Raw genomic sequence first — 72,089 nt, forward strand, 5'->3', positions numbered from 1 at the left:
TGCATCACATCCAAATTATGTCGTATCAATAAAGTCGGCCAATATGATAGTTCCCAAAATATATATTTCTTTGTCCAATTATAATCATTCCCAAATCCAAGGAAGGGCATTAGGCTACGGGCATCTGTCAGTCCATATAGAAAGTATCTCAATCTTCTTAAAATCTCTATGCCAGACAATCTTATGGGTGAACCTTCCATTTCAGTTGTGTCTGCTCAAAACACATTCCTTTGTTGTCGGAACGGATAGTCACTGGGTAGAAATCGACGGTGACACTAAAACCAGCACAGCTTCCTTCCATGCGTCAATCGAAATTGTTTTGTATCCTCTATGCAGTACGAACATGCCAACCTCCCATGTGTGCTCCAACCAGATAATATATCATATTGAAATTTTATTTTTTTGGGCATCGTACGTGAGAACACTGTCATCCCACAATATTTTTAGTTCATCAATCAATGGCCTTAAATATACACCAAGATTTTGCCCCGGAGAGGTCAGACCAGGGCTCAATAGAGACAAGAAAAGATTTTGATGCTTCATACACAAGCTTAGAGGAAGGTTGTATGGAGTTACAAATACTAGCCAAAACAAGTATGGAGTTGATCTACCCCCAAATGGATTAAATTCATCTGTATATAAACTGAGCCTAATATTTCTCACTTTCATTATGAAGTTCTAATGAATACGATCAAAGTGCTTTCAAGCTTCCGCGTCATCAGGATGTGTGATCTTGTCTTCATCATGTCAAACTTTATTTGTATATCATCTCATGTCTTTAACTGTCCTCAAAGACATATACAATTGTTACAATCTAGGGGTGAGAGTGAAGTAGTGGAGTGACTTGTATGACACTTCTTTTGACCTTGTGCTACCATTACCTCTTGTATTTGGCTTGAACTGAGGATGCCCACATAACGGGCATGATCTGATATTTTTCTGATCTTTGAAATACAACATGTAGTGATTTGGACAAGCATCAATCTTTTGATACCTCATACCTAGAGTGTTGACCATAACCTTCGCACGATAGAAATTTTATGGCAAATTCTCATCTTTGGGCAACATACTCTTCACAATACAGTACAAATGGTCAAAACATGATTGACACAAATTAAACTCAAACTTCAAATTCAGTAGTTGAAGAACAACAGACAAGATAGTGTGACTCTCACAACCATTCCAAAGTGGCATGTCAACATCTCTAAGTAAATCATAAAATCTGCTAGTTGCATCGTTTGATGCTTCTTCCTCTACCCCAATTGTTACATCACTAGGACCCATAGCAGAACTCAGTTTTGGTCCTATGACATCAAATATCAAATTCATATAAGGATTATTGTGCACCACATCCACCCGTGCGTCAAAATTGTTCATAAATTCTTCACCATGAAACGTCTAATTCTGATAATCACTCACAAAACCTTTCCTGTATAGGTGATGTCTAACGTCATGAAGTTCTACAAATCGATTATTCTTACAAATCTTGCAGAGACACCTAATCTGCCCTGTGGGATCCACTGTACTGACACTTGTCATTGCAAATTCAATAAAACTTTCAACACCATCCATATATTCAAGCGATACCTCATTGTCAACTATCTTACGGTATATTCATTCACGATTTGCAGTCATTTTGTCGTATGATGTTACGAATATTATCCTAACCAGTTAAAAGAGAATCATCAGAATGCTATGGTGAAGAAAATATCAAATTTATCATGCATTCGTGGTAGACGTAATGATTTGATACACACACACACACACACACACATATATATATATATATATATATATATATATATATATATATATATATATATATATATATATATATATATGTATATATAATGTCATACAATCACAAGAACTATGATGCATGCATTGATAACTTAATATTTTTATGTGTAAACTATTCATAACACGATACATTCATTTGAAGCATATTTTCATGATACAATTTCACATGGAAGTCATAAACAAATTGAAAGTAACTTCATGCAAGCATGGATACAATCACTTTAAACATTGCAATACATTCAAATCATTTATATCAAAACAATATAAAACATTTACCTGCAGCAAACACACTCTAATATCTCGCTAACTACTACCACGACTAACATGGAATCCGAACTCTAAAAATAAGAACACTTCTATTCTCATACATTAAAATCATGCTCAACATGATCTCTGAGCTCCATCAAAACAGCCCTAGATATCGACAACTAAGTGAGTGTGTGAATTTAAAAGTATTGCATCTAATAAATTAAATAACATGTGGTGTGCTTGCATCACTTACTTACCACAGCTATTTACCTGATTTGCAGTTTTCAAAGTCCTTGTGCAGTTTTTTTCTACCTTATGAGGTTGCGACGCACTCGATTGTCTATGAGTGTAAATGATACGAGGCTCAGGCCACAGAGTCAAAAGGCGAATGCTACGTAAAACTGTAAAAGTGTGAAGACTTAGAAGGTTATAGCCATACTAAAGAACAGAAAGTGACACTGGTACGATCCTTGTCCACCATTCTACTGTCGACCTTCCGACAACCACAAAGATAGAGGAGGCAGGGGGCCACCGACTTGAATTTGCAAGGAGGGAGGGTGTCGAGCCCCCCCCCCCCCCCCCCCTTCCCTCTGCTCTTTTTCCCCTGCTGACCTGGTGCGGCAGCTGAAGTTGTAGCCCACCCCCTTCTTTCTCCTATTTTTTTCTCTCAAGAGGAAGCGTCGTCTGACTCTTCCCCTCCCTTCACTTTGTGTGAACATAGTGGCCGGACACCATTGTCCCTTCTCACAGGAGCCCCTCACCTCTCGTCCCTCTCATTTTTCTTCCTCCTTGATTTATGGCAGACTCACTTGCCGTGGGCCGTGCTTGTCCCCTGAGTCACCCTACCGAGCTGAGTTCGGTTTGAACCGAGCCCAGCCTGGTTCGCTTAGCTAAAGGGCTCAATCTCTTCTGAGATGGGGCCCTCCGACAACCACACAGAGAGAGGGGGGCGGGAGATGCGACAAGGGGTCACCGGCCTCTTGTCGGCCTCCCGGCAACCACAGAGAGAAAGGGGAGGGCACGACAGGGGTTGTCGGCCCTTCGGCAACCCGAAATAGAGAGGGGGGTGGGAGATGCGGCAGGGGTTGCCGGCCTTCCGACAACCCGAAAGAGAGAGAGGGGGCGGGCCCTCCTACAACCACCGAGAGAGAAGAGGGCGGGAGATGTGGCAGGGGTTGACGGAAGGAAAAAGAAAAGAAGAAAAAGAAGAAGAAGATAGAGGGGTGGGGGTCACCTGCGGTTGTCGGACGAAAGGTCGACGGGCGACGGGCGGGCGATGGGAGCTCGATGGGCGACGGGCGGGCGACAGCAAAAAAGGAAAGGGAAAAGAGGCTCGCATTAGGGATTTACGGGAAATTTAGCGACGGCCAAATTCTGTTGTAACTTTGCGACAGAGTAGCAACAAAAAATTTCTGTTGCTGAGTCGTCGCACATTTGCGATGGAGTTTGAGATAAAATTTGACCGTCGCTAACTCGCGACGGATTTGCGACAACATATTTTTCGTCGCTAATTCCATAAATAATTCGAATGTTAGCGACTCATATTTTTCTATCGCTAATCAGTTGCAAATGGGTGATGAAAAAAATCCCTCGCAAATATCCATCGCTAATTGGAGTTTTTCTCCTAATATATCTATCCCATTCTCATGAGAAAATTTTCATGTATATATTGTGTTGTAGCAATAAGAGATTCCAATTTCCAAATGCCCCCGTTCGGAAAAAACGAGACCTCAAACACAGACCGAGACGGGTCCCATCCGGTTGGAAGCTGCCACCTAGAAATTTTGGTTTCTTCGTTGAACCCCTTCTGGCTACAGTAATGTTAACAGTATCGGCCGATATGCATCGATACGGCAGAATATCGATACCCTTTACCCTTAAACCGATTATTTTTAATAAATATAAAATTATTAAAAATTGAATTTTAAATATTATTTTAAATAGTTTTAACACGTATCAATTAACATGTAAGATTTTTTAATTATTTTTTGGCCATATAAACGATTCACTTGAGTATCGAAGCTGAATCGGTGGCCAAAAGCTTCAGGGCCGATACAGATACTGACAACATGCCGCTAATACGAAGAGCAAATTCGACGCTCAGATGATGCCATTGCCACGTTACCAGGAAGTGTCATAATCCAGCCGCCGGTTCTCTTTGGTTCTGCTGCCGATCCGCGTGACCGTCTCGGTTTCCGAGTTGCATGGAAACCAAAAATAACACAGCTATCATGTACGTCAAGTGGAGGCCCAGAGAGTCCCATCTCCCCACCTAGATTCCCTGAGAAACTAGGCCAGGCCTGTCTTCCTTCCCCATCTTTTTCTTTTATATTTTTTTTCTCCTCAAAGTTGGCACAATATTTTCAGCAAATAAAATAAACAAATGTTTCAATGTAAGCTTACAGGTGACACTTCAGTGTTCATGTGGAGTTGGGCTTGAAATCATGAGGAGTTGAATCATGTTTGAGCCACAGTGTTATGATCTGCCTCCTTACAAAAGCCCCCATGTAGTCAGAATTTGGACCATCTCATCAATTTCTACATCTGCATGCACGTAATTGCACCTGAACCTGCAGCCTAGTCATTGTTTGGGCAGCACACAAAAGGTTTGGGCAACACACAAAAGGTGACAAACTATTTTGGATCTAAATCTTGAGTTTCATGAACTTTGGTCAGGTTTAACGTGATGCCCAAGACGAAGTCTGAGTATAGGGCTGGGAAACGAGCTGATGGAGCCGAGATTCAAGCTCGGTTCATCGAGCCGAGCTTGAAGTGTTCAAGCTTGGTTCATTATTGTGGCAAGCCAAGCCAACCCATGTTTGAGCTCATAATCAGATTGAGTAAAATGAGCCGAGTTTGTCCTGGGTTGTTTATAGAAAGAATATAACGTTTTAGAGCTGAGATAAATAAGATTACAAAAAAAAATACATGTAAAAATGTGTAAAACATACTTTTTACTACCTAACAAAATTCTACGAGTCAGGCCGAGCTGAGTACCTATTGTTCATACTCAGCTTGCCGAGCATATTTTACGCATTTCACCGGATCTTTACGAGAGCCTAGCCAAGAGCAGATGAGCTTCTTTCCCAGCCTTAAGTCTGCGGTCTTCCAAGCTTATTCTGTTCAGGGCTTCATGATGTTCAGAAACCAGAGAAAGAGAGAGTGAGAGATCAGGTAAGCAACAGGACAGGCTGATCATAGCTGATATAGAGAGCCTGAAAGCCTGAAGTCTCTCTCTCTCTCTCTCTCTCTCTCTCTCTCTCTCTCTCTCTCTCTCTCTCTCTCTCTCTCTCTTGTTGTAAAAGCATAGTACCAACTCAGGTTACACCAGATTGCTCTCTCTCTCTCTCTCCCCCCTTGTAAAAGCATAGTACCAACTCAGGTTACACCAGATTGCTCTTTCTCTCTCTCTCTCTCTCTCTCTCTCTCTCTCTCTCTCTCTCATCTGAGAGAGAGCAGGGTACTTGCCTGAATTCCACATTGTCGAGAAAGAAGATATACAAACAATAAATAATATGTCAGGTTGCCATTAACCACAGTCGATAAAAGCAATAAAAAAGGAGCTCTGCTGCTGCTGTTGCCTCCTCTCTGCACTCCTCTCACTGAGACGACACTCATGAAATGAAGTGAAACCGAAGCCATCTGCTCCTTACATTTCATGAGACCGCCTCAGTCCTCCGTACCACATCCCCAAGTTCAAAGAGGTGCCACTCCAGAATCTTCTGATGTCCCCTCCCTCCTTGGTCAATAAGATTAATAGATCAAGAATGGCAGAGTCAGGAAACCACATATACACCAAGGCCTAGGGATGGCTCGCCCAACTCACCCAGCTAGCTATCTCTGAAAACTTGGCGCATCTTGATCAGGTAAGTTTGAGTCAAGTAAGCCTAGGCCGACCTCATGCAAAACCAGCTAAGTGCAACAAGATTCATGTCTCTGTGAAGATGTCAATTCTTTAATTAATTTGTTTTGTCTCTTTTGGGTATAGTCTTGAACCCAACTTGACTTGATCAAGCTTAGCTAGGTGAGCTCTTAAAGGGTCGGAGTGTACACTCATTTATGATGAGGTTTTTTACTATTTACTCGAGAAAGCCGACTTGTGTAGTACTCTGCAGGGACAAATCAAAACAAAATAGAATGGAGATGGCATCATCATGGCACTTCTCATCCTTCACCTTTTCTAAAACGGCAATCATAGTCATATCCACAGCATCCATGTGATCAATCTTTAGGGCGGGAGGGGAATATATGTTATCACATATTTTATAAAATATTCATGCACGCAACTGGCCATGCGGTTCAATGGGCCAAGCTGACCTGACCCACCATGAGCCGAATATGGGTTAAGGTTGCAAGCTCTTACCCGTTAGCCACCTGGTCAAAACTAGACCCATCATATACTTAATTTTTTAGTAGCGGATTGCATAGTACCTTAGTATTATTATTATTTAACTAATTAGTTGGCTTTTAGTATTACAGAAATTAATTTATCACGAACTTTATCTAAAAATAACTTAGCTGGACAACCAACTGAATATTGGCCAAATGGGCCAATTCAAGTCGGGTCATGGGCCGCTCTTTAAACCCAAGTCCGTTAAGAACCAGGATGGCCGCACTTAAAACCTTACTAACCCAGCTCTAAACGGGCCTGGGCCTGGGCCGGGCAGGGAATGCCCGATGCCCACCCCTACACGAATGTATATATATTATAACCATTTGGTATCCCCATCACATATATCCGAACAACCCCATATCTCTCTCTCTCTCTGGTGCAGCTTGTTTGTAGTTTCTTCTCTCTTCTTATTCTTCGTCTACCAAAGAGACATGGACCCAGACGCCTTCTCTACGGCGTTGTTCAAGTGGGACACCAGGGCTGCTCCTGCGAGCCGACTCTTGATCCACGACGTATCAAGCTCGGCCACCGGCCAAGTGGGCGGAGGGGGTGCTCCACCACCGCCACCATACTGCCGGAGCAAGGAGCTGGGGGGACTCGAGGACTTGTTCCAGAACTACGGCATCCGATACTTCACGTTGGCGAAAATGGCGGAAATGGGGTTCACGGTGAGCACGCTGCTCAACATGAGGGACGAGGAGCTGGACGAAATGATGGCCACCCTCGTCGACGTCTTCCACTGGGACCTGCTTGTCGGCGAGAGGTTCGGGATCAAGGCCGCCGTGAGGGCCGAGCGCCGCTGGCTCCTCGACGACGACGCCCGCCGCCGCCACCTCCTCGCCTCCGCCGATTCCACCAACCCCCTCGACGCCCTCTCTCAAGAAGGTACGAGTAATACCACATCTCTGTCTCTCTTGTTGTTGGTCACTTTCTAACCAAATCTATACGACAAGATGCTCCTGGACAACTACAACTCTCTCTCTAACGTTGAGGTCATTTTTCTTTTTCCTTGTTGACCTATGGAGAATAGGGTTGTCTGAGGAGCCAGTGCAGGCGGAGAAGGTGGGTGGCGTCGCCGGTAACGGTGGCGGAGGGGGAGGGTGGGAGGTGGTGGGGGAGGGAAAGAAGCAGCGGCGGAGGAGGGGGACGAGGGGCGGCGATGGGGAGGTAGGCGGGGACCGGCAGCGGGAGCACCCGTTCATCGTGACGGAGCCCGGAGAGGTGGCTAGGGGCAAGAAGAACGGGCTCGACTACCTCTTCCACCTCTACGAGGAGTGCCGCGCCTTCTTGATCCAGGTCCAGAACATCGCCAAGGAGCGCGGCGAGAAGTGCCCCATTAAGGTATTGACCAAACCGCCCCTGTACTTCGGTCGAATTAATTTCCCTCGCTCTCGAATGAGCATAAGAGTAATATAGTCATTTCGTACAATACTAAAAAAAAAATTTATTCTTTTGAAAAATATGGTGACCAAGCTCCGCTGCAATAAAAATGGTTGGCTGGTAAATACTCAAAACAAGCTGTTCTAAGAAAAATACTTAAAATTCAATAACATATTTCATTTAGTAGGTTTTGCATTTTGTATGTTTCCATTTCCCTATTTTAGTATTTTCTTATATTATGCACTTTTTTATTTTAATTTATTTTATAAAAGTACTGAGAGATTTTCCAAATGTTTTTGGAAAAAATAAAAACACACATCCTATATGCAGTCACCAGGATGATCTCTCATATCCGGTGCTCCTAGAATCCAATGTTTATAAAGTGTGGACCCGATATCCATCCTGTTGTCGATATGGTTGTGGTGCAGGTAACGAACCAGGTGTTCAGGTATGCCAAGAGCATGGGAGCAAGCTACATCAACAAGCCCAAGATGAGGCACTATGTCCATTGCTATGCACTGCATTGCCTGGACGAGGGCGCATCTGACCGGCTAAGGCGCGCGTTCAAGGAGCGCGGGGAGAACGTTGGGGCGTGGAGGCAGGCGTGCTACCAGCCACTGGTGGCCATGGCTGCGCATCATTTGTGGGACATCGATGCCATATTCAACGCGAACCAGAAGCTCTGCATCTGGTACGTGCCCACCAAGCTGCGCCAACTCTGCCACCAGCAGCGCACCACCTCTGCATCCATGAGTGCAGCTCACCTGCACCAAGTGTAGCTTGGTGCATTCAGCTGTAGTAGACCAATATTTTGCAAACAGATCCGGAGTATAAGTTCATGCTTTCCTTAGTACATACAGTCTTGGCCCAGCATCATGGTTTGTTTGCATCATTCTCTGCTCATATTATGGAAATCTCAGGATTTGGAGTCCATTTGTTCCTACCAACATGCCTAACCAACTACAAAATCTATGCGATAATTAGTAATTACTCGGTCAAATCGGACTTGGTCTTAACCACTTAGTCTGAATCAAGCCTTGGCCCGGTCTAGCATTGCCAAAATTGTATATTTGATTCAAGTTATAGGCTACCGTACAGTGTGTGTAGAGAGTATCATTGAACGGGTTGGACATGCGGGGGGGCGTCTGATATTGATTGAACAACCGCCGGTAATGACCTGGGCAGAAAAATGATCTTTAGCAGCAGTCACAACCACCGCTAAAGGTCATCTTTTTAACTAACGTGCACGCCGCTGAGCATCCATTCTTAGAAAATCAAACACGTAAAACTCGTCTGTTCGTTCATATTCAAGAAAAACATGAAAAAGAACCCTTCAAAAGCACCCCCCTTAGGCAGAAGTAGGCACAAAACTAATGAGTAGAAATCACTTTTTTCTACAAAAAAATTCAATTTGTGTAGATCAAATGTAATATACATGATTTGTTTAGTAAGAAACCTTTTTTGAATCATGTGATTACGACCAGTAGTTATGTTTTTAAAGCCGTTCAAAAGCCAACAGCCTACAATGTGACAATTTTATAACTCAAAAGATCACATTTTTACATCTGATCCAAGGTTTGATCCTTGGCAAACAAACCATGCTGAACACAACATATATGTGATTAGATTGAGTGGATATCATTAGTTATGTACCTTCATTAGTAGCCAATATTAACCATATATATATATATATATAGAGAGAGAGAGAGAGAACACCAATTATTGTGTTTGCGACTCGTGGCAGTCCACAATTCCATTATGACTTCATATTATGAAGAAAGATTTAACCATGTATGATACATAAGTATGGCATGCCCATGCATGGATGCAATCATCATCATCATCAAACGTGGTCCCATTCACATGGTACTAGCTTCATAAGTCATGTTTCGTGATTCATTCTTGATGGATTCTACTTCACTGCTTACAGTTCTACACAGGCAACTTAAATTTTACCTATTCTTTCAAATAATAACAAAAACAGACTACAGGGTGATGGTCATCTTTGCTTGTTGCTCATAACATCTTCTTCTACCCCTTCCCCACCTAGCCGTTTGGCTCAGAAACTGTGGATTCAGACTCTAGGTATCTTCTAGGCATTACTGAATCTGACCTAATGGGATTCAGAATCAGATTTGGAGTCCGATGGGGTAAAGGGAATACTGAAGCTGAATCTGATAATCTAATCGGTTATATTTTATAAATAATCAAGCCCAATTATCAACTGCACAAAAACATCTGTTTATGGTCCTAGGTAAATCATAACAGGAAACCAGGCAAAGTCTCCAGTGAACATGCGCACTCAACAACAATAAAAGTGACAACAAGAAAATGGGATTGTCAGGGCAGATGATATGCCATACTTTAACTTGGTTTTATCAGCAATCAATTATTTATATATGAAATTTAGTAAATCAGAGCCTAATCTTACATCATCCTATAGTTGCATTTTGCATCAGCATATTCTGATAATGAACAGAACCTTCAAAAATCTAAATATTTTTTAAAGACACCAGGATTACAAAATGCTGTTAACATCCATATATTAATCATATGCTGCTACAAAAATTAAATTCATACCTATATTACAGTCTCCCTAGGTTCGTCCCATAGGAAATGTCCCAAACATGATCAATGAGTATTATCATAATTCAGGATTAGTCAAACCATAGACTAGAACTAACTTTTCATAACACAATTTCACTATAAGAACTAACTTTTGATAACACAATTTCACTTGCCCATTAACTAATTGAATGCAAAAAATGCCATGAAAGAGAGTCAGTTTGGCCAAATATATAATTGCAGGGGGTTATCCCTCAGCTTGCCTATCAGGGAAAAAGAAAAAGAGGAGGTTACCAATAATCTTTACAAGAACAGATGCCACCTTCAAAATGATGAAATAGTATACGGTCCCTAACAACTATTGAGCGGGCATAGAGTTTAGAAACAAACTTCATCGCAGAATGACAATCATGGCATATTCTAAGGTTCTTGTAAATTCTAATAGTGCTTCTTGGGCTGGTATTAAGAATCGCCAAAGCTAATGCCAACTTCTCGCTATGACAGTACAGCAAATCCTCCTTTTCCTCCTCTGATATATCATGCATTACTGCATTGATTGCTGGCACAAAGCCAATCATTTTTATTTGCCTAATCATTTCACTTATGGCTCTGTAGATATCATCAGACTGAGGATTAGTTCTATCACCGGCAGTGAATTCATGAATTACTCCATTAACTTCAATCCAGCTCAGTCCTGGGTTCTTGCGAATTCCCTTCTCCTTCATCACATTCCATAGATTCTCAGCATCATCCCATTTGCTTGATATGGAGTAGATGTTTGAAAGCAGCACGTAGTCCCCACTGTTACGATGCTCCAACATAAGTATCTGCTTAGTTGCAAGCTCACCCAACTTAACATTACCATGAATTCTGCAGGCACCAAGCAGAGACCTCCAAATTATAGCATCCGGTTCAATGTCCATGTTGACAATGAGACTGTAAGCCTCGTCTATGTATCCAGCTCTACCAAGTAGATCAACCATCGCCCCATAGTGTTCAATCTGACGTGCAATCAAATATTCACTTCTCATGCGATCGAAATAAAGTCGTCCTTTGTCAACTAAACCAGCATGACTACATGCATTTAGAATTGAAAGGAAGGTGATTGCATCTGGTTCGATTTGCTCATTTAACATTCGATCAAACATTCCAAGTGCATCCACAGCACGCCCATGCATTGCTAGGCCCCCAATCATCGCATTCCAAACTGAAACATCACATTTTGAAGCCAATTCAAATACTTTCTCGGCAGAATTAATTCTCCCACATTTTGAGTACATGTCCACAAGAGCAGCTCCTAATATGTAATTCAATCCAATTCCTTTCCAATGTATATACTTTTGGATCCACTCACCCATATCCAAAGCACCTAATCGTGCGCACACAGAAAGAATCGTAGTCAACGTAAACCCATCAGGCACAACATTTGCATCCCACATTATCCTAAAGAGAAACAAGGCTTCTTTTAGTTGCCCATTTCCAGCATAGGCCCCGATCATTGAATTCCATGTCACCAAATCTCTCACACCTGCACTCTCAAATAAATGTCTTGCCTTGTCCAAATCCCCAATACTCGCATATCCTGTAATCATCACATTAAAACTAACAACATCCCTCTGGGGCATCCTAACAAACAGTTTTTGTGCACTGTCTAAATCTCCACGTCTCGCAAGTGCTGTAACAATGGTATTCCACGAGCTACTGTTTCTGTCTGGCATCTCATCAAACAAGGAAATGGCAGACTCCGTATCGCCAGATTTTACATACCCATATATCATCACGTTCCATGCAATGACATCTTTCTGATGCATTTTGTCGAACACTTTACGTGCATCTTCCATACAACAACACGCAGAGTATATCTCAACGAGAGACGTCGCAAGGAACAAATCTGGTTCGTACCCACGTTTTATAATTTTGTTATGAATATCTTTACAGAGTCTGAGCGACGTTGGTGTTGCGTTAGTCAGCCTGCAGAGTTTGAAAATGAAGGAAAGCGTGTAGTGATTGGGACTAACTCCATGCAGACGCATTCTGCTGTAGAAAGAAACGGCCCTTGAGTATGCTCCCTTTTCCATACATCCGCGAATGATGGTGTTCCACACGAAAGCTTCTCTCAAGCGTCCGGATTCCTCTTCGAGGCATTTCTTCGAACACTTGGTCTGCAATTTCGTAACGTGGGAGAACCGGCATTGTGTTAACCGAACCGCTGCTCCCGGAAACATGCACTTCTGGTATCTTGTGCATAGGGAGGTAATAGTAAGGCAAAGGAGAGAGCGATGGGCAATGTGCTAATAAGAGGAGAGGAACCACCTTGATGGCATGAAGTTGCTATGAACAATCCCATCCCACAGAAGGATCCAATGTGAGGATGATCGGCTGCAACAATTCATCATCGGAATCAGCGACCGTCGATTATGACTGGCAAATGGACCGAGCAGCTCGTATCTCAGAGTTTAGCTCGTCATGAACACGTTCGTGCCGGATCAAGCTAGAACGCGAGTGTTTTAGCTTGGGTGAGACCGTGTAGATTTTTTTATTTTTTTTTTAGGCCAGCTATGTCACATGGGTTGCGTCTGCGGCGGCCCGTTACCCCAGCACCCAGTGCGGCATGAACCTAGTCGTGTTCAGACCCGGCCCAGCCACCCTCTGAGAGAAAAAGAAATGGGTTCTTCCTCTCTTATTTTTTCACCCAAATTAAATGTGTTTAGTTTTATTCAGTCCAAACCCATTTCTTTAATGATTCTTCTTCTTATTGTCTTAGAGCGATGGAGACTAAACCCTTTTGGCTCCTCATCCCTCTCCCTCTTCTATTTTTACCCAAAACAAATCTGTTTGGTTTATTCAATCCAAACCCATTTCTTTTATGAGTTTGGATTTACGCTTAATCCACACCCATATATATATATATATATGCAAAAAAATATTTGCTACTACTAAAGATAGGGAACTAATGAGTTAGAAATCACAGGTGAAAGTTGTATCCATAACATTTAATTTTTTTATTTTATAATTTAAAAAAGTAACAATATAGATAATTTTTTTGCAATTGACATGTCTAGTTACATTCTTACAGATTTTTCAAGAAGAACGGTCTTTATTTCATCAAAATCATAATTGTAACGAGTTCGGAGTGCGTCTGACAATTTCGAGGCATTTTGATTAATTACAGGTTGTTCTGAGGGCATTTTTCGTTCTACGGGACATAAACGTCCAACTCAAAATTGACTAGGTTAATCAACTGTATAAGATGAAATATCCATAATTATTTAAATTGATTGAATGACATTCTTATAGTTTTGTTTTGAAAATAGGATAGAATTGGGCTCATTTAACTTGTTTGACAATGTTTTTTTATGGCAGATTGGTCTTTTCAGCTGGAGCAACAGCTGCAACTGCCACCCAGCTCTGCCAACCCCAGCAGGTCAAACCTGCCAGGGTCAGTTGGAACCATGCAAAGTGTTTGGGTTTTCTTTTTGGCGTACTTTGGTTTGGTTAAGCCAATTAGGTTGGGTCCTAATTAACCCAACTAGTGGGGCTAACTAGGAGCCCACACCCCTATTGAGTTGGGATATGGTTGGAACCCAACCAAATCCAGATCTTTTAATCCTAAATGTAGACACGATTGGGGTCAGATCCAAATCCTTTTGGTGGGACCTTATAAGAACCCCTTTGAGTTTATGTATTCCTCCTTTTCTCTCTCATGTGCTCTCTCCCTTCACTTTCACACTCACCCTCTCCTTCTCCCTACACCTTTATCTTCCTTGGTGGACGACCCGTCTCGTGATGAGCTGCACTATTGCTAGAGTCTTGTTGCAATTGGAGCAATGTGTGGAGGTACCCCCAATTTGTGTTTGGGCTTCATCTTGGTGTAGGTGATTCCTTAGTTCAAGTGTTGTGTTTTGGACAACACAAGTTTGAGTTCATATGTGGGAGTCACGTATAGAACGTTGATAGTTCGTGTTGCGTGTTGTTATAGCCCTATTCCAGCCGGATAAGCTATTCAAAGTAGGTGCTCGATTCTCTATCTCGTAGATAGTGAGTATGCTAGGAGTGCTTGTAGTTTGTGGTGTGTTTTTATGAAATATCATGTGTCGCATGTTCTAAGTTGTCAAAAAAACTTTTTTTATGATATATTTAGTTGTTGATGTGTTTTATCATTTAAAGACACCCTAGATGTGTTGGGGTTGAGTTTTATGTGAGTTGGGCGCTTCAAACTCTGAGATTTTGGAGTTTTAAAGTGTGGAATCGAACTATAATGCCTTAGGGTCGACTCATGCGTTTCATGGTTTGACTCATGTGAAATTTCAGGTTTTGGTTGATCTGATGGTCGACTCCTGCAGAACAGAGGTTGACTCCTTGTTTTATTCTTTTTAGTATTAAGAGAGGTAGAAGAGTCGACTTCTGCGTTTTAGGGGTCGACTCGTGTAAAATTTTAGGTTTTGGTTGACCCAATAGACTTTTGCATAATAGGGGTCGACTCCTCCTTGTTTTATTTTGTTTAGTATTGAGAGAGGAAGAAGAGTCGACTCTGCGTTCTAAGAGTCAACTCCTATAGTTTTGAGAGTTGACTCTTCTTGTCAAAGAGTTGACTCTTAAACATTGAGAGTTGACTCTTCTAGTGATGAGTCGATTTATGGAACAAGAGAGTAGAATCCTACATATTATTTGAGTGTTGTGAAGCCCGAAAGTTGACACCTGGACTAGGAGAGTTTACTCATGGGCTTTGTTTATGCTTTATTTAGATCAAGAGTTGACTCTTGTGATTAGGAGAGTCGACTCTTGAGTATAGTAAGAAATGAATATGTTGAAATTATGTGCAATTAAAGACTGTTTGGCTTGGGTTTTGGTGAAACTAGTCTGAAGCACTTATGTATTGGTTGGTTGGACCAGTGCAGATGTTCTTTTGATCTTCACTCATGTTTTTCATATTTTGTTCAACTAAACCATGTGTTTTTGCCTGTGTCTTTACTAAAGTTTGCTTTAATAACAAAATATGTTTTTGTTGTTATTGAAAATCGTGGGTAATGAAAATCTATATTATTTTCTATTGCAAGAATGTTTATACTTTTAATTTTTGTAAATGTTAAACAAACCGAAATTCTCTAGCTTTTAAATGTTATAAAAGTGTTTTGAATATCTTATTTTTATACTTGATTATGCAAACTAAAATCTCTTCATTCGTTTCTATTTTGAATGTGTTAAAATCTGATCTTTTGTACATGTTAAAGGAGTTAAAAAAATTGTAGTTCTTCATTGGTATGAAAGGGTAATTTGTTTTTTGTACCTATTATATGAACTAGAATTTTGTTTAGTATATGGACTGTTTTTAGATGTGTTTCTTTGGAATCTAGATTGTTAGTTTTTTAGGAAAAACAAGTTTCAAAGACTAGTATTTTTAAAAATTGCAGGTGCAATAGATTCCTTGTGAAGAATGGATGTTTGAGCATGTTTCTTGGATTTATATGCTTCTAATTGTGTTAATGTTTTGGCTTTTTGGGGTAAAAGCTATGTTAGAAGGAGTGAGTAATGTTTTGAGATTAAAATCGATGATTGAGAACTTGTTAGTGATGAATCTTGAGTTGAAATATGCACTAGTTGTGTAGCCCAAATTTATATTTATGACTATGTGTGTTTAAAATATGCTTGAGATTTCATGAACCATGTATGTTGAGTTGTTCTTTCTCACCCCTTAAAGTTGGGTTAAAGCATGATGTGGTAGTATTGCAGTTTGGTGGAATTTTCGTAGCTCATAATAGAATTTTTGTGAAGCTACCAGAATTTGCAAAGTGTAGGAGTTGACCCCTATTGGGTAGGCATCGATCCTTATTATTTTTCAAAAGTTTGGGCAGACTCAAGGTTCGACCCGTGCTTCCTGAGGGTAAACTCTTCTCCCTCTGGATAGGGTTGACCCCTACTTTGAAAGAGTTCTCTTATTTCTTGAGAGTTGACTCTTTATTTTCGAAGAGGTGACTATCTTTTTTTAAGAGTCAACCCCTGTTTCTGTTGAGCTTACTCTTTTTAAAAGAGTCGAATCTTGTTCTCTGCAGAGTTAACTCTTGTAGACAGAGAGTTGACCCCTGCAGTGAAAGAGTCAACTTCTGTCAGTTGATTATCAGTTTTACCCAAGAGTTGATACCCGAGTATGATTCATATTTTGTTTGGCTAGTGTGTCAACATTCTTACTTACGAGAGTCAACTCATGTGCACCAAAATGCAATGTTTTATTGTTTTATGCTCAGGTAAGGGTTGTTAAGCCTGAAATTCTTGTGAATCTATCCGAGAACAGGCTCAGAGACCTATGTTTGTTATATTTTTGAGCTTTATGCACTGATATGCGTTTGATGGTCTAACGAGAGACCTAGTTTGTGTTGAGATGCATAAGTATGTTAGCACGCATGCATGAAATGATGCACATAAGTATGTTCATTCTTTTTTCTTTTTAGTATTGCTTATTTAATACAATGTTGATGTGAGAATGATTCTGGTTATGTATTTTGGATGAGCAATACATAGATGAATGTATGGCATGATGCAAATTGGGACACAAGAGTGACCTCATATATGCAATAAGAGTTTTTGCATAAAAAAATGTATATTGCATAAATAAATTCATGTGTAACTTGTTGGGCATGGGCCCCAAGGTACTCATGTGAGTATGTAGATAATTTGAATTAATTTATATAAACTAAAAATAAAGTGGAAGAAGTTACATAGAGTTGTGTGGTTACGCCTTGAAAGAGAAGGTAACATGTCACCTTGAGTGACTCTTTACTCTTTTAGTGAGTGAGTTTGCACCAACCACGTGTGATGCGGAGTTGATGATAAACTTCTTTCCAATGACTGTGGTGTGTTGTTGTTATGGGTCATGTCTTGGTCACTGAAGGTGGACCGGTCTCCAACCACAGTGGCTTAGGGGATAGGACTTCTGAGAGCAAGAGGTTCATGCTACGTACGCTAGCGGTAGTACACTATAACTATGTTCAAGAAAAAAATGCCTTGACAAAGGGTTATGGACATTTGTGTTGGTGTAACCGTGTGCTCTTGGGGTAAATAAAAGATGTAAAATATCATTGTTTGAAAATACACCCTCATATATATCAGTTTGCCTATAGTGGCCCGAAGCGGTGGTGCTTTCGTAGAAACATTTATTAATATCGAAACAAGTAATTTGCATTTGCATAATATAGAAAACAAAAGAGAAAAACTTAAATGAATAAAGTAATTAAGCTATGTGCATGCATGCATAATTAAGTATGTTTTGGTATGTGTAACTTAATGTTGGGGCTTTCTCTTGAGTTAAGAATATGTAGAGTCAAATCCCACGTAGAGGTGGGAGTATGACTAGTAGTTGTATTATTGACCTTTGATATGTCAGTTTGCTTATAGACTTAACTGTGCTCGTTATCACAAGGCGGAAGGTCGAGTTTCTAACTGAGACAATGTTGGTCTCAACAGTGCTTACTTTTTATTTTTCGGATACCCACGGGTAGGCATGTTGTGATGGTGATGGATGAGTAGATAGAGTATCTCTAAACTTGGATCATAGACCCTTCTAGCATTGGGACTTATGTGTTTTGGGACTTCCACATGTTATGAATATTATTGTTTTGTAACTAAACTATGTATAAAAGAATTCTCTTGTAATTGAAATGAAAAACTTATTGGAATTAAACTCTTGAGTTAGTTCAATTTTGAAAAAATATTTTCTTAAATCAATTTTCATAAACCATGTTTCTTCTACCATTTTAAAGCAATATCACTTTTAATAATAAAAAAAAACTTTCACAAAATTTTGGGTGTCACAGTATCGACTCAATCTAACCACATAGATGTGTTCAACATAGTTTATTAGATAAGGATCAAACCTTAGATCGTGCTTTTCAAATGTAAAATCATGATCTTTTGAGTATGAAAAATTGGCACATTGTGGGGCCGTTGGTTGTTAAACCACTTTAAAAACATAATTACTTGTCAGAATCATATGATTCCTAACAAGTTTCTCACTAAACAAACCATGTAGATCATATATGTAACATTTTATATAAAAAAACTGATTTTTTTTTAAAGAAAATAATGATTTTTACTCATTAGTTTCTTATCTTTATTAGAAACCAATATTTACCATGTATATATATATATATATATATACACACACACATGTACATATAAGAAAATGAACATGCATGCACATATCGAGTTAAATAAATGGTGTAAGCAGTGCATGGGGTATAAAATCGTACATCAACTAAACAAATGCATAAATAGTGCACGAGGTACGAAACTTTACATTAGCTAAATAAATGCATAAGCAATGCACGAGGTACAAAACTATACCTCGACTAAATAAATATGTAAGTAGTGCATGAAGTACGAAATCGTACCTCAACTAAATAAATGTGCAAGTAGTAGCCTATGCGCGTAACAGCGTGACGACAAAGTAAATAACATAAAGCAAGACTCGATGTGTGAAACCACACATCGAGTTAAATAAATTATGTAAGCAGTGCATGAGGTACAAAATCGTACACCGGCTAAATAAATGCATAAGCAGTAGCCTATGCACGTAACAACATGGCAGCAAAGTAAATGACATAAAGCAAGGCTCGATGTGTGAAATCACACATCGAGTTAAATAAAATTGTGTAAGCAGTGCACGATGTATAAAATCGTACCTCAGCTAAATAAATACGTAAGCAGTAGCCTGTGCACGTAATAGTGTTGCGGCAAAGTAAATGACATAAAGGTAAATGGACAAGGATTCACATAACTGCATTCTTGAGTTAAAAAGATATATATATATATATATATATACATATTTTTAGAATTGTCTTGTATGCAACTTTCCTCAACCTCAAAGATTGTCGGCTTCTCTGACGATTCTGAGTGTAAGTTATAAATTGCTCGTGCCTCGGTGCGTGTGACGAGTCTGTTGCATCGATGGGGTGTGCTAAAGTATTCTTCGTACTGCAAAAAATAAGAGCAAGGGAATTCCTTTTTAAAATTATGCATTTGTGATAGGTTTGTGTCGTAGGGGTCAAACCCGACCCTAATTTGAGCCGACCAACTGAGCCGAGTCCAGAATCGAGCTAAGTCGAGCTGGGACCCAGTGTTAGCAAGGCTTTTTTCGACTGAGTTTGACTATCCATAGACGTAGATCGAGTTGGGTTCGGTAAAGACTAAGCTTAAATCGATCGAGTCTGCCCAGCATGGCTAGGCAGGCCACAACTGAGCCAGACTCGGTTGGACCCCAGCCGAGCCATGCTCAGTTCTAGTTGCCTGAGGAAAACAAAAAAGAAGGGAGGGGTGGGCTTGGTTGTCAGGCCGAGCCTGGTCCTTCCTCTGGATGGGACCGAGCCTAGGCTCGGTCCTCCAGTGTAGCAAAATAGGCTGAGCATGATATGCCCCTTCAACTGGGTGTACCGGGCTAGGCTTGGTTCAAACCGAGCCCAGATTGGTAGGTCCCTTCAGCTGTAGCTGAAGGGGCTCTTGGGAAGGAGAGGGGGTAGAAGGACCGCCTCTCCTGCCTGAGCAAACAAAGAGAGAAAGGAAGAGACAGGAGGGTTGGCACCCTCCTGCCGACACCATTCCTTATAGAAAAAGGAAGGCAGGAGGGGTGGCGCCCTCCTGCCGATGCCGCTCAAAGCAAGAGGGAAACAGGAGGGTCGGCGCCCTCCTATTGGTGCCACTCAGGGAGAAGAAGGAGGCAAAGAGGGTACTTGGGAGAGAGGGGGAACAGGGGGGCCTGGCTAAGGGGTTGACGCAGGGGGAGAGAATGAACCGAGGAGAGAGAAGAGGCGCTAGATAAGATAGGGTGTGTAGGGGGAGGTCGAGAGTGCTGTGAGAGAGAGAGAGGCGGGAATGAGGGTGGCATTTCCTTCTCAAGGAAAACCCCTCTATGGGTGTATTTAAATAAGACACAGGGTGGGGGAGGTAATTGGATTTGGATTCTGTCGGATCCAATGTGGATCCTGTCGGATCCAACCTGGATCCAAAACCCTATTTAAAAAAAAAAATCTCGGATGTTGTATCAAACCCAGGCTTTCATCGGATTTTCTTACTTATCACCATTCTCAGACCCTATTGGGTTTGGTTCGAGTCAAGTCCTGGTTAACCAGGCCCGTTTACACCCCTACCTTGGGGTATCTAAAATGCATTGTTATAAAGTAAGGAGTTAAATGTAGTATCCTTAATGTTAGATGTTTTTTGTAAATTGCTAATATATCAGGATGCCTTTTTAAAATTACTTAAAAATAAGTAGACTTTAAGGGTTTATTCATAATCGATGTCATAGAAACTTGCATGCAAGTATCAATAATAATAATAATTAAAAGTTTTAAGAGAATTTTCAAAAAACATACCTAATTTTATTCTATGTTAATTAAAATACACTTGTCAATTTAACTTGGGTTATCACCAACCTAAGTTTTGTTAATTGAATAAAATTTCTAATTTACCTTAAAAAAACAATTTCTTTTGGAAAAAAATTGAAACACACACTTAAGGTTTTGGTGATAATATAAAAATACACCAACGGGGGCTCCGCTTAACTAGCTGGGGCAGTTGGTGCACATCACCTCGTGTTGGGACGTTGTATGTTCGAATACCAATGGTATATGGTTGTATAACTGGTGAGGGTCTACCTAACCCCAGCTTTATCTGTGGGAAAAAAAATATAGAGACATTTAATGGTAACTATAATGGAAATAAACCTTCTCTTTTTTTAATTAACCATTAAAAAGTTTAGGTGCGTATTAACGATATTAAAAGCTTAGGTGTGTTTTGATTATTGCTAAAAGTTTGGGTGTGTTTGAAATTTGCTGAACTTTTATTTTCTATTAATCAATGAATATAAATCATAACAACAAAGTTTAATTTACAAAACAACTCAAAAAAATATGGAAACCTATGAAAAATTTAAAAAATATTAAAAACTATAATCTTTACTATACTAGCATAATCACCTTTTGACTAAAGTAAATCATGATTAAAGGGATCAAATGATCTAACAGCCCAATGGAAGTTCGATGTTATTGGTCCTATGACAAGAGCACTGAAATATGAAATCATTGGATCTGTTCGCGGTAGAAATCACTTTTTTATTCAAAACTTTCTAATTTTTTGTAGATCAAATGTTACCGGACATGATCTACATGATATGCTTAATAGAAAACTTGTTATAAATCATGTGATTATGACAAGTAATTAGGTTTTTAAAGAGGTCCAGAAATCAATGGCTCACAATGTGCCAAAATTTTGTAACTCAAAATATCATATTTTTACATTAGAAAAACATGATCCAATGTTTTATCCTTATCAAACAAACAATGCCCAACACATCTATGTAATTAAATTGAGTCAAACACTTTTTTATTCTAAAATTTCTAATTTTTTGTAGATCAAATGTTGTGGTTTGAGTCATGTGATTATGACAAGTAATTAGGTTTTTAAATGGGTACAAAAATCAACAGCCTACAGTGTGCCAAAATTTTGTAACTCAAAAGATCATATTTTTACATTAGAAAAAACATGATTCAATGCTTCATCCTTATCAAACAAACAATGTTGATCACATTTATGTGGTTAGATTGAGTCAATCACTTTTTTATTCAAAAATTTCTAATTTTTTGTAGATCAAAGGTCACCGATGTGATCTACATGACATGTTTAGTAGAAAACTTGTTTTGAATCATGTGATTATGACAAGTAATTAGTTTTTTAAAGGGGTACAGAAATTAACAACTCACAATGTGCCAAAATTTTGGAACTCAAAAGATCATATTTTTACATTAGAAAAATAAGATCCAATGCTTTATCCTTATCAAACAAACAATGCCGAACACATCTACGTGGTTAGATTGAGTCAATACAACTTGCACCCCAAACTTTGTTGCTACTGTTGAGATTTGGAGGATGTAACTCAATAGACGTCGATGTCTTCAAATCACCCACTTGATTTGGGTTCTTATTGTGGCCCGGTGGTGAATGCATACTTTTGTTTCTCATATCATCGGGGTGTTTGAATTTGTTCTTTGAATATCTTTTTCCAGCGAATCACATCTGTGAACCACTTATTTGATCTTCTTCACTATTGAATCAAACTCTTGGACCACGTACATATCCTTTCTTCACTTAATGCAAAGAGTCACTTAATGCAAGGAGCCAACACGTGTGCTCTTTAGGTTTCTTTAGAGTTGCTTTGCCAACTTTGCAATATCATGAGCAAGATCAAGGTCTTGCTTTGAAACCAATTGATGTAAATTGGATGTCCAGTTTACGAGAAAATTCTATTAAACTACCTGTTATTCCAACATAAACTACGAATATCTTGCTTTATATAGGAAAAAAATTTGAAAATAAGAAAAAAATTATCTCAAATCAATCTCAACCCCCAAACTCCTAGATTTTTCATCTACATATAGATGAGAAGTTCACAATTCTCACAACTTTAAATAAAATAAATTTCCTACTTGCAATCCAAGAAACTATCCTATTTCGACAACTTTTAATTAAAGTAAACTTACGTTAATGATATGTATTACATACTGTTCTGATACATATTATAATCATAGTGACAAACGTTAAAAATGACAAAATCTCATTTTTCAAAAACTTGCAAGAAATTGATTTTTTTTTTCATAAATTTTGCATTTTTTAGCAAAATCTCGACAATAAAAAATATTTTTTTATAAGAAAATATTAATAAAATTTATTTAAAAATAAAAATACATGATATTTCATGATAAATAGCCATTTAAAACGTAAATATCATGTTTAAATCGTGGTATTTATGCTTTTTCATAGATCTCACGAGATTTTGAAAATCTTGCGAGAAATTATCGTTTTAATCTTTCAAGCAATTTCCCTCAATATTGTTGCGAGATTTTCATAAATCTCACAATATTTGTCACTATGATTATAATAGCCCAAAATGAGAAAACATCTTTTGTTTTTCGATATCATGGTATTTTTACCCAAAACATAATATTTTTTTAAAACCTTAGGTATATTTAGAGTGGTATTGATGACCTCAGATCTTAGAATCAAGGATGGTGTTGTGTGGCCTTGTGGGAAAGCACAGCTGCAGTGCGGGTTTTGGAAGCAGATCCAGTGTTCTAAGCAGAACACTTATATATAAGTGTTCTGCCCAACTTGGTAGAGCCAGGTATGGGTGTCAACGGGCCGGTTTTACCGGTGACCAACCCAGACCAAACCCTATAGGGTCTGGGTATGGTGAGATATAAGAAAACCTGATTAAAACCAGAAGGTCTGATTATACCAGACCCGGACCTGACGTGAGTTTCAATTAAGACCAGCAATTTTTTAATGTAAAGATTAATAAAAATATTATTTTACCCGGTATGGTCCAGGTTTGGTTTATACAGTTTTTATCCGGGTTCATGTATGGTTTCTCTTATAGTAGACCTGATTAGACCGAATTCAGATCTGATACCATACTCAAAAATCTGATCCAAGTCCAGTTTCACCTAACTCGAGCAACGTACCATCTGCCACCCCAAAAAAGGTAGAGAATATTCCTCACCCAAATCCAAGGCTACCGAACGACGTATCTTAGATTCTCATTTTTTGAGGATTTAAGAAACACTTTTGCCCTTTAATTCATGGTTCTTTGGGTTGGCCCTGGGAGTTGAGGATTAATCATTTGTAACATGTATTTTTTTTTTATCAATTATTATTTTCAGTGCTTATGCTCACATTAAAAACCAATAAGCTTATTAAGGTTGATGCATAGACACATAAGTAAAAAAAAAAAAAGTGATAAAGAAAATATGTTCCCTTTAACATAAGATGATAAAATATTATACAGAAAATGATGCAAACTGAAAGCAACATTCAGAAAACAGAAATGCACAGAGAAAAGAGAAAAAAAGGATCACCAAAAAAATGCAAGAGCTGTGCTTGTGAGTTGTAAGGTTCCTGTATTTTTTTTTAGACAAGCCAAAGTCTATTATGTATACTTGCATCCTAAACAACAGCTTTTTTTTTTTTAAAAGGCAAAGTTGGGGTTAGGCGAACCCCTGCAAGAAGAACAGCCGCCCCCCATGTGGAAGAGGGAATTGATCCTGGGCCTTCAGCTTGAGACAGGACCTCCCTTACCACCACATGGAATACCACCTAGGTAATCTTGAGAAAGTGTTTGTAAGTAAAAGCTGTTGATTCAAACAATGTCATCATTATCGGTGTGTACTGGTTTGTATCGGTGAAAAAGTTTGGCAAAACACATGTTTAGTTAGCTTTTCAAATGAGATTCATTGAGTGTTTGCCTGGTTCACAGGCGGGGAACTGAAATGAGAAAGTAAAACTTGTGATTGTTGCTCTCAAAGTCACTCTTGTGACCAATTTTCACAGGGTTAGAAGCAATAACAACCGCAAGGACAATCACAATTACTTTTCTCATATCTCACTAATCTTGAGAAAGTGTTTTGTAAGTAAAAGCTGGTCAATCTTGTAACCAATTTTTACAGGATTCAGGGAAAAGAACAATCACAATCACAAATTATACTTTTTTCATATTTCACTGGCCTTGAGAAAGTGTTGCAACTGTGATTTAAAATCATAAAATCATGAGAAGATCCAAGATTCACAGGGCATGGCAAACTTGCTTCGTTCTCCCGTTTGTAAGAGATTTCAAATAACGTCTGAATGCAATCAAACATACCCTTCTGATATATAAGCCAACCGCGTTTAAACACTTGCATCAGTATTTTTTCTACAGAAAAAAGCTGGGGTTTAGGCAGACCCTACCCGTTATGCAACCATATACCATTTTGGGGTTTTATCTTGCAATGTCCCAACACAAGGTAACGTGAACTAACTGTTCCTGCCAGACAAGCAGAGTGCTCATCAGTATTACAATTGACCAACTCCACCCACCTTAGTACCAACTGGGGGCTCCGCACGTCGCCTTGTGTTTGGAAGTTGCAAGTTCAAATCCCAATGGCATCGTTGTATAACTGGTAAGGGGTATGCATAACGCTATCTTGCCTTTCAAAAAATAAAAACTCCACCTACCTTAGATCCCTTATGAGCCAAAGGCAACAAAGACCAAACCTCACCATCAGAAGTCAAAGCGTCAATACCATGGCTCCATGTTCCACCAGCTGTATCGTTTGGCCAACCAGACTCCATGAATCGGGGATAGGATATTCAAGTGAATCATTCTGAATCAGCAAAAATATTGTGTCAATAAAAATATGACACATGTTAAAGCCATTAAAATAATATAAAAAAATTTAATTTTAAATTTTTTTACATTTATTCAAAAAGTAACCGATTCAAGTCAGTGTCATATCAATTTTCTACCGATACGATACGTATCGTTTTGTATAGGCAGATACGCACCGATACTGGCAACAATGCAGAACACAGACATCCCTACCTATGTCTACAAACCAGACTGCACTCATATGACATATGTAGAGAAGCAATTGGGCAGAAGAGGGTTTTCTCGTGGGCACTCACACGTCTTTCTCGAGCGGGAAATTCAAAATATCGAAAGAATTCCGAAATTTCAGCGGCAAAGAGAGAGAGAGACTGAAGTTCACATCAAATCTCGGCCTCATTAAAACTCTCTCTCTCTTTGCTTCCCTCTCTCTATGTTTTCTATTCTCATAAGAAATCCCTTTGCTTTTTCCCTCTCCCATCACCAAGTTTTCTGGTTCCACTCCTTCCCGGTGGAAGGAGAGAGAGATTCCTCTTATTTCATGCCCACCATTTTTTCCGGTCACCTCTAAGGAGAGAGAGAGAGAGAGAGAGAGAGAGAGAGAGAGAGAGAGAGAGAGAGAGAGAGAGAGAGAGAGAGAGAGAGAGAGTTCGTTTCTTCCATAGAGATGGGTAGGGGTCAGGATCTGCCTTGCGACAGCGACGGGGCGTGCATGGTGTGCAAGGCGACGCCCGGAGAGGCGGAGACTCTCTTCTGCGCCACCTGCGCTACACCTTGGCACGCCCCCTGCCTCACGTCCCCTCCCCCAACCCTCTCCTCCACTCTTGCCTGGGAGTGCCCCGACTGCTCCCTTCCCGCCGACGGTGCCGCCCCGCTGCCGGCGCCACCGCCGACCCCCACTGCGAAGGGGGCGTCCGGTGAGCTTCTCGCTGCCATACGGGCCATCCAGGACAACGCGACGCTCTCGGAAGAGGACAAGGCGAAGAAGAGGCAGGAGCTCATGACGAGGAACGTGAGGGCAGGCGAAGAGGAGGGGAAGAAGAAGAAGAAGAAGGGATGGGACGAAGATGGGGAGGACGGTATCGAGGAGGCTTTCAAGTGCGCCTTCTGCCTGCAGCTTCCGGAACGCCCTGTCACCGTGAGCTTTCATCAGCATCGCTGTTTTTTTCTCGCTTTCTTTATTGTCCACCACGACCACCATTATCATCCTCATTGTCGCCCTTGTTTCCATTGACGTTGTAGTCTTGTTCTTCTTCATTTTTTTGGTTTTGGTCACCGTATCCATCATCGCCATCGTTCATTCATTTGGGTTTTATGGTTGATTTGTATCACCGCCATCACCATTTTGTTAGTTTGCATCATCGCCATCATGTGATTATCTAAATGAACCCATTCACCACCGCGAACACTGTTATCATCGCCGTGCCTTTGGTGTTAAATTTGTCTGGGTGGTGGTTTGTATTAACATCAAAATGACCACCTTTGGCTTATTGAGACGTTAGGCTCATTGGGGTTCCCCGTTTAGGTTTTCCATTCCAACCGTCGTCACAATTGATATTGCGATCTCCTTTGTTATGGTATTATTATTGTTTTTAAATCTTCTGTTTTAGGTAATTTCGGGATTAATCTCTATCGTGGACACCATATTGTTGTCCAATTTCATCTCCACTGAATTTTCCTTCTGGTTATCTGCAAGAGGGTCATTTTGATTAGTGAAATGGTATAGTGTTGTAACGTAGGTTGTCTTTAAGAGTTCCGGGCAATGGCTCATTTCAGTATCTGCTGGCTCGTGGACAGCATTGCAATTGTCTTGTCATGACCAATCAACATTTCTCATTAAATCATCTTCGCTACATCATTGGATCATCTTCATTGACATCTGCATCATCAATGCCGTGGCCCTGAAAGTTTCCATTTTGGCAATTTTCGTAGTTAGCATCGTCATCTCCATTAAGCCCTCGTTGCCAGTCTGAAATCTTTCTGTTTTATCCTCTTCTGTTACATCACAATAGTCAAGAACATGTCGATGTCTTTCTTTTTTCCGGTAATGCACAACTGCTCTGTTCATTATCGTCACCATGCTACCCTGCTGCCATTAACATTTCTATTTCGGTTGATTCACAGACACCATGTGGGCACAATTTCTGTTTGAGGTGCTTCCAGAAATGGGTGGGTCAGGGGAAGAGGACTTGTGCAAAGTGCCGGGGGTCTATTCCTGCAAGAATGGTGGAACAACCAAGGATCAATGCTGCATTAGTGGCAGCAATCAGGTTATCAAGGAGATCAAAATTGTCCTCTGATGTTGCTGATACCAAGACCTATAACTATTCAATACACAACAAGGATCGACCAGACAAGGCATTCACAACAGAGAGGGCAAAAAGGGCAGGAAAGGCCAATGCATGCAGTGGGAAGATCTTTGTCACTGTCCCTCCTGATCACTTTGGTCCTATCCCTTCAGAGAATGATCCGGTAAGGAATCAGGGGATTCTTGTAGGTGAGTGCTGGGAAGACCGGATGGAGTGCAGGCAATGGGGAACCCACCTCCCCCATGTTGCTGGGATAGCTGGACAGTCAGATTATGGTGCGCAGTCAGTTGCCCTCTCTGGTGGATATCTGGATGATGAGGATCATGGCGAATGGTTCCTCTACACGGGAAGGTTAGGACTTGGGTCTCTCTCTCTCTCTCGTGTTCACTGTATCTTCTTTTATCCGTCTGATGATTATTTTATCATGTTCCTATGGTTGATCACTCTAGTTTGCCATTCCGTTGTTTTTTTTGTTGTTGCAATTTTTAGTGGGGGGAGAGATTTGAGTGGTAACAAGAGGACGAACAAAGAACAATCATTTGATCAGAAATTTGAGAAATTGAATGAGGCATTGCGTGTTAGTTGTAAGAAGGGTTACCCTGTTCGTGTCGTCAGGTGAGTGTCTCTTGCCCTCACAGTTTCTTCCTTTTCATGCCTTATTCTTATTTAATTGGTAATCTATTGGACATGAAATGTTTGAAATATTAATTCCTCTTTAGTTCTTCAATTAGTTAGCTTTGAAAAGGTAATGGTGTGCTCATGCGGTTGTCGCAATAATGCAACTAATGGGGTCTGTAATGATGGTTGCTGTCTTTAATTATGAACTGGTTGAAAGTTCAATAGCACTTGCATAGGTTGAGATCTGCATATGGCTGTTTGGAATTGATTGTACCTAATCAATGTTGGGGCAACTTTTAGAAGAGGCTTGCATGATTGAGTGCAAGTACGTGAATGTGTACACATGCTTCTGGTGCTGGAGCAATAAATAGCATGTCCCTGTGTATTGGTTTTTGTTGATTGACTTTTTTTGGAAAGGCTGACTTTTTGAGTATTAATTTGTTTTGGTAAGTTAGTTGTTCCTGATAATTGTCGGCATGTGTGGGCTGTTTGATTGTTAGGCGGTTCCCAAATTAACATATTCGCGACTTATGATTTGCCACTCATATTGTGTATCGGCCATATATGGCCTAGATATCAAAAATCAAGTTTAGGCACTAAATGAATGCATTGGCTGTGCTCTTTGATTATTCTTGAAGAAAATCAGATTGCATAAATTCAATGGCCTATATATCAAAAATCAAATTTAGGCACTAAATGAGTGCATTGGCTGTGCTCTTTGATTGTTCTTGAAGAAAATCAGATTGCATAAATTCAAGAGAGAGAGAGAGAGAGAGAGAGAGAGAGAGAGAGAGAGAGAGAGAGAGAGAGAGAGAGAGAGAGAGAGAGAGAGAGAGAGAGAGAGAGAGAGAGAGAGAGAGAGAGAGAGAGAGAGAGAGAGATTTGTAATCTGCGGAAATGAAGGGAAAACTTGGCCGGAGTTGAAAGATTGTTACACATCAGATTGGAAACATTATGAAAACTCCCATTCCATTTGGCCATCTCTCTTCCCTCCCCTAATGAACATAAAGTTGGAAAAAATAAGAAAGAATTAATAAGAATTTAAGGAAAAAAACTTGTTATAGCAGGTGAAAATGAAAACTGAGTGGGTGATTGCACTTTTGTACACTGTTACTTCTCTAAACTGAATCCCCAAAAATGCAGTATTTTGCCTATATATGCCATTTTAAAGTGTAAAATTTCAAAAGGACAGATTTATAGTTTAAAAATCTGGTTTCTACTCGATTATGTATCTTGAGATATCATGCTATATAATTTTTGCATTTTTTCTGGAAGTTTATAGGATTTGAATTTAGTTGTCATATAGCGCATTATATAGGTGATATCCAGTTTGGCAGTTTCTTGGAAGAATGTTAAGATAATATTATTTCGAGTTTTTTTGATGGTCCTATTATCTTTATTGTGTTTGGATTAGAGGGACATGGTGCATTTCTTTTAGTAAAACTGAATCAGTGCCAACTGTCAACCTGAGGACATTGCATGTTTCCTCTACAGTTCAGTGCACAAATGTTGTTTGATTTAGGGAAGTGCTCTTCTCCAATATTTATAATGTGCATATTTCTATGGTCTAATCAGGTCACATAAAGAGAAGCGCTCTTCATATGCACCTGAGAGTGGTGTCAGATATGATGGTGTTTATAGGATTGATAAATGTTGGCGGAAAGTTGGGATACAGGTTTGCTTCCCTGTTAGTTTTATGTTTTTTTATTGTATTTGATGAGTTAAGGCTGCACCTTTTTGTTAAGACTAAGCGTAATAGTAGTTATACATAATGGTTTTGCTAACTTATGGTGCATCTAAGACAGGAATAGCATCAAATGCTTTCGAAAATGCTTTGCATTTTAAAGTTTCTTTGGTCCTTGGTTTCTTAATAATTCTTTAGCAAATTTCCATTGGCTGATTACATAGGGGAATTAAAATTTCCCAAATGAATTCCTGCACCCCAAATTTTTCACTAAACTGCATCATTGTACTTATCTTTTGCAAAAGAAAGGGAACATCAGCTGATAATTTGTTTTGTTTACCCCTTCCAGGGTTTCAAGGTCTGCCGATACTTGTTCGTTAGATGTGATAATGAACCCGCACCTTGGACTAGGTCTGAAGTATTTGATTATTTCCACTTTCCTCCTGCTCTAATACCTTGCATTCTCTTTTTCTTTTTTCTTCATGATTTGGTGGTGTGGGATTGTTTTTCTGTTGTTGATCTTACTGAATCAGTTGAATCTTGCTCAGAAGCTGACATAATCATTTCAAGACTCAATCTTGACAAATATATTCTTCAATGTTTGAGGTTTCCCTTTGATTAGTGCTTTTTAATTAATTAGTCAGAATAATCTTCATGTAAGATTGATTTTCCTGGATGACATTATTCAAGTGGTTGAATCTTATCCATAAATTGTTTACTGACATAATCATTTGAAGATCCAAGCATTACTAGTACATGAAGTTCCTTAAAGGACAAGGTAAACTAGGGTGCTTCCTTTTCCAAGTATAGAAGCATTGGTTACTTAGGGGTCCTGGCTTTCAATATTTTAAAGCCTGCAAGACAATTTACTAAGTATGTCTAGTGGAAACAATTTTAACTATTAATACATGTGGTGTTTGTTTGACTTGAAAAACTGGTGTGTCAAAGTCAGTTCCATCTTGTTCTTTCATTCCTCATCCTGTGTAGAGTAGCTGTTCTGAGACTCAGGTGGGTCCTTTCTATGTTGGGACTGTATCTGGTTCTCTCCTGGCCTAGTACCGTTCAATCGTTAGCCAGGCAGGATCCGTCTCTTGTGACACCAAGTTGATGTTGGTACATTCTTCCTTGGAGCTGAACCAGGCTTGGGGAATTTGTTGAGGAATTGAATGCTTCTTGCACTAGTTATTTTTTTTCAAGTCTTGCATACTATTTCATGTGTTAAAAACAACCTAACCCTTTGATTCTTTATTTACAGTGATTATCATGGTGATCGTCCTAGGCCACTGCCATCTATCAAAGAGCTTAAGACAGCAACTGACATCACAGAAAGAAAGGAAAGCCCTTCATGGGATTGGGAGGTCTTTTTCTTTTAATGCTCTATTAGTTTTCCTTACTATTATTTTTCCTTAAGTGTATTGCTCTAATGATGCAAAAAATTCATGCATAATGTGCATATGAAACTACTTTCAAAGGTGTATTTTTTCTTTTTTTGTTTGTTTCTTTCCAGGCCTTTTATGGCCTGTACTATTATCACATGATGTACACTTATGACATTTACAATTTTGATATGTATGCATATTTATGGAAAATCTTCCATCATGAACTGGGAAAACAAGTTATTTATCGCCATGTAAAAATAGGTCCCTCTTTTTATACTTGGCATTCACTTTGAGTTAAAGGTGGGTTGGATGGGTAGTAGTGGTTTTCACACATTGTTATAGAATGTTCCTCCACGGTTTCTTTGAATTCGCAAAATAACCTGTGTTTGTCTGGCGCAGCTGTTGACAATCACATCAGATGTTAATACATTGCATGGTTCGGTGGAAGAAATGACAGTTGTTTTCTTTATTTGACAATCTGTTAACCTTTTCCTTTTCCCTCATGATGCTTTGAGTTTCTCATAACCTTCATTCTCTGTCTGCTATATAAACCATAATCATATTGTGTTACACACATTGTTTGATCTCCTTTATCATTTTTGTGAAGTTAGGAAGGAAGGGGTTGGTTTTGGAAGAAACCTCCACCTCCGACCAGGAGACACCCTGATGATGGAAATGGTAAAAAATACAAAGTGATGAAGGCAAGCTGTGGCAAAAAACGTAACAAGCCCCCTTCAGGTTGGTCTTCTGGGTTTTTTTTGTAGTTCATGGAGAACTTTAGATGTGAAATGGCTAATAATACAAGTTTGTAAAGCATGGTCTCTCTCTCTCTCTCTCAAATGAGTTCTGTTTTTTGTTGATATATTTTTCTATGACCTCTTAGATGACAAGGTACAGTAATCTACTATTATTTTCTCCACATTTTAAAATTTTCGTCCCAAATCTCCCACTTGTCTTTTGTTCTTTGCAGTTGCATTTCCATATTTCTTTTATGTTGAATGCTTTTGCAATTTTGAACCTTCTAACTTTTTACTTTGCAGAAATTCTCTGCGATCTTTGCAGTAAAGTTATGATCCTTCCAGTTACAACTTCTTGTGGTCATAGTTTCTGCAAGGAATGTTTGGTGGCTGCATTTCCACCAATTAGAGAGAGGGGTTCTGTTGGTGGGCGGTGCCTGAGAACACAAAAAGTTGTCAGGAACTGCCCTACATGCAAACAATGCATTGAAGAATTCTTTCAGGATCCCCAGGTACAAGAACTGAACATTTGCACTAGTTTAACCACTGCTACAATCTATGTGAACTTTGTTTTCTTTTCACATCTGCTTGATTTCAGTCCTGCAAGGCACTTTCTAGGTGATGGGGTTTTGATCCGTGTGTAAACCCTTACCTATTTTATGATCTGATTTTCTTTTTTATTGGCTAAAATATTTCAGGTTAATCTTGACCTGCAAACAGTAATTGAGAAAATTAAAGAAGAGATGAGGGAGAATGTGGTAGAATCAAGTGGTGGTGAAGAAGCAGAAAGGGTGATGGATGCTAGAGAAGGTTCTGAATCCCGATCAAATGATGAGTCTGAGGAAAAGGCAGAAATGGAGACAGCTGATGTTGCTGCTGAAACTCTGGAAAAGCCAGTTGCAGATAAAGGTAGGCTCAAACGAAAGGGATCTCGTGGTGTATACTGCACCAGGGCCCACAACAAGAGGGAAAAGGAAAGCAAGATTGAAGAGAAAGAAAGAATGGAGGAACGTTCTCCATTAAGCCCTCTGCTTCTTCAGTCCATGGGATTTTGAGTAATTAACATTCCTTCTACTGATTTCCAGTTTTTGAATACTAGGACAATATTTACACAAGGTTGTTAAAATAGTTCAAATCAAAGTGTGACTTTGAAAACCTCTTCTGGCTGATGCATGTAACTGTATCACTTAAGAGTGTTCGGTTAAAAAAAGCCAAGGTTAAAAGTTTGTGGGTATTTGAAGCGAAAATATCTACTAATGAATGCAAGGAGCTAATGAGTTAGAAATCATATGAAGGTAAGGAACTAATGAGTTAGAAATCATAGATGCAAGTTGTATTGACCCACACCGTTGTGTTCAGCATGGCTTGTTTGCTAAGGATCAGGCCTTGATCTTGCTTTTCTGATGTAAAAATGCGATCTTTTTAAGTTATGAAATTTTGGCACATTGTGCTGTTGATTATTGGACCCTTTTAAAAACCTAATTACTTGTCATAATCACATGATTTAAAACAAGCTTTTTACTAAACAAACCACGTAGTGGTCAACTGCACTTGACCATATTTCCCTTCACTTGAAACATGAAAAATACTTTGGTCATGCTTGTGAGTTCAGGTTGAGCTCATGATGAGTTGGATGGTTATGTCTCACTGTCATGATCGAAGATTTCTTTGGTTAGGTCACACTGTCATGACTCGCGGTGATTATCCATTGGTTTGCTGATCATGAAAGTAACAGGGTTTGAGCTCTTGATCTATTGAGCTTAGCTTGAGGTGGCTGGCTTAAGAAAAAAAACAGAAAAATCGTTTCCGAGCTCTTACTGTTTGCAACTCTTTAACACTTGAATAATCGCCCATGTTATGTGATGTAAAATTTTAAAGATACTCATCCCTGCTTAAGCCCAAATGAGCAAATTTGATCCAAACACTTCTGTGTTCTGCTTGTTGAGCCCATTTTATGAGTTTGAGCGAGCTTTTCAAGAGTTGAGCACGCCCCTGGTCGTGAGCAGCTCATCACATTCTCAGCCCTACATGTGATGTCAAAGGTTCCACTGGTTTCTTACCAAATTAGTGTCACTATGCTGTTAGTTGAACATCAGATGCTTATCGAAACTGGTCCCAAAAATTTCATATACATTGCCTTATTGAATTCTGAGTAGTTATTTTTTGGAAGTGAATTGCATTTGATCAACAAGATTTTGTCTGTGCACAGAACTAGAAACTGGTACCAACTGGGTATTGTTAAGTGGTTTGGTGCTCAAGTGTTGGCAATTGCTTTAGGTTATAACCTGGGGAGATGGGGGCAATCTCTCTCCGGAAAACCACCTAATCGTCTAATTTGCAAGTAGATGAGAATTTGATAACAAGGATGGGATTTGGATATTGCGACCAAGTTGAACCCTTTTTTTTATATGTTCGTACTACACTTGCATCATAATCTTCATATTCTAACCTGATCTGAATTTGTCATAGTACTAGGTACTACAAGTCTACAATCAAATGCAAATATAACGAGCTAAGTCCAACACTCTGGGGGCCCAATGGGCAACTGGATGGTGAGATTGCACAACATTTTGGCCTCGGTATTGTGTCCCCTAATATACTAGTCAAATTGAAATCTTCATAAAAATGATCATATTCCCGTATCGGCAGCAGCCCTATCTATGCAACATAGATTGCACCATCATAACTGAGAGGTACTGGTTTACAATCCTACAAGGGCTACTCTTTCCATATTAGTAAAACATGGTGGATGACTCGAGCATTTAATGATCATAATACAAAAAGATCACTGTAAGGTTGACTGTAAAACTCTTTACGTATAGAAGATTGGTGATTGATCTACTGCAATTCAAGCTCTTTCCTTTCTGAGCAATATTGACTCAAGTAGTTCAAAATTCAAACCAATCGAGGTACACAACTTCACTATAACCATTATGGTCTGCATAGAAAATTCAGGATGGGGATGCAACAATCAAGACGCTGAACAGATTCTTTCCTTCGGTTCTAGTAAGATTGTACCAAGTATACGTGCAAGAACTGTCACGGAATGGATAAATATTGCTCAAGTTTATATTTACAAAGGGCAGAAAATAATAGCCCATATATGCCTCTAAGTTTCTTGAACTGAAGGCTATAATGGGGGCTTTAGTTACAGATCTTTGTGTGGAAACAATCAGCTAATTAAGCTTCTCTTTCAATTGTTCAAGTTTCATAACTAATGCTTTCTTTTCTTCTTCTGGGAGGGCATTGAACATGAACACAGACTTGTCACCAATATCATCCTTCAAGTAAAACAAGAACATCAAAATGACTGAGTGGGTAACAAAGTATCACGGTAGCATGTGTAAATAGTTTCGATGCAGTACTATGGCAAATCTTGCCATTGACAAGTCAAGATGTTTTTTATACCTTAATTGGTTGTGTAAATTTCCTTGCCGCAAATATCACGAAGAAAAGCATCCATACTGCCAGTAGTGCAAGCTTCACATTGTCGTCAGCTAATCCTGTCTGAGTCATGCATTATAATGGATTCAACATAAGCACTCACACACATCCACACGTACACATACACACACACACACAAAGTGACAAACATCTCTAACATTACTAATATATCATGCCACAATTTTGAGATTTGCATAAAAATAATTTTGCTACAATATTTTGAACATATCAGCAATTTCCAATATATCATGATAGCATTATCAATTTGAATCAGTTTTGTCGCAAAACAACATACTTTTTTCTTTCCTCATTTAATCATGCTTTATACCATTTCATGTTGTTGCAAAAACATCCATACTGTGTGTGTGTTCTGCTCACTGGCCTTATGTGCAAGTAAGATGTTCACTTTCTGTTTTTTATAGTAAGTGGTTGCTATTGATGTTACTAAGTTTGCAACTCTTTTGATGAAATAAAACAAAGTGCAATGTATTCATATTATATGTTGAGATACAATTACCTTTCATCATGCACAAATACATGTATTTGTGGTTTTAACGCCATAGTTTTACCAATAACTGTCTTGTATGCATAGGCTTTGTGGTGAGTATGCAATTTAAGTTGTGCAAATATGTAAATAATTTTGGGTACTAGTAAATAATAAATGGTAGAATCAAATGGGAGAAATGTACCAGGTGTCCAAGAAGAATGACAGGAATGAGAAATGTCAAGACACCGGCTTCCAACTTCCCATAGCAGAGACCTGTAAGTAATAGATGCCAAAACTTATGCCTTCTATAATGAAGTATGATGTGGAATATGATTTAACATTTTGAAGTGATAGGTCGATCTTGACATCAATCCAAACTAAATTCTGTTACACCCAAGAATACAAAAAAACATGATTACAATGATAGTAAGAACTTCACAATTTCAAACCTGGATTCGAACAAGGGCATGGTTAGGTTCAATGGAAAGTTGTGTGCTTTCTGTGGATTGGGTTACTTTCAGTAATGTGCATGAAACCATACAAAAATATGGAAAGTGCCCCAGCTATGTCGTATCAAAATGTCTATGTAATCACATATAAAAGCCAACCAACTTGAGGTGAAGATTTTAGATGATTCTGTTCTTATAGGATTAAGTTGGCTTTGAACTATTTGATCATCTCTGGTCATAGTAGGCACCATCTAATGCTTTATTTCTTTGTACAACCTTAACACTACATATGGTACTGTCACACAATGCACTGAACGGTTATCATCATTTTTTTCTTTTGAAATTCATGATGGTTGTTTTTCTTGACACTTATATTTTAATGATCAATGATGTGCTTTCACGGTCATCCAATCTCATGGATGAGCAAGGAACAAAAATGCATAGCTTGGTTTCTATCTGAAGCTGTGAAGCACAATATAGGAAATGACATCTACTAATACATATGGCTTCAATATGTTTTTGTTTCCGCAACATGGGCATTTTTCATGTGACCTGTACTAATATAAGTGACACTTATCATGGTTCCGAATAAAGTGAAGAAAGAAAGAAAGAAAAGGTGCATAAAAATAATACATGACCATTCCCAGGGGCGTAGCTAGGGGGGGGGCAGGACTGGGCTGTAGCCCAGTCCTGCCTCCCCAAACAGTTAAATTTTTTTTTAAAAGCCCAGTCCTAGCCCTGCCCTGATTCCATATGAAATAGATTTTTATCCATTTTTTAGCCCAGCCCTTACTGCAGCAAATAGTTTGATTTGTCCATATGAAATAGATTTTTATTAATAATTGTAGCCATTTTTTATTTTATCTCAAAAAAAAATTTTTCGGGGGCGCTGCTACCGAACCCCCGACTATCACACAAATAATTTCTTTTTTCTACACCCCTGTTTGCCCCCCCCTCACATGAATCCTAGCTACGCCCCTGACCATTCCTCAAAAAAGAACATTGTATTTTCAAACTTGATATGACCTATATTTGGAGAGGCATGGCTTGATGAATTATATATAGACAGCCTTTAACTGAGAACGTTGTTTTTTCAAATTTGATATGACTTATATTTCGAGATGCATGGTTGATGAATTATATGTCTACAGTCTTTAGGTGTAAAATCTCACAGTTTCAAGAGTTCAATCACGTCAAGTATTTTTAGTTTCATAAAGGGGTGTTGCAAAGAGCACCAGATAAATGTGATGAGTACACAGTCCAGGAAAATGAACATAGTGGCAAACAAGAGGGAAAACATCACCTTCCTTGAACACAAGTCCTGTTAAGGATGCAAACAAAGGCCCAACAAACCATACAGCAGTTGGGTGATCAATGACGTACTGTGTCAAGCTCTCACCAGCTGGCTGAGAAAGAGTAAGATACGTAACAAGCGATCCAATAACTCCCAGTGCCCAAAATGCTTGAAGGGTGCGCTTGATTGGTGTGACATAGATATGAATCAACAATAGTGATAACCCCAATCCTCCAGATCCAAGTGCATACAACATGTCTGCATATTCTTTTATGAAATCCTTGAAGAAAACACCATCAGGTAGAAAAGCAGCTGAAGCAGCAGTTAAGAATGATGCTGATGCAGTCACCAATCCAGATCTGTACAGAACTACCTGTCAATGGATAGTTTATATCCTCAGAACAAATTACGCATAAACAGGTGAAAGATGGTGGTCTTATTATGTTTAAAGACAAAAGATGTTGGTTTTATTAAGCGTAAAGACAATCAGTTTAATACCCCAGTTGATGTTTTGTAGGTAAAACTGTAAAACTGTTAACACCTAAAGAGGAAAACAGCAAAAGCTAATGACATATGAAGAAAGAGATATGAAAGTTAAAGTTATATGTAGAAGAGTACAAAACAGTATCACTGTTGTTAAAATGAGAAGTAAATCTTCAACACTTTCATCTTGGCTTAAGTCTTTCAGACAAATAACCTAAAGGACAATTGACTTAATAAAAAAATTAATAGTTTCTTGTATCCCGGACCGAGCCTTCGGAACGGGGCATGTGCAGTGCAGAGCTCTACTGAGTGAAAAATGCATGGAGTGTAGGAACATGCGGTATGTGTTGGCTTGATTGGTGACATGCGGTGGTAGCATGACATGTGATAGACAACGGTATCGTCGTTGGTGTGACGGTGTGTAGCGGCATAGACGTTAAACGTTATCTGGTTAAGCAGTGCCAACGGATCAGAGGATGTTGCTTTTGGGGATTTGGTTAAGAACCTCTCGACTTGGATGAGTTTTCACACATAATGTTTGAACGCACAAGAGTGTATATGGGTTAGGGCTAATTCCTCTCATGGTTCATGTTAGGTGGTTCCAACCGAGTATAGTGACTCAGGGTTAGGTGAGTGAATGCCTAAGAGCCGACGAACGAGTCTGGGTGGTGTTCTTTGCTATGACATACAATCATCAATTGGTCTTCGAACTGGGAGTTGCAAGGCCTTGTCCCTTCTGTGATGAGGTTATGCTTGAGCGTGCCCATGAAGTTGCGATATGCTTCATAACATACAAGGCTAAGGCATTCGTGTGCTTGTTAGCCGGTATGAGACGACTATGAACATAAGTGACATGAACCAGATAAAATACGCATTTGGAGATACTCTTAATCAACTTTCGCTAGGCAGTTGTGCACGAGATGGTGCGCAGGGCCAATAAATGATTCAGCACATGGAAAAGCGTTGGTGTGCAACCTTTGGCCGTTATGATGGGCAGTCTGAAGCATCGCGGGTTTGCAAAAAATTCTATGCCCATGACACCTTGTATGTTTTGAAGAAATTAGAAAGGTGAATTTCTATGATTTATGCTCCAACAATTAAATTATGCTGACCACAGTTTCCTTCCTACGGAACTCACAATTCCTTGATTTTCTGTGTTGCTTTATTACCTTCTTGCATAAAAAGTCCCATGCCTCTCGAAGCATGCTTCTCATAACATGGGAGTCAAACATCAAGGTTCAAAATTGCTTGCCTTCTAGTCTTTGAAGCGGCCGATGTGAGCTTCCAGGACAATAGAAGTTGAATGTGCTATTTTGTAGTTTTTTAAGAGCCCTCCGATTCCGAGGAAGCAAGCTTCCTAGGATACATAGATACTTCCAGCAACCAAAAGCGCAACTGAGTTCCTAACATTGTTCCAATACAACAAGTTACGATCTTGTTTCATATATTCGACCCTGGTTGCTCATTATATAATAATTTTTTAGAGTCTTAAATAAGAAATAATCTTTGATTTGGATTGGTACCTTTGACTTGACCTGACTTGCTTAGCTTTCCCATTCATTCAAATTATTCTATTAAATAAGGTCGAGAAAGCAAAATCCTGGATCCATATTTTCAGAATTTCAGTATATAATAAATCACAAAAAAAATAAAGGAAAATCAAATCATCTTAAACAATGAGAAAATGAGTACTAACAGAAGAAACACTGAGACATAAAAAATTACCGTACAGATCTTAAACTTAGAAAATTAGAAATAACAGAGGAAATACTGAAGGAAAAGGAAAAAAAAAAAGGAATTACCTCGCGAATGTCTGCAGCATCGATCGACCATGGCCCGTAGACACCCTGGTAGAAGACGCCGCCCGCTTCCCCATCAGATCGAGATCCATCTCCGACGGCTCGACATCTCGCCGACCTGATACCGTCGGAAACCCTATCGGAAGGCACCGATCGGACGCTTTTGGGGTCGATTCCGGAGAAATTCGCAGAGACTTTCTCGAATTTCCCTCTAAGAACGGTTAGGGTTTCCCTCTTTGAAGGAGAGAGCGGAGAATTCGCAGGAAAAGGGAATCGAGGGATCAGAGAGCAAGAAATCTGTACGGCCATCGGCGCTAGGAGGAATTCCCCCAAACGGACTTCGGAAAATCTCGCGAAGGAAGTTCGAATAATTTTCCCCTTTTTGTCGTTTTAGCGCGAGGGAAGCTACTGACTTTTGATTGGGCGGAGCAGTCTCTAAGAGTTGTGAGTGCACGAGGGCCGGGGACACGTATCTTGGGTGAGCAGAATCATGCATCATCCGACACAGTTACAAAAGAAATCTTCGGATGTGGGTCCCCGCAAAATCTTCTGGGTTGTGGCGCGGATGATGAATTCACGTAATCGTTCATGAGTGCCGCGCGCATGAGCTTCTCTCCCACTGAAGGGGAACGCGCCAAAAATCGGGGATTACCGTTGGAAATTGAATGAAAATAAAATGAGATAAAACTGTATAATGGCAAAGCGTTTCAAACGGCAAAATAATACCAGAGAATTTCTCTTGAAAAATTGAAGTTTTCTTCATTTTCCAGTGTCTTAATCAGCAAAATAAATAAATTATAAAAACAGAAATTATGTTTGTGAGGATAAATAAAAATATAAAAGCAAAGTATTTTTTCCCTTATTAAAGATCCAATACAGCATGTAAACGATAAATTCGTGTTTTTTTATAAAGGAAAATATCACAATATTTTGGTTGTGAAAAACAGCAAGAAAGAAATATTAAAATTTTCATGATAATTTCAAAATATCACTGATATTTGTCACAATGAATATTAGTAGGATGTAAGCGGTTGGGATTCAGATTCCCGGTATGGTATGGATGTGTTAGAGTTGGATATGGATTTGGAATCCAACATGACTGGAAATATTACCTATTGTATTTGGAGTTGGATCAGGAGTTGGGTGATACTGAATCAGGATCTGCCAGACTAATCAGACATACTTTTATGATCCATCATATTTGGATTACCGGGAAATTTCAGACTTAGATTTGAATATAGGACTCATGAAGATTTGAAAGGAGGCAGTTAGAAGTAACATGAAAGATAGTAAAGTGTCCACAATTTTAGCTCTAGATAGACATGAAGGAAGAAATAGAGAGGCAAGACTGGGCCAGTTCAGTGCAGCTCGCCCAAATAGGCCCACGGGCCAATCTGCAGGCGCTTGAACTTTGGGAATGGGATGGCCCGAATTGGGCTTATGGCTCAGCTTGAGATGGGTCGACCCATTGCCCACACATGTAAAGTGCTTGGTCAAACTCGTGAGATAGGCTTGGCTTGGTTCATATAGGCACGTTAGCTAGCAATAATTAAAATTTATTTCATAGGGTGTAATATTGAAAATGTTTGGCCTGCAATTTTATTGCTTAAAGCTTGGAAATAATGTATTTATTTTGTAAGCTTGGGCCTAAATTTAAGTTTAAAAATTATTAATTCTAAGGCCTTTTTATTTTCCTTCTAAACGAGTAAGCTCCAAGTCATTCGGGTTCGCCACATTGTAAGATCGATCCTTATAACTATTGTATATGACTCATATAAGTTATTAGGCTTGCAAGGAACGCCTCTCTCTGTTTGACAATCAAAACCATGTAATCGTTTCGTCTTCTGAACTTGTTTGTGATTTGTGCCTCCAAACAAAAATGATTTTCTTTTTCTGTTACTTTTCTCTTTGATGCATTGTGATATTTGGGGACGCAATCACACATGGGTGCACAGTATTTTATAAATATTGTGGACGACTTTTCTGGCTGCACGTCGTGAGCATAATGACAAATGTTTTAAACGGCAATTTCTAGTTTCTCAAATTGATTTTTTTTTATAAATCTCGCATTTTTGGCAAAATCTTGGCAATAAAAAAATAAATTAAAAAATATAAAATTTATTTTTATAAGAAAATATTAATACAAAATATTTAAAAATAAAAATACATGTTTTTTCACGATAAATAGCCGTTTAAAACGTAAATATCGCATTTAAATCATGGTATTTATGTTTTTTCATAAATCTCGCGAGAGAAATTGCCGTTTTAAACTTTCAGGTAATTTCTCGCAAGATTTTCATAAATCTCGCGATATTTGTCACTATCTATAGTCGTGAGGTATAAGTTCAAGATATATCAGTGGATTGCATATCAGCTTATTGGCCCTTGCTGTTATAAATCAGTGGTTCGTATATCAGCTTGACGTCACATTTTTAAGTAAACCTCCCTCAAGAATATCATGGTACCAAAGTTTGCAAGCTTCACAAATCTATTTATGAATTCAAACAGTCCTCTCATAACTGGTTCTATAAATTACGGTTTGCTCAATCTTCATTTGATATATTCTTGAGTCAGCGAAAGACATTTCCTACCTATGATGTTGGCATTATTGGAGCACGGTTTGCTGAATTTCCAATGGACCAAAAGCTTCATCTTTATATGAACGAAGGAGATGTCCTTGAAGATCCTACTAACTGTTGGAGACTTGTTGGTTGCCTCACTTATCTTACAGCTGCTTAGCTTGGCATTACATACTCAATCCACAGATTGAGTCAATTCACGCAGCAATATACCACATCATGGTGCAGCCATTTCATGTACTCAAGTACCTCAAATCTACCTCTAAGAAAAAGAATTTTATTGTGGCCGATCGTGTACCCAACTATATACATATTGTGAATATTATTTGGCAAGCTGCCCTATAACTCGGAGGTCCACCACCAGTTATTTCACATTATCAGGAGATAGCCTATTTCTTAAAAAAGTAAGAAACAAAACATTGTTTCTCGATATTATAATCAAACAAGAGTGCACTATTACAACGCCAATGAAAGGCTACACAAGTGCACAAATATAAAATGGTCACTAATAGACTAATAACAATCTCACAAAGGTGATACCGAAAAATCACTCTCACAAAAATAACACAAGACTTAAAGCCCAAATGAGAGTTTTATAAACACAAAAAAATGCTTTTGAAAAGCATTTCATACAAGAGAGAGGTGAGGTTTTATTTATAGAGCCTCACCTAGTGAATGGGAGGCAGTCCAGCAGACGTTGGACTGTTATTTATGACCGTCGGGAGGCAGTCCAACATTGCCTTCCAACAGTCAAAAATTCAGACAGGTACAAACGAAAAACAGAAAAAGTAAAAAGTGAACAAAAAAATAAAAAAATTACATTTCAGTCTCAAGTGAACTGTAATAAATAAAAGGATAGAAATACCCTTATCGAGTATTTGTATATATTTAATTTTTATACCCCCCCTCAAACTTACGGTGAAATCACATAAAGTTTGCTAAGAAAATACAAAAATCTAGGTAAAGGAAGAGCGTTGGTGAAAAAATATGCAATCTTAAAGAAGTCGTGTATCACACGTACGGTTCACATAAACATCCCAATTCAATCTTCTCACATGGCTAGCTCATTAATATTGATGCAATATGACATAAAATAATCAATAATATGCAATACATGTCAAAAATATGACAAAATTATAAGCTTCTAACACATTGCTATTTAAAACAAGTATAAGTTGTCAATGCAAATTCGGATTCTTGGTAACCCGATTTTGTAAAATCTGTTGAGAATAACAAAACATTGATAAAATCATGGCATTTTTACCGTGGTTACCTGTACCTGTCAAAAATACAACCCAACAAACCGTTCATCAAAAAAATAAATACATAAATAATTAAAAATCATTTACAAAACCGTATTCTGATAGAGGTTCGATCCAAAATCTGTAATCTGCAGTATTTTAATCGGATTAAGGTATTTTTTGAATTTTTTTTAGAACATTTTTTGACAAAACCCTTTTTACATACTCTGATATTAGGTATTAAAAAATTCTCAATTTTTTTTATAAAATATTTAGAGTTGTTTTTCATATGCGTTTATAATTTTATCAAAAATGGGTCAAAATCATCCTGTAAATAGAGCTAGAAATTGGGGCGCTTTTAAACTAGGCATATCTGCATCAATACAGATCCAAAACGAGCGAAAAAAGATTCTAAATTTAAGATCAAGGTGTGTAGATGATTGTAGTATTTTTATTTAGATTTTTCAGACTAGTATTCATAGAGTTATCGATTATTTTCTGAAACTAGTCAAGAAAAATTTATTAAACAACATAGCTTTACGTTTCTCAGAAAATGATTTTGTAAAAGCCCTTTTTAAGTTTATAAAACCTTTAGGATCTTATTATTTTTTATTTAATCTAACTTAATATAGGTTAATACATAAATAACATCATAAAGAATCATATTATGATTAGATCTAATACGAAATAATAATAAATCTCTAATTTTGCATGTTTCTCAAAATTATTTTTGCAAAAAATGTAATATTTATATTTTTTTATTCAAGAAACGATTTCTTCTACCAAGAAAAATTATAGAATAAATCAAGAACATATTAAAAGTTGTTGAAAATCAATATACTATAATCATACATGCTCCAAGGGTGTAAAAACATCAACTATATAAATTTTACAACCATCAACAAAGGAAACCATTTTTAAGCTTTCCCTGCATTTTACAACCATTTTTATCGTTAGTTTTGAGAAATCGTATTGAATTGAATTTTATCAGAAAATCATGTTTTTCAAAGCTTTCCCTGTATTTTTTAGTGTTTTTATTAGATTTAGAATTTCTTAATTGTAGTTTAGTTAGCTTAGGTTTGTATTAGCTAATTTTTAATTAGTTTAGAAAGTTTGATTTTCAGAAAATAAAACATGTTTTTCTAAACAGGGTTTTTTTAGAAATTATTGAAAACTTTTGGACTTGTTTTGAAAAATCTGTTTTAACCTAATATTATATTATAAATAGTATAGTTCAGCAAAGATAAGACATTTTTTCCAGCCTAGGGAATCACGCCCCCTCCATCTTGCCTCTCTCTTCTCTCTCTCTCTCTCTTGCCCCCTCTTTGAAAGCTGATTTCTCCTTCTCCCTTCTTCTCCTCTTCTTCTTCTTCTCCCTCCTTTTCATCAAGCTTCGGATCCTCTCTTCATCGGCAGCCTCTTCTTCTTCGTCGAGATCATGTGCACACAGCTGGAATCACCACCCTCTTCTTCCCAATCCCTCCATCGGAAGCAGATCACGGTTTGCCTCTTTTTCTCCTCTTCTTTTCATCGTAGCTAGATTGCATTGCATTCCATTATCATATTTTTTTGCAACTTGCATATTGTATCTAGATCTGCATGTTAGATTAGTTTTATCATCTGAAAACGAAAAAAAACAGAGAAAATAAAAAAAAGAGAAAAAAAGATATGTTGTTTTGATAGTTTAGCCGATTAGCAAGTTGAATAGCGTCTTCTCATTTTTATTGCTTTATTAGTTGTAGAACAACGTTTTAATTTTTTTTTTATTAGTCGAGTTTAGATTCGGCATAGTATAGATGATTCATGTCTTATTAGTCAATGTTCATTTTAGATTAATTTAAGAAATAATTTTTAGCCGATGTGCCTGCATTGATCTCATTATCATTTTTTTTTCTAGAATAACCTAGATTTTATTCTGCGTAGTTTCTGTTATCAGTCACATAGTTAATTTCTTTAGTAGATTAAACGCTAGGCATATTTGTAAACACCCCAAATTTTCCTCATCCATTCTCAGACACTCCCCTTCGTGTGGATGCCAACCCTGTTAGGTCAGTACATGAGTCTAACCCTGGGTCTGTCTTAGGAGATTACGAGTTACCCACTTTTATTAGGAAAATTACCATTTTACCTTTAGGTCATGCTAAGCCCTCAGTCAGTCGGAGTCAACCAAGCTCATTCTCAAGCTCAGAACAGTTAGAATGTCAGTCGTTTCTAGCTCACGATGAGCAGACCATGTTCATTTCTGACCATTCCTGCAAAAATGAGATCATTTCTTCAGAAATGAGCTCATTTCTTACTCAAATCCAATCCAATTGTCTTTGAGTTAGTCATTCCCAGTCTGTCATATTCTTCTGAGTCTAGCTTGAGCTCACCAAGAGTTCAAGTGCTCCAGTTTCAGTTCAAAACCACTTCCAAGGGTCTAGGAGCCCATTTTAGCCCATTCAACTGAAATTGAGCTGAGTCCAATCAGTTGAGCTAGTGTTTGAGTTTCAGTTTTAGTTCATCTCAGTATTACTAACCTTTGTTCCAGCTCAAACCAGTTCTGACTCATAACTCACTCCACTCCAGTGACCATTTCTTTAAAAATGATAGCTTTTCTTGATAATTAAGTCAAGGAGTTTAATTGAGTCAGTGTCTTGTCAGTCCATTTGAGTTTCGAAACCCTAGAACCTAGCTCAAACCTTAATTTTTAGTGTCACTCTAGGCCTGGTAAAGACAAAACCATTTCTTGAATCATTTTGCCCATTTTTATCAATTTTAATACTTTCTGAACTAGTATAAGTGTCAATCGTGGTCTAATATCCAAAATCCTTCATCCAGGGTTAGCATTTTGCATGACATTTATATCATTTATCCTCATTTCATAACATTTCATTACATTTTGTTTCATTTTCGAGATCCAGAACTCCAGTTTTGAAAATTTCAATCCAGATTTGAGTTTTAAACCTTTTCAAAATCAATTTCAAACCCTGGGTTTTCAAAATTGATATTTTTACCCCCAGGATTCTAAATTTAGAAATATTTTTCTGAGAAAACAATCTGGATTCTTTTCAAACTTGATTTCTCAAATTCTAAACTGGATTTGCTTCGCAACGAGGTACAAAACTTCAAATTCTGAGTTCATTTTAAAAACTACAAAAAATAGCTCATTTCATCCGAAAACTTTCTGAGAGACCATTTTACCCCTCTGACTTTCGAAATGAATTTCAAAATCACTCTGGGCTCACTCCAAGGTGGCGCCACCATTGAATTTTATTTTCTTTCATTGAAAAAGAAAAGAAAAAATATTTATTTTACTCTCTTTTCATTTTCTTTTTTTTATTATTTATTTTTTATTCCATTTTTTATAGAGAGGTGGGCCCCACAAGGGGGTCGACCCCCTCACTCTCCTCTCCTTCTCTTTCTTTCTATTCCCCTCCTTTCCCTTCTCCTTTTTCCCTCCTCTTTTTCTTTCCTTTCTTCTTCTTTTCCTTCTTCTTTCTTTCTTTTTCTTCTTTCCTTCCTTCCTCACCTTGGTTGACCAACCATCTCTCACTTTCTTATTCTTTTCTCTTCTCCTTCCCTCTTCTTTCCTTTCCTTTTCTTTTTCTCTTCTTCTTTCCTTTCTTCTTCTTCCCTTTCTTTCCTTCTTCCTTTCCCTCCTTCCTTCCTTTCCATCCTTGATCCAACCCACACCATAAGGACCTCCTCCTCACTTTCTATTCTCCAAGAAATACATGCCCAGCCTTAGCAACTCTCCTCTCTACCTCTCTCTCTCTCTCACATTGAGCATCTCTCATTCCATCTCTCACTCCCTCTCAACCGTAGCTCTCATTCTTCCAAAACCTTCCTCCATCAGCCCCTCTTGTCTGCAGCAACTACAACTTTCTTCAACTGTTGCAAGCTCCCCCACTGTGGCCGCCATCTCCACCTCTAGCCACTTCAACATTGACGGCACCTACAACCCCAACAACTCTTTTACTGCAGCAGTCACCACAAGAGGAGCTCCCAGCCGGTTCTTACCTCCAGCCTTGGTGATGCCATAGCCTTCTCTTCAACAGTTGCTGCTACCTCTCCAATGCCACCATTACCTCCAGCTCGCCCCCTCCCTTGGTACCATCGCCATCAAAGTTGTAGGCTATCTGTTGGTGTAGCAAATCATCTCCAGCCACCATCATCTTTGGTACAACAAAGATCGAAGCCATAACTCATCTTCATCTAGCCATCCCACTACAACACTTCAGCTGATCCAAGGTGAGATCCCTTTAGACTATTAGATCTTCCAATATTGATTTTTATGGTCATGCTATTTTCCTCTCTTGTCGTGCCTTGATATGAGCACCCCAAGCTCCATTTACATGAGAAGGATATGTAATCATCTAAAAAAAAATGGATCCAAAATAACATGAAAGCCTCTTCCATGGCCTTAAATGATAAAAAGGATATACATAAATACAAAAAAAAATACTTTGTGTGTGTAGACTAAGTAAATGAAGAGATCCATCCATTTGATGGATTAGATCTCTCATTGTGAGAGCAATATCAAAATAGCTCATACCTCCTATTGATTCGTATTTATTTTCATTTTTTTCATGTAGCTTTCATTCTTAATATGCATTTAGAATAGTTTAGTCACTTCATGAACATTTAATGTTGTTTTGATTAGTGTTTAACTTAGGCTTTGATTTTATGCAAAGTCCAACTATTATTTCATGTATGTAGTTTTGTTTATAAATCTTAGAAAATTCATGATAGTTATGATTATTTATCTGTGATCTCCTTTCAAAATTTTAGATCGATTTGGGTTTTGGAACCCTCTCTAACAAATCGGATGCTAGTTCGGGTTTTAAACCATGTGAAACTCTTAAATCCCTCTTTAGCAAACTCGTGGACCCGAGATCTCCCCCATGAAAGATCCAATTCATTAAAAAAAATGCAGTAGAACCATAGTAAAATATATTATTTTTCAATATTTTTTTGGATTTTTCTAAAGAGATTTGATCTCTGTCAAAAATCGGATTTTGCAGACCCTTGTGAAAATCTGGTTATATCTTTGTCAGGGTCTAGACCGACCATAATCTGTTGTGTCTTCCCAATCTGTAGGTCCAATGCCAAAACCATCAAAAGAGAAATTGTTCTTCAGAACATCCTCGGTTATTTTCCAGAGTTTAAGGATTTTTAGAATTTACAAACTCACTAGTTAATTCTCTGGTAGTTAAATTTTATCAGAATTAGAGGTCTGATAATACTTTGTGTCCTCCCAATCCATAAGTCGGATGCCAAAACAGTAAAAAAAGGAATTGTTCCTCTGTGTGTGAAGGAAATCCCTCTAAAATTTCAGCCATTTTGGCTACTGTTTGCCATTTGTCCTTGATTTTTTGTGAAAATCTGTCAGTCTGCCCTAAATTCTAGAGTCACCGGATTCCGACCGAACTTGTCGGAGCTGTAAAGCTTCGACCATAGGTTGAATTCTAAATCTGTAAAAAGCAAAAATTCTTGCCTAATCGTTCTCTGCCACCCCATAAAATTTGGGTAATTTCTATGGTAGTTTAGTACCCAAAATCAGGTTATCATTAGGTCAAATCTAGGGTTTTAGGTAAAATCATGTATTTTCCTAAATTTTTTAATTAATGTTCTTATTATAAAATATTAAAAACATTAATTTTTGAATTCTATTCTGTTATTATGGTTAGTATAAGTGTTCATACCAAATTTGAGCTAGTTTAAAGTTCATTTGCCTTTTGTGTTAGTTAACTTTTAAAATCAAATGTGAAATTCAGGCAAAATTCAGTGTTTTCTTGATATTTTTGCTTTTTTAAGGTTTTAATATGAATATCATCATTTAATATCATATTATATTTTATTTCTACATCATTTGTGTTCATTGAAATTTTAAAATTCATATTTTTACAAAAATTATGTAAAAAACCCCTGATTTCAAGGCCATAGTCTTGCTATCAGAGGCATTTTTGTCATTTTACCTCAATTTTGAATTTCCAAACTTTAATTTTCATATATTCAATCATGTCATATCATATTATATTTGATTTATCTTTATTTGAATTTCAAAATCCTTATTTTTATAAAATATCTTTCTGAAAACTCTGATTTCAAGGTCATAGTCTTGCTATAAGGGATTTTGGTCATTTAGAATCCAATTTCAAATTTTCAAACTTTATTTTTGGATTTTCCATTCATTTTTATCATATTTTTCTTATGTTTATATCAAGGAGGTATGAATTGGGTTTCCTTCTAGATAATATTCGATAATTTTCCAATATTTTTGGATAAATTCAGATAAACCTACATTTCTGTGCTAATTTATTTTCTAGTTTGGCAGGAATATTCAGAAGAAAGATTTTTTATTTATTTTCTTTTATTTCAATGTAATATCAAGTTGTAATATTTGGAATAAGAGTTACATTTTCTACTTAGAATAGGATGCATTGCATATAGTTTACTTTCGTAATTTCAATATCTGATGTATGATTCATGCATATTTTTCTAAATCCACTATGGTTGACACGAATGGCACGTGCACAAGCTTTTAGGAAGTTGACAAACTTGGTGGAATTCATATTTATGGCCATAGTTAGAATATGTATGAAACCCATATTTGTGATCTTCATATTAGCCACATTAAGCCTACACTCTTAGGCTAACTTCAAAACTGCACTGCATTTCTCAAAAATCTCAAAAGGATTTTCTCAATTCCTCAGAAAATATCTTTCAAATCCATGTTCATTCATTTCATTCAATTTACATCATTTTTTCCTAACTCAAATTCCAATTCTATTTCAGAGAAATCAATTTTCTTAAGATTTTCTACGTATTTCTCAGGAATTGATTTTCTAAAAAATTCTGAGTTTTCAAATGATATTTCAAATATTTCCCAGGTTCAAATCATGATTTTCCAATGTTTCAACATTATCAAATTTTAAAGTCCCAAGTTTTTAGAAATCGATTTTCTCAAAATCTTTGAATTATTTATGAAACTGTTTTTTCTCAGAATTCCCAAATCTTCTTCAAAAATCGATTTTCTCAGAAAGAGCATTCAGATCAAATTCCAAAAATCAATTTTCTCAAAGTTCTACTTTTCCTAAGAATCAATTTTTCATTTCAAAAGTCATTTTCTAATGTAATTCCCGATTTCCAATGAAATTCATGATTTTCCCAGGAATTCTTTATCCAAGTACATTTCAATATTCCAAGCAAACGTCATATTTCTCAATCTTGCATCTTTTCAAAATTCTATGGCATATGCCTGATTCTTTGTGCATTTTAGGAAAAGGAACATAATTTAGATAATTAAACTTAGTTAAAGCACACATTTGATCTTTGGTTCAATTATCCCTTGTAAAGGCGTCAGAAACGGTTGAACCTCATACCGACAGGCGGATCCCATTCCATAAAATTTTCCCACAAATTTTCAAAACAGAGGCGAGTAATTTTTAAAAACCATTTTCAAAACTTTGGTGGAGTTTGACTCGCAGAATCGTTTCTCTCTCTCGCAGAGGGAGGAGAAAAAATTTGCGATGATAACAGGTTTGGCGACCAAGATAGGACCTGTCTTCGCCTGATCAATTGTGTGCTTGACTTAGCTCAATTATCAAAATCCTGTTCTATGGAATGCCAGCTTTTACTTTCTGATATCATGTGAACCTGGGAGCCTAGACTTGAACCCAGCTGGCATGGACTGCATGTAGACTGGGCATGGTTTAGTAGGACCAATTGAGGAGAATTATTCATGTTCACTTAGACTTAGGTCTGAAATCCAACACTCCTCAATCTAAAAATTATATGAAAATAATGTTTGCTTCTTCAAATTTTTTAAAAAATCTCTATCTCTTTAGGTTTTAGAGCCCTCTGTTTGCTTGCATGTGCTCATTTTTCAAAAACCACCCTACCTATGTCTACCCGGTCGTCACGTTGCTAGGCTTTCTTCCAGAACCATAGTTCGAGACAAAGCCTCACAACTGGGCCACTTATTTGGGTTAGTGCCCTCCTGCCACGTACCACGAGCCATAGTTCAACGTATATCGGCAGATGCTCAAGAATGTTGCGAAAACACAAGCTTAGAACAGAAGATGAATTTTTATGCCACGTACATCGAGCCTCAGCTCGAGTTTATAGGCATAGCATGGTTGGACACAGATGACCTGAGCCTAGAGTCAGGATTAGGGTCCTACAACTATTTCAAAATTGATGCATTTAAAGTCAACTTCTTAGAGAATGTTGTATGTGCATGATTGTTTATGCAGGATGTGATTGAATTATAGTCATTTTTCTCTTTATTTCCCCATATTTTCCCCAATTCTTCCAAAAAACTGGACGATTTTCCCAAATACCTCATTTTCCATCTTTTGTGAAATATTTTATTTTTCTCAAAAACCGTGGATGATTTTTCAAATTATCCACTTTTCTTCAAAACTTCAGATGATTTTCCATCCTTTCGTTCCTCTGGATCTCAGATTTCCAGCTTCATTTTTATCCTGCTTGCAATTTTTCAAAACTCCTATATTTTCCAAGTCTCATTCCAATTTTTCCTGTTTTTCAGTCAGATGGCATCCAGTCAGCTCAATTCTGTCTTTTCTAAGGGCCACATCTCCTACCAGGTGCAGCAAAGTCTTCCCGAGCATCAAATCCTCAGCATCAGATCCTTCATTCCCCGGTGGTATATTCACGACTCAAGAATTTCTCTCGTATATTTCCGGACAATTTGAGCGATTGTGGGTTAGAACTGGCATCCGCAGTGGGAAAACAGGCGATCAACGACAATCTGATCTATGCACTAGCACAGCGGTGAAACACATGCACTTGTACTTTCTGGTTCCCATGGGGCGAGATGACCCTACTGATGAATGAATTTTGAGAGATTATGGGATTGCCCGAGCCAGCCGGTCATCCTGGAGATCCATTAGAGCAACAGTTCTTAATCAATGTCAAGGGTCTGGACTCTCGAAATGCTTTAGCTCGCATGACAGGACGTACATCTTGGCCACTGATTGAAGCAGGTGGAAATGAATACATAGATTTGTTCAAAATCTACCGACAGTATGGGGCATTCACAGAAGTCAGCTTATTATTCAGAATAGCTTGAGAGAGAATTCAGCATGCGATGGTCCTATGCACTGTGGGATTGGCTTTCTTCCCAAATGGACAGAATTACGTGGATATCAAGATAGTTCAGCTCCTGCAAAGGTGAAAAAATTGACAGACCAGTCGCCTCTCCATAGCCATGGCCGCATTTTCCTTCTTATACCGAGGGTTGACCCGCTTCACACTCGGAGAATCCATTCTAGTCGAAGGGTGCACCTATGCCTTACAGTCTTGGTTCCTCCGACATGTGCCAACCAAAGCCAGCTTGTTCAAATACAATGACAAAGAGCTTCTTCTAGTTGCACGATACCGGTTCTTGATCGACAACCTTCAAGAGGAAGAGGTCGTGTGAGATTACTTTGATCATCAGGAATCACCTCCCAGATATACTTATGCATATGGCAAGCGGTTCAGGCTACTTGGCCCATTCTTCTGCACCTACTATCATACAGAGCGATGTATCAGGCAGTTTTCCCAGAGGCAGAAGCGTGTAAAAACTCGTCTACTATCAGAGATCATGCCAGAATTCGATCTCGCATCAGATCAATGGTTTGGAGCATACCATTCTGCTAAATATGTCTGGGATTCTTTTATTACTCTCACTCTTTTCCCAGGTTCTCGAGTATCTGCTGATTATCAGGAGTGGTAAAAAATTGTTTGTCCTCCTCCTCTTTGTCAAGTTTATTACTGATAAAATCATGTTTTTCCTTCAATAAAATTCTTTCAATTTCCATTCTATCATGGTTTGACGACCTCACCTATATAACAAGGCATATTTTCAGTTGTCCGTTCTTTCTGCAAAGAATAGCAACACAGTTATTGTGATTCCAGCGGTGACTCAATCCCTAGTAATGGGATATCTTTCCAATTGTCTACCAAATTTTCAGCAAATATTTTCTTTCCATTCAAAATCATTCTCAAGACCTAACCCTCAGTTTTGCCCTGTAGAGAGTATTTGCAATTCTTCATGGTGCTGACAAGGTCCGGCAAGAAGACAACACCCATTGATCACTTTTCCGAATCTGAGCAAGTGATGTCATCTCAACGATCTTCCAAGGGTCAGGGCCAGCAGGATAATGATGATGTGGATCCACAGATGTATGCTCTTTTTCAGAAGATGATGAAAAAGATGATGAGCGAGCAAGCTGAAGCCATCTGAGAGAAGATGTATACCAAGAAGAAGTAGGGATGGCAGTGGACTGGGGTGGGGGACATGGTCTCCACCCTCGCCCCGTCTCAGAAAATTAACCTTCATCCTTGGTCCATCCCCGTGGCGGGGGATACTTTGGACCTCCACCTCTGACCCTTCCCCGCCCTGCCTTATCCCCGCCCCACCCCTGCCACATCTCCGCCTGGCTGGAACAATAGAGGGAAGGGGAAATGCCTAGAGAGAGAGAGAGAGAGAGAGAGAGAGAGAGAGAGAGAGTCACCCCCGGGCGGTGGTTCTATTTCTGATAGAGCCTGGACACCTGTGCGGCTCTTGGTAGAAACCAGAAGTAGGGGGTGCGCCCTTGATGGCTGGCATTGAAAGAAGGGGTAATGGTGGCTCTTAGCACCCCCGACAACCCAAAAATGGGGGTTGCAGAGAAGAGGAGGGAGAGAGAAAGAAGGTTACCTGGCGATAATCGAGGTTCCCGACGGTGGCGCGGGCTTATAGCAGCAGTTGGCTTTTGACGGTGGCATGAAAACATCGGGCTCACAACAACGGTTGGCTTCCAATGGTGGCACGACGGTGGAGGAGGTTGTGGTGGTCATGGCAGTGGTGCGGCTCCAGCCGATCTGCAAAAGAGGAAGGATCCAAAGGAAGGAGGAGCTTACGTGGGGAGGTAGAAGGGAGAAAAAATTGGGCTGCGTGAGAGGGGAGGTGAACAAAAATGGGGAAATGGGGTTTGCGTTAGGGTTTATCGGGGGTTAAGGTGTGCTATCGAGAGAGGGAAGGGTGAGGATGGGGCAGGGGCGGGGAGGGGATGGGGCGGGGGAAAGTGTCTGTCCATCCTCGCACGGGGATGAATTTTAACCTTCATCCTCGCCTCCATCCCCAGTCCAAACGAGGCGAGGCAGGGCCCTGCTTTCCTCCGGTCCATTGCCATCCCTAAGAAGAAGGCCAAGGGCCGAAAACTGAAAAAGCAGGTGAAGGTGTCCAAGAAGAGTATCCAACATGAGGATATATCTGATGAATCAGAATCAGTGGATGATACCGATGAAGAGGTTGAGACCTATCAGGTATTTTGCAAGTCAACCCAGGAGTAGGGGTCGGCCCACAAGTTCAAAGATCAGTCTGTCAATGATTCTGACCAACCACAACTCAGAGATGTGGTTAAAATTGTTAAAGATCTGCAGGCCTGCGACAAGGGCAAGAAAGTCTTCACGAGCGAAGACTTCTATGATGGTTTGGATGGGGATGACAGTATGGACAATCTCCTCAGAAAGTTTATCAAATTTGATGGTTCTGGTGACCCAAAGGCACATCTGGCCATGTTTTTCGTCGAATGTGCAAAATTCAAGCAGGACAATCAGGCTCTTTTCCTTTGTTTTCCTCGCAGTATGGAGGGAACAACAACTAAGTGGTATTCAGATCATGTGAATCTGATTGAATTAAAAGAATTTGACAAAGTGATGAATCTGTTCATCAAGCAATTTATGTTTAATGCTGAGGCACTTCTAACCCTCAGTCATCTCTGCGACCTCAAGCAGAAAGAAAATGAGAAGGTCAGAGACTTTATTCACTGATGGAGGTCAACTTGCAATAAGATGAGGGATCCCATATCAGAGGGACACACTTTGTCATTAATCCTAAGCAACTTTTTGCAGCCTCTGAGAGGTTTGATTTCTATTGCACCATCAAGAACATTTATCGAATTGACAAAGAGAGTCGAATGGCTCGAATTGAGCATGAAGAATGGAGTCTATAAGGGCTTCACTTTCACCAAGGGCAGCAGTCAAAATGAGTAGAAGAAGAAAGCTCATTTCACCCATTCTATTAACAACAACTGAAATCATCGCAAGGGGCAGAACAAAGACTTATGTTATGGTGCAGGAGGTTCAAATCCTCATAAGAATGATCAGAAAGGCAAGTTGGCTCCTCAATACAGTAAGCCACTTCAGCTAGAGCAGGGACCGAAATCCTGTGAGAAGGTGAAACATAAAGAGTGGAGCTATGACAGAAAGTTTACTCCTCTGGACCAATCACTCGAGACTGTGCTGGAGTACATGTTGACCAAAGAGATGGTCAAGCTGCCCAAGCTAGCCGATCCCTTTGTACCCATAGAAAAATTCAAGGATCAATTTTGCAAGTTCCACAGAACAATGGGGCACAACACTGAGAACTGCTTTGTTTTTAAGAACATTGTCCAAGACCTTATTGAAAAAAATATTTTGATGGAGGGTGCCAAAGATGAAAAAATGAATATCATAAAACAACCATTTCGTCAGCATTCTGCGGTAGTTATCTTTAAGCAACCATTTCAACCGCAAGATCACATCCGACCATGCTCTGACAAAGATATCCGAGTTCAACATCAGGTTCTCGTACTGCATCAGGCTCAGTCTAAAACTCAAAAGATAGACCTTATTTCAGCCTTTTGTAAGATGAATGTATCGGCCAAGCCTGCTAAGGCATCCCCTGAGGTTGCCAGAAGAATTCCAGGATTTCCAAAATGCTTCATCAATTCCATTCCAGAGAAAGGCGAGACATCTGCACCAAAGCTAATAACTGCCCTATCTAATGTCTCGATTCTGGACTTAGCACATGCTTCATCCAAGCATCAACAAGTGCTGGATGACTTATTACGAAAGATTAAAGTGAAGCCAAGTATTACTCTTGAAGATATGACCCAGATCGTCAACCAGGCCATGACTAATGCTCCGATCACTTTTTCAGATGAGGATCTCCCGAAGCCTCATGCATTTCACAACAATGCTCTGTATGTTGTGATTCAAACCAAAATAATGATGGTTCTTAATGTGCTGATAGATGGAGGCAGTAGCCTCAATATATGCTAAAAAATGATAGCTAAAACTTTGGGCATCAAAGAAGAGAAATACATCTCAGACCCAATCACCATTTATGGGTTCGATAATCATGGTGAGACAGCAAAAGGAAAGATCTTCCTGGAGGTCTTCATTGATTATTCAGTCCATTCAGTTCTCTTTCATGTGGTTAATGTGCCACCTTCATACAATCTATTGTTGGGTCAAACATGGATCCATAATGCAAATGTAGTACCTTCCACTCTTCATCAGTGCGTTAAGTGGTCAAAAGTGGGTATGATCACAACAATTTTGGGAGAAGATCTAGAACAAAGGCTTTCACAACCCATGATTTCCAGACCCACTTTCACTGCCAACATCCCTAGCATTAGGGAAATTGATGAAGTCAACCTTGGGGAAAGTCTGGGCATACTACAGATAACAGAATCATTGAAGCATACTGTAGCAATGACTCAATGGAAAAGACCACAATTCTTCAAGTTTGGAGGTCGACTAGACTATAGCACTGTCAAGGATCATCCCCTATTTCCATTAATTATGAAAGTCAAGAAGGGGTTTGATCTATTATTGAAGCATGGTTACCAGCCCTTCAGGGGCTTGGGCAAGAACGAAGATGGTCGTTTAGAGCCAGTAATCCCTAAGCATCATCCTCGCGGAGCAGGATTGGGTTTCACGGGCAAAAGATCTTAAAAGAGCATTGTTTTCGTCAAAGGAGCGCATTGAGAGCATATGCTGTCTTTTCATTTCTATTTTTTTGTTTTTGCACTGGGATGATATCCCGTTTCATTTCAATCATTGTCATCTAATCAATTCAATTTTTCAATAAAGTTGCAAGTTTTCTTCATCTATCTGGATGCCATTTGTCTTCTTATCAAATCTTCGCAAATTTGTCATCACTTTACTTTCTTATTTTTTCAATTATTTTAGCAAAAACAATTTTTTTATGATGGGCGATTTCCCTAAATAAAATTTATTCTACAATTTTCAAAATGTCTTCCCAATCAATCAAGAAGCTCGTCCTCAATCCAAACGCTTCTCCAAAGCCGACAATGATCTGTCGAGTTAAGGCAAGAGCAGAATGCAGTCAAGCTACAAGGCAGACAGAAGAATCCATAGAGTTTGATCCAACTCTCCCAGAATTACCTGAGTTTGCATCAATTCAGAAACAAGACGAGCCATCATCCTTAGTTCAAGATCCGACTAAGGACATCAATATCGGATCAGAAGATAATCCTAAAGTTCTCAAGATCGGCACCAGCTTGAGTCCGGAAGAGAAAGAAAGGTTTACCAATTTTCTCAAGCAGCATAAAGAAGTGTTTGCATGGACTTATGAAGACATGCCGGGTCTGGATACCAAATTGGTTGAGCATCGCCTCATTCTGAAACCGGATGTCAAGCCAGTTAAGCAAAAGTTGAGAAAGATTGATCCCCGGGTGGAGCAACAAGTTAAGGAAGGTCTGGAAGACCTACTCAAAGCAGGATTCATTCGGACTATTGACTATCCAGATTGGTTAGCAAATATTGTCGTTGTTCCAAAAAAGATTGACAAAGTTTGAATTTGCATCGACTTCAGAGATCTCAACAAAGTGACTCCCAAGGATGACTATCCACTTCCTAATATTAATCTTTTGATCGACAGCACGACAGAGCATGCCATGTTCTCTTTTATGGATGAATATTCTGGATACAATTAGATTGAATTGGTCGCTCGCCACCAATCCAAAACATCCTTCACTACTCTTTGGGGCACTTTCTGTTATACAGTCATGCCATTTGGGCTCAAGAATGCTGAAGCAACTTATCAGCGTGCGATGACCGTCATTTTCCATGATCAGATGCACAAAATCATGGATGCATATGTTGATGACATTCTGGTGAATTCTAAAGAAGAAAAAGACCATATCGAAGCCCTCGATCAAGTTTTCAAGCGGCTCATTCTTTACAAGTTAAGACTCAACCCTAAAAAATATGTCTTCGAAGTTGAGTCTGGAAAGTTGTTAGGCTTTTTGGTCAGCAAGAAGGAGATAGAAGTGGATCCCGCTAAGGCAAAGGCCATCATTGATATGCCGCCTCCAACAAATCTCAAAGAATTGCGTAGCCTTCAAGGGATGTATGCAGTCGATCCAACGATTCATATCCAATTTGGTCATGAGATGTGAGCCTTTCAATCACTTGCTTAAAAGCCTTTCAATCACTTGCTCAAAAAAGGAGTGTAGTTCGAATGGGGACCAGAGTGTCAGCAATCATTAGAACGCATCAAAAAGTATCTTCTCAATCCTCCTATCCTAAAGCCGCTAGAATTGGGGAAACCCCTCTTATTATATGTCTTAGTTAATCAAGCTGCTTGCGGTAGATTCTTGGCGTAATATGAAGAAGGCAGTCTGATAGAGCACGCTATCTATTATGTGAGCAAGACCTTCATTGATTATGAAAAAAATACTCTCAAATAGAGAAGACATGCCTGGCTCTGGTCTGGATGTGTCAGAAGTTGTGACACTACCTATTGGCATCTGAAGTCAAGATTTTATCAAAGCTAAATCCTCTCAAGTATATTTTAGAACAACCTTTTCTCAGCGAACGAATCACCAAGTGGCATGTCCTACTGATGCAATACGATTTAGAATATGTCTCTCAACAATCTATCAAAAACCAAGCAATTACAGATTAACTGACAAATTTTTCTCTAGCAAAAGACGTGAAAGTCGAAGATGATTTCCCCGATGAGCGGATATGCAATATTCAACAATCTCCAGTTTAGAATTTATTCTTTGATGGTTCCAAGAATATGGCAGGCATCAAAATTAGAATCTTGCTAATCACACCTGAGAAGGAGATGATCCCCTTTTCTCTCAAACTGGATTTCTAATGCACTCATAACATGGTCGAGTATGAAGCTCTGATTCAAGGTCTGAAAATTCTATAAGAATTCAATGTCAGGAGAGTGCATGCCTATGGCGACTCTTTGCTCATCGTCAATCAAGTCCTGGCCGAATGACAAGTGAAGGATAAAAAATTACTTCTCTATCAGAAGATCATTTCAGCTCTTGTCCATAATTTTGAAGAATTTCAACTTTTCCATATCAAGAGAGATTTCAATCAAGTAGTTGACAGTTTAGCCAATTTGGGCTCCATTATGTCTTTCAAGAGTAGAGAATCATGTCGCTCTTTTGAAATTGGCAGACTTGACCAATCTGCCTTCATACCAGCAGAACAGATAAACCAGGCTGAGCAAAAGAAGAAACCCTGGTATCATGATGTCAAGAATTTCATAGAAACTGACAAATTTTCTCCAGAACTCTCAAAGAAAGAGCAACGAGCAATTCAGCGCATGTCTGCCCGATATTTTATTCTTGCCAATGTTCTCTATCTTTGCGGATTCAGTTCTGAATATTTCAGATGCTTAGGCAAAGTTGTAGCCAAGAAGTTGTGCGAGAGGCACACGAAGGCATTTGCAGTGGTCATGTCGGCTACCAAACTCTTGTGAAGCAAATCATCTGAGCAGGGTATTATTGAAAAACTATGCAGCAAGACTGCTACCATTTTGTGGAGAAGTGTGTTCAATGCCATATGCATGCACTTTTTATTCATGCGCCAACAACATATTTGCAATCTGTCGTCTCTCCATGACCATTTTCTATGTGGGGCTTTGATGTTGTGAGCCCTATCACTCCTTCTGCTTCGAATGATCACAAGTATTTTCTTGCTGCAACAGAATACTTCACCAAATGAGTGGAAGTTGTCACTCTACGCACAGTAGAGGGTCGACACGTGGTCTCATTCATCCACAAGAATATCCTTTGTCGTTTCGGCATACTGCACAATATCGTGTCAGACAATGGCAGTCATTTCAAGAATAAGAGAATAAAGACATTCTGCTCAAAGTTCAGAATTCAGCATCATTTCTCAGCTCCATATTATCCTCAAGGGAATGGTCAGGCAGAGGCCACCAATAAAATTCTGATTCGAATCCTAGAGCAAACTGTGGAAACAGGTCGTGACTGGCATGAAAAGATTCATGATGCATTGTGGGCATATCGAACCACCATTCACACTCCGACCAATGCTACTCCATCAGAAATTGTCTATAGAACCAAGGTAGTACTGCCTCTATATGTTCAGAAGCTCGCTCTGAAGTTCGCATCACTTCTGGAGTTACCCATTGATCAATATCAGCAACTGGTACAACTTGATTTACTTGATGAGAAAAGACTTAAAGCAACGGAGCACGCTCAATCATATCGTCAAAGGATAGCCAGACAATATGCAAAATCTGTCATTGAAAGGAGATTCTGAGTCAATGATCTAGTGATCAGATCAATGACTTACCTCAAGCACCGTCCAGGTGGCAAATGGTTGCTAAATTGGAAAGGTCCCTATGTTGTCAAGGAGACATTACCTCGCAATTCATATCGGCTCATCAATGCCGACGGAGTGGAACTGCCAGATCCCATTAATTTTTGACATTTAAAAAAATTCTATACTTAAATCATCTATGTTACGACAATGAAGCCATACATGATACTTCAAGTACAAGGTTTTGATGATGAGCAAGTGGAATCAACTGTATTTCAGCTAAGGCTATGAAGAAATTGAAGAATTCGATGAAGAATCTTTGAAGACTAGTGTGCAAATGTTTAATTCATTAAAAAGTCTTAGATTCTTGTAAGAGCCTTACTTAGAGTGCATATTTAGGTTGCATTTTACCTAAAAGTCTTTAGAAAAACTTTTCTAAAAGAACCCCTCATGAAAATCTTTTTATAAAACTCTTTTCTTAAATTTTCGTGTTTATTAGTCGACCAATAGACTTACCAGTCGACTAATCCTTTCGCGCCATATTTTCTAAAAAGTCATTTTTGTCAAATTAGTCGACCGAAGGTTTTATCAGTCGACTGGACAGAATGTCTATTTTCTGGAAAATTAGCAGCAGTAGACTAATGGTTTTATCAGTCGACTGAACAGAACATGTGTTTTCTGAAAAATTTAGCAGTAGTTGACTAATGCTTTTATCAGTCGACCGGACAAAATGTTTGTTTTTCAGAAGATTTTAGCAGTAGTCGACTGAAAGGTTTTTCAGCCTACTGCTGATATTATCAGTCGACTAATTTTTCTCTAGTCGACTAAGTTTCAAAAGTTCAGATTTTCAAACGGCTCGATTAACAGATCAGTCGACCGACGATAACTGTCAGTCTACTAATAACTAACTATTAGTCGACTAACTACTGTTTCAGTCGACTAATTTTGCCGTTTTCCTGAAACTTCAAAAAGGCATGTCTTTTCATTTTTCAAACGTTTTGATCGTTCAAAATGGACTGTTTTGACACCCTTTCATACTCTCAACGTATGGAATCTTTCAACTATAAATATGAGTGCATTTTACACTCAAAATAACAAGAATTCAATCGATTTGAATCATTTACTTCTTGCTTTTCACTCCTATTCATTCAAGTATTTGTTTTCTCACTCACTTGATATTTTCACTTCAGTTTTTCACTCAAATCCCTTTGAGAGATAGTGAATTCGTGAGTAGAGTATTTCAACAACCTTAAATGCCAATTGCATCTCATTTGCATTCAAAAGAAAGGCTCATAGGTTGTATTGTAAGTGGTTACTTATTTTCTGTAAAAAGAAGGACTCCTTGGTTTAAAGGAGTTGTTTGCTTTCAGTAGGGTTGTTATTGAAAGTGGGACCGGTTTTGGTCTGTGTGATCTTGTAGTTAACAAGGTTGATAGTAGAAATCTCAAGCGGGTTTTGCTTGGGGATTGGATGTAGGTCGGGATAGACCGAACCAGGATAAAATTTTGTGTTCTTTGTGTGATTGCTTTTCAAATTGCAAAATCCTTTAATATTCCACCAATTATTTTTTAAAAGCACTATTCACCCCCCTTTAGTGCTCGTTGCCTCGATCCTAGTACACTTTCATTTGGTATCAAAGCAGGTTTGCTTTTATTCTAATTTGATCATCATCTAGTATGGCAACTACAACATCTCAACACAAAGAAGGATGCTCCTCTGTTCGTCCTCCTCTCTTTGACGGAACAAACTATGGATACTGGAAAGTGAGAATGACAATATTCTTGCAATCCATGGATCTCGATATTTGGAGAGTTGTTTCAGATAAGTACCAAACTCCATCAACTGATTTCAGCCGATTGACCGATGAAGAAAAGAAGACTGCTTCACTTAATGCCATGGCAATGAATGCATTATATTGTGTCGTTGACAAGATAGAGTTCAATCACATCTCCCAATGCTCTACAGCAAATGAAATCTGGCATACTCTTCTCGTGACTCACGAAAGTACGTCAAAGGTAAAGGAATCTAAAATTGCTTCTCTAGTTCATAAATTTGAATTGTTTAAAATGAAGAAAAATGAATTTATATCGGACATGATAACTAGAATGACCGATATAACTAACACTTTGAAATCCCTTGGAAAAGAATGTTCACAAGTGGATTTAGTCAGAAAGATTCTAAGGTGTTTAACTCCTGAATGGGAGAGAAAAACCACTCCTATTGAAGAAGCAAATGATCTTAACACTCTCACTCTTGAAGATTTGGTTGGTAACCTTATGACATATGAAGTCCAACTTCAAGACAGATAAGAAGAAGAGCCCAAGAAGAAATCTCTTACTTTTAAGGCTACTTCTGACTCAGAAAATTCAGAAGAAGATGAAGATGGAGATATTGCCCTCATCACAAGGCAATTCAGAAGATTCATCAAAAAGGGAAGATTTCAAAGAACGGTAAAGAAAGCAGATTCTTCCAATCCCAATGAAGTCAAGTGCTTTAACTGTAAAAAGGCAGGACATATCGAGAAAGATTGTCCTCTTCTCAAAATCAAGCCCAAGGACCAATTCAAGAAAAAAATGGCATTTCAAGCATGTTGGGATGATAGTGACTCCTTTTCCGATGAAGAATCAAATGAAGAAGTCGCCAACATGTGCTTTGTAGCACAAGAAGATTTTCTAAGTCAAATTGACTATGTTGACTTGTTAGAAGCATTCAATGATTTATATGATAAATTTAAGAGTCTAAGTTCTAAAAATAAAGAGTTAAAAACTGAAAATTTAACTCTTGACTCTCAAAATAAAGTGTTACTTCAAGAGATAGAAGATCTCAAGAAGGAAAACTTTTGCCAAGCATTTGAGATAAAAGAAATTGGAGTTAGAACCAATCTCTTACAAAAAGAAATATCTAGTCTAAAAGAAAAATCAAATGATCTTCTTTCTATAGTGACCAAATTCACAAATGGCCAAGAGAATCTAGAAAAACTTCTTGGTTCTCAAAGATGCTCGGTTAATAAAATCGGATTGGGATATAGCTTTTTTGATACTCAAAATAGACCAAACTATGTGGTGAAAAATCAAAGACATTATTCTCAACCATTTGTTCATAGAACTAAACTTTCTAGTTCTAATAGAAATGCATCTAATCATGAAAACTATAATGCATATAAGTCTAAACATGATTATTCTAGACATGATAAATTCTTTTATAGAAAGAATATTTATTATCAAAGGAAACCAAAATCCAAATGGATATGGGTTCCTAAGACTAACTCTCATGGACCCAAAAATAGAAAGGGGTCAAATGCTCTGTTTTCTAATTTTGTTGTAGGTATACAACATAAGGAGCAAATGGATATTGGACAGTGGTTGTTCCAAACATATGACTGGAAGGCCGGAGTTATTTTCCACCCTCCAAAATAAGGATGGAGGAACCATCACCTTTGGTGACAATAACAAGGGAAAAGTAATAGGTATTGGTAATATTGGTAATCCAAAATTTCCCTTGATAGAAAATGTTCTTTTAGTAGATGGTTTAATGCATAATTTATTATCTATTAGTCAATTATGTGATAAAGGTTTTCATGTTTCTTTTGAAAATGATTTATGCTTAATTTTTGATTTTCAATCTAAAAAGATCATTTTTAAAGGTAAAAGAAGGAACAATGTGTATGAACTATATCTAGATGAATTACCCACTTTTAATGAAAAATGTCTTATTGTTTGAAATGAAATTCAATGGTTATGGCACAAGAGACTTGGACATGTTAACTTTAAAATTATTTCAAAGTTATCCAAGAATGATCTTGTAAGAGGCCTACCTAGAATACCATATAAGAAAGATCACTTATGTGATGCTTGCCAAAGGGGTAAACAAATCAAGAGTTCTTTTAAAGCAAAAGATATAGTTTCAACAAAACGTCCTCTTGAACTTTTACATTTAGATCTATTTAAACCATCTAGAATTCAAAGTTTGAATGGTAGCAAGTATGCTTTTGTTATAGTAGATGATTATTCTCGGTTTACATGGGTGATTTTTTTAAAAAGCAAAAATGATGCTTTTTTCGGAATTTTCTAAACTTTGTAAAAGAATTACAAATGAAAAATCTACATCTATAATTAAAATCCGTAGTGATCATGGTGGTGAATTTGAAAATAAATCTTTTCTAAAGTTTTGTGATTTACATGGTATATCTCACAACTTTGCTTTTCCTAGAGCGGCTCTACAAAATGGAGTTGTTGAAAGAAAGAATAGAACTTTGCAAGAATGTGCTAGAACCATGCTTCAAGATAAAAATTTACCAAAATACTTTTGGGCTGAAGCAATAAATACAACATGTTATATTTTGAACCGTGTTCTTATTCGACCAATTTTACATAAAACATGTTTTGAATTGTATTATGATCGTATACCAAAGATCTCATATTTCAAAATTTTTGGTAGTAAATGTTTCTTGTTAAATACCAAAGATAATCTTGATAAGTTTGATTCAAAATCAGATGAATCAATATTTCTTGGATATTCTTCTAGAAGTAAAGCTTATCGTATTTTCAATAAAAGAACATCTTGTATTGAAGAATCTTTACATGTTGCATTTGATGAGAATTGTGAGCAGATTATACCTCTAAGCGAAGGAGAAGAAGTAATACTTCAAGAAGAACCCTTGATAGAGAGCACTTCTCAAGAAAATATTCCTCTTCAACCGGTTTGGAAAGAAATTCCTAATCATCCATATGAACAAGTTATTGGTGAAATAAAGAGTGGTGTCCAAACTAGAAGGCAATTAGAAAAATATATTGCAAATGTTGCTTTCATATCTAAATTAGAACCAAAGAATATCAATGAGGCTTGTGATGATGAATTTTGGCTTTTGGCCATGTCTGAAGAACTTAACCAATTTACTAGGAATGATGTTTGGGATCTAGTTGATAGACCAAAGGATCATCCAGTAATTGAAACAAGATGGGTCTTCCGAAATAAGCTAGACGAAAATGGTGAAGTCATTCGTAACAAAGAAAGGCTAGTAGCACAAGGCTATAATCAAGAAGAAGGCATAGATTTGATGAAACCTATGCACCAGTGGCTCGATTAGAGTCAATTCGAATGATGCTTGCTTTTGCTAGTTACATGAACTTCAAGTTATATCAAATTGATGTTAAGAGTGCATTCTTAAATGGACACATCAATGAAGAAGTTTATGTAGAGCAACCTCCAGGCTTTGAAAATGAGAAATATCCAGAAAAAGTCTACAAATTGAAAAGAGCTTTGTATGGAATCAAACAAGCACCAAGAGCGGGGTATGAAAGACTACGAAATTTTCTAGAACAATCTGGTTTTTCCATTGGTCGGGTAGACTCCACTTTATTTATTAAAAATCTTAATTCGGATATTCTTATTCTGCAAATTTATGTTGATGACATAATATTTGGTTCTACTAATGATTCTCTTTGTAAAGAATTTGCTAAAGCTATGCAAGAAGAGTTTGAAATGAGCTTGACGGGCGAATTAAACTACTTCCTTGGACTTCAAATAAAGCAAACTGAAGAAGGAATCTTCATCAATCTGGTTAAGTATACAAAAGAACTTCTCAAGAGATTTGGGATGGACTCATTGAAATCAAGAAGGAATCCTATGAGTACAACTACTTCTCTTGATAAAGATGAAAATGGTAAAAGTGTAGATACTAAGCTCTACAGAGGTATGATCGGATCTCTATTATACTTAACTGCTAGTCGACCTGATATTATGTTTAGTGTTTGTATGTGTGCAAGATTTCAAGCTAATCCAAAGAAATCTCATTTAACTGTCGTAAAACAAATTCTTCGTTATTTGAAAGATACTTCAGATTTCGATTTGTTTTACCCAAAATCATTTTCCTTTGATTTAGTTTATATAGTGATGCAGATTTTGCAGGAAGTAAATTTGATCTCAAGAGTACTAGTGGAACTTGTCATTTCTTAGGAAATTCTTTAGTCTCTTGGTTTAGTAAAAATCAAAATTCAGTGTCACTCTCAACAACTGAAGCAGAATATATAGCGGCTAGTTTAGCATGTTCACAAGTACTATGGATGAAACAGACCTTAAAAGATTTTGGTTTGAATTACTCCACAACAACTATTTATTGTGATAACACTAGTGCTATAAATCTTTCAAAAAATCCTGTTCATCACTCAAAAACTAAGCATATTGAAGTTAGACATCATTTCTTAAGAGATCATGTGTTAAAAGGAGATATTTCGTTAAATTTTATTTTCACTAAAGAACAACATGCCGATATCTTCACTAAACTTCTTAAAAATGAAGATTTTATGAGAATTAGGAGAGAACTAGGTATTTGCTCATTTTTGGATTTATAAAAATGCTAATTTTTGAACAATATCTCAAAATCGCACTATAATAGTCGACCGATATAGTTTTAGTCGACTAATTTTTTTTTTAAATTTTAAATGAAGGGACCCGATACCCCTTGAATTTTTTTACACCCATTTTTTTAATAGGCATCATTTCATTTTCACATCTTTTCATTTTTATTTTAAAGGAACGAAACCCTTAAAAAGAAAACCCCTTTTTGGTCTCTTTCCTCTCTCTCTTCCGAAAAAAAACCCTCGGAGTGTCGTTCGATCTTCGCCGGGATTTTCTTGCCGTGACAAAGAGACGATGGAATCTTCTAGCCGCGATCTTAAAATGCCGGAATCCTCTTCCAGTAACTGGCGCATCTTCAAAACACGCCGGAACACTCTTGCCGTGACGGTCTATCTTCAGCCATTGTCGGAATCCCCTTGTGGCAGCCTTCACACTCGTCGTCAGCCACCGTATCTTCCTTCGTTTCTGAACGCCAGACAACATTTTCTCCTTGTCGGACGTCATTTGGAAGCCGACATTTTTTTGGTAAATCTGTTTTTAATCATGCCTCGTACGAAGTCTGCATCTGCAAAAGATTTAGGTTCTCCTCCTCCTACACTTTCTTCAAGACATGTTTTTTCACTCAGATTACTCTGAAATCCTCTCTTATATGATACTTTTGGATCAATTTTTGCACTACCTATTCTACCGAGCCGAAATGTACTGTTTCACCTGTTTTCTTGTTACAACATAAGAGAATTATTTCCTGAAATTTCACATCTTTTTGATGCCTGTGCAGATACCCTTCACTACCCTTTTCTGATTCACTTGTTTTACATGAATTTACAAATTAATCATGAAACTGGAGTTCTTTCTTCTCTTGTTCGTGATGTTGAAATCGAGTTTGATTCTAAACTGCTTGGAGAAATTCTAGAAATTTTACCTTCAGACACTCTTTTCAACACTATTGAACTAAATGATGAAAGAATTTTTGAACAAATTCTTCTTCCAGGTGCACCTCACTGCCCTCCTTTCAAAAATACTAATCTTCAAACTCGTGCACGCATTGCTGGACGAATCCTTGCCCACAATGTTCTACCTAAAACTGGTTCTTTTGATTATTATTCCACTGATCTATCTGCAGCTCTTTATGTTTTATTTGGAAATATTTCTGTAAATTGGGCCAATTTGTATTTTACAAATTTGTGGAAACAAAAACCATTTCTTCCTTATGGTTGTCTTCTAACTCGTATTTTCAGACATTTCAAAGTTCTTTTAACAAATGAAAAATATATTGAGCAAAAAGAGTTCTTTGATCAAACAATTTTTAAAAGAATGAAAATTAAATATCTGCCTCCTTTAAATGTTGATCAAACTGAACCATCTGATCCTACTGAACCATCAATTTCTGAACCATCACCATCTTCTGCGACACCTTCATCTCATGCAAAAAGAAAGAAATTTTCTACAAGTCAAGACAATGATGAAATTATGCAGAGACTGGAAGCTTTGGAGCTGCATCAACACACTTTTCGTGAAGATGTGACTCAACAACTATCTTCGATTCAGAAAGAGATTACTTCAATCAAGGATTTGCTAAACTCACTTTTCTGATCTTTGTTGTCTAAACTTTCATACTTTATGGGTTGTAATATTTTAAACTTGTATCTCTATTTTGCTTATGCTATTTCTGCCCTTACTCTTTTTGATTCTGACAAAGGGGGAGAAAAAGATAAAAGATAGCATTAAATTGAAATCGAAGAAGATCTTGCAAGAGAAATGTGAAATTAAGAGAAAAAGTAAGCTTTGAATGAATGCATTTATAAATGCATGAAGTAATGATGAATGAAAATGCAAACCAATCAATATGTGATATATGTGCTTTGAAAGTACTAACTTTTAATGTTTTGCAGCATATTGATAGGGGGAGTAAAATCTCCATCTATGCATCTAAATGCTTCATCTTTGAATAAGTTTGTCATCATCAAAAAGGGGGAGATTGTTACGACAATGAAGCCATACATGATACTTCAAGTACAAGGTTTTGATGATGAGCAAGTGGAATCAACTGTATTTCAGCTAAGGCTATGAAGAAATTGAAGAATTCGATGAAGAATCTTTGAAGACTAGTGTGCAAATGTTTAATTCATTAAAAAGTCTTAGATTCTTGTAAGAGCCTTACTTAGAGTGCATATTTAGGTTGCATTTTACCTAAAAGTCTTTAGAAAAACTTTTCTAAAAGAACCCCTCATGAAAATCTTTTTATAAAACTCTTTTCTTAAATTTTCGTGTTTATTAGTCGACCAATAGACTTACCAGTCGACTAATCCTTTCGCGCCATATTTTCTAAAAAGTCATTTTTGTCAAATTAGTCGACCGAAGGTTTTATCAGTCGACTGGACAGAATGTCTATTTTCTGGAAAATTAGCAGCAGTAGACTAATGGTTTTATCAGTCGACTGAACAGAACATGTGTTTTCTGAAAAATTTAGCAGTAGTTGACTAATGCTTTTATCAGTCGACCGGACAAAATGTTTGTTTTTCAGAAGATTTTAGCAGTAGTCGACTGAAAGGTTTTTCAGCCTACTGCTGATATTATCAGTCGACTAATTTTTCTCTAGTCGACTAAGTTTCAAAAGTTCAGATTTTCAAACGGCTCGATTAACAGATCAGTCGACCGACGATAACTGTCAGTCTACTAATAACTAACTATTAGTTGACTAACTACTGTTTCAGTCGACTAATTTTGCCGTTTTCCTGAAACTTCAAAAAGGTGTGTCTTTTCATTTTTCAAACATTTTGATCATTCAAAATGGACTATTTTGACACCCTTTCATACTCTCAACGTATGAAATCTTTCAACTATAAATATGAGTGCATTTTACACACAAAATAACAAGAATTCAATCGATTTGAATCATTTACTTCTTGCTTTTCACTCCTATTCATTCAAGTATTTGTTTTCTCACTCACTTGATATTTTCACTTCAGTTTTTCACTCAAATCCCTTTGAGAGATAGTGAATTCGTGAGTAGAGTATTTCAACAACCTCAAAAGCCAATTGCATCTCATTTGCATTCAAAAGAAAGGCTCATAGGTTGTATTGTAAGTGGTTACTTATTTTCTGTAAAAAGAATGACTCCTTGGTTTAAAGAAGTTGTTTGCTTTCAGTAGGGTTGTTACTGAAAATGGGACCGATTTTGGTCTTTGTGATCTTGTAGTTAACAAGGTTAATAGTGGAAATCTCAAGCGGGTTTCGCTTGGGGACTGGATGTAGGTCGGGATAGACCGAACGAGGATAAAATCTTGTGTTCTTTGTGTGATTGCTTTTCAAATTGCAAAATCCTTTAATATTCTGCGGATTATTTTTTAAAAGCACTATTCACCCCCCTCTAGTGCTCGTTGCCTCGATCCTAGTACACTTTCAATCTATCATATTCTTTGTAATTCCTCAAATTTTCTTCAATAATGGTCAAATTCTCCTTTCCCAGTTACACTGAGGCATTTTTGAAATTTTGTTTTTATCTACAAATATTTTGTATGCAGGCATGATAAAAAAATTTCTCATTTTGCATGCAAGTGCACCCATTTATATCATTTTACATTCATATTTGCATACATCTGCATTCATTTGCATCAAATTTATTTCTCCTTCAAGTTAAGGGATAAACCTGAGCTTCCCATTCAGGATAAAAGGATAATCCTGAGACCATTCATAGAAGTAACACAGTCCTCTATAATGGTTTAATATCATGCCTAATGCAAAATTTCTACAAGCAGACCTCCGGGTCGACCAATCTTGTCAAAGCCTTCGGGTTACAATCCTACCAATACAATCATTTTCAAGCCTTTGAGTTACAACTTTGTCAATGTCAATCATTTCTCAAACCATCAAATTAGTCTTTCAATCAAATCCTGCTTTCGATTTGGTCGGTCAACAAATCCTGCTTTCGAGCTCGTCGGTCAATAAATTCTGATTTCGAGCTAGTCCACCAAATCAAAACCCGGCCCACACTGGTCTAGTTTTCCTGCGGAATTCGAGTTCTGACTCAAGTTCTCTTCCCTTTAAACTTTAAATGGTTTAATTTTTCTTTGGGATTCGAGTTTCGATTCAAATCTTCTTTCCTTAAAATCTTAATTCGGTTTAATTTTCCTTCAGGATTCGAGTTCCGACCCAAATTTCTTTTCCTTCTGAATTGGTCTAGAAAATTAGAGTTTCAACTCGAATTTTCTTCCAAATCTAATTCAAATGTCTAGAATTGGTCTAGAAAATTAGAGTTTCGACTCAAATTTTCTTCTAAATCTAATTCAAATGTCTA

At 38.1% G+C, this 72,089-nt stretch overlaps 3 protein-coding genes and 1 pseudogene across 3 annotated transcripts; 2 read left to right on the forward strand and 2 right to left on the reverse strand.

Moving 5' to 3' along the window:
• The first annotated feature begins 6,873 nt into the window (after positions 1 to 6,873).
• On the forward strand, positions 6,874 to 8,601 carry LOC149840369 (floricaula/leafy homolog). The gene is made up of 3 exons (XM_090004411.1): positions 6,874 to 7,327; positions 7,473 to 7,783; positions 8,251 to 8,601. The coding sequence occupies exons 1-3, from the start codon at positions 6,874 to 6,876 to the stop codon at positions 8,599 to 8,601; spliced, it is 1,116 nt and encodes a 371-aa protein (XP_089860537.1).
• A 1,946-nt stretch (positions 8,602 to 10,547) lies between these two features.
• On the reverse strand, positions 10,548 to 12,723 carry LOC149840370 (pentatricopeptide repeat-containing protein At3g62890 pseudogene; annotated as a pseudogene).
• Positions 12,724 to 26,238: 13,515 nt separating this feature from the next.
• LOC149840371 (E3 ubiquitin-protein ligase ORTHRUS 2-like) lies at positions 26,239 to 33,377 on the forward strand. The gene is made up of 9 exons (XM_090005057.1): positions 26,239 to 26,709; positions 27,696 to 28,231; positions 28,370 to 28,495; positions 30,074 to 30,173; positions 30,532 to 30,593; positions 31,438 to 31,540; positions 32,173 to 32,299; positions 32,602 to 32,810; positions 32,997 to 33,377. The coding sequence occupies exons 1-9, from the start codon at positions 26,239 to 26,241 to the stop codon at positions 33,351 to 33,353; spliced, it is 2,091 nt and encodes a 696-aa protein (XP_089861183.1). The 3' UTR covers positions 33,354 to 33,377.
• Positions 33,378 to 35,326: 1,949 nt separating this feature from the next.
• LOC149840372 (integral membrane family protein) lies at positions 35,327 to 40,614 on the reverse strand. Its single transcript, XM_090003128.1, has 5 exons — positions 40,258 to 40,614; positions 37,982 to 38,345; positions 36,432 to 36,502; positions 35,707 to 35,805; positions 35,327 to 35,579 (listed from the first exon to the last, which is right to left on the reverse strand). The coding sequence occupies exons 1-5, from the start codon at positions 40,561 to 40,563 to the stop codon at positions 35,475 to 35,477; spliced, it is 945 nt and encodes a 314-aa protein (XP_089859254.1). The 5' UTR covers positions 40,564 to 40,614; the 3' UTR covers positions 35,327 to 35,474.
• Positions 40,615 to 72,089: the final 31,475 nt, after the last annotated feature.

This window comes from Nuphar pumila, chromosome 4 (assembly GCF_984573655.1).
Source record: "Nuphar pumila chromosome 4, dmNupPumi1.hap1.1, whole genome shotgun sequence".
NCBI lineage: Eukaryota > Viridiplantae > Streptophyta > Magnoliopsida > Nymphaeales > Nymphaeaceae > Nuphar > Nuphar pumila.

Excerpts from the sequence above, each read along its gene's own strand:
- LOC149840372 (XM_090003128.1), bottom strand. The coding sequence starts at position 40,563 with ATGGCCGTACAGATTTCTTGCTCTCTGATCCCTCGATTCCCTTTTCCT. Across the intron at positions 38,346-40,257 it reads ATGCTGCAGACATTCGCGAG|GTAGTTCTGTACAGATCTGG; the intron begins GTAATTCCTTTT and ends ATCCATTGACAG. Across the intron at positions 36,503-37,981 it reads AGGACTTGTGTTCAAGGAAG|GTCTCTGCTATGGGAAGTTG; the intron begins GTGATGTTTTCC and ends TATTACTTACAG.
- LOC149840369 (XM_090004411.1), top strand. The coding sequence starts at position 6,874 with ATGGACCCAGACGCCTTCTCTACGGCGTTGTTCAAGTGGGACACCAGG. Across the intron at positions 7,328-7,472 it reads CGACGCCCTCTCTCAAGAAG|GGTTGTCTGAGGAGCCAGTG; the intron begins GTACGAGTAATA and ends TATGGAGAATAG. Across the intron at positions 7,784-8,250 it reads GCGAGAAGTGCCCCATTAAG|GTAACGAACCAGGTGTTCAG; the intron begins GTATTGACCAAA and ends GTTGTGGTGCAG.
- LOC149840371 (XM_090005057.1), top strand. The coding sequence starts at position 26,239 with ATGGGTAGGGGTCAGGATCTGCCTTGCGACAGCGACGGGGCGTGCATG. Across the intron at positions 26,710-27,695 it reads TTCCGGAACGCCCTGTCACC|ACACCATGTGGGCACAATTT; the intron begins GTGAGCTTTCAT and ends GTTGATTCACAG. Across the intron at positions 30,174-30,531 it reads GGCGGAAAGTTGGGATACAG|GGTTTCAAGGTCTGCCGATA; the intron begins GTTTGCTTCCCT and ends TACCCCTTCCAG.